The 72,089-nt window shown below is 41.1% G+C and overlaps 1 pseudogene; it reads left to right on the plus strand.

Annotated features, from left to right (window-relative positions):
- Window positions 1-32,920: 32,920 nt before the first annotated feature.
- Window positions 32,921-34,093, plus strand: LOC101533893 (3-ketoacyl-CoA thiolase, mitochondrial-like; annotated as a pseudogene).
- Window positions 34,094-72,089: the final 37,996 nt, after the last annotated feature.

Below are 72,089 nucleotides of genomic sequence, written 5' to 3' on the forward strand. Positions count from 1 at the left end.
ACAGTCAGGCTGGGTCTCTCATGTGGTTGCAGGAGCACAAGACACTTGGACCATCTTTTACTGCTTTCCCAGGCGCAGTGGTAGGGAGTTGGATTGGAAGTGCAGTAGCCAGAATTCAACCATATGGGATGCCAGCACCTCAGGCAAGAGCTTAAACACAATATGCCACAGTCCTGGCCCAGCCATAAGTGACTCTTATCCCCACACTGTGACTCTGCCACACCACCACCCCAACTGTTGGCCAAAGAGCAGAGGACTAATGGGTACCTGCAGACGGCAAGGAAGTAGGATTCCTATGGCTCAGAGGTGTCAGGTGTAAGATAAGACAAGTACGGAACAAAGACACTGGGTCAGGAAAAGTGGCCGTTGTTCACAGCAGAAGCAGAGAGGCCCACTTGGAAGCCTTCTTCACATTCTGTCTGTGGAAATGGCCTTCTCCTTTCTTAGACCTCTGACATTCTTTACAGATCATTTTTTTGCAGTTCTGTTAAAACAAGAATGTAAAGCCTGATTATCGTCCCGCAAATGAAAAACACAACAGAATGGAAAGTACAAGTAGGAGAATTACAAAGCATACCATGCTGATTGTGATTTTTTTTTAAATATTTATTTATTTTTTTTATTACAAAGTCAGATATACAGAGAGGAGGAGAGACAGAGAGGAAGATCTGCCATCCAATGATTCACTCGCCAAGTGAGCTGCAACGGCTGGTGCTGCGCCGATCTGAAGCCGGGAACCAGGAACAACTTCTGGGTCTCCCACACAGGTGCAGGGTCCCAAAGCATTGGGCCGTCCTCAATTGCTTTCCCAGGTCACAAGCAGGGAGCTGGATGGGAAGTGGAGCTGCCGGGATTAGAACCGGTGCCCATATGGGATCCCGGGACATTCAAGGCTAGGACTTTAGCTGCTAGGCCACAACGCCAGTCCCTGAGTGATTTTTACAAGCAAACCATCCTCTCTTACATATGCATTCTGCCTTCTGGAGTCACAGTCTCACTAATCCCTTCAAGCCACTACATATCTAAGAAATAAGCAAAGAAATGTCTCAACAACCACATCTAGTTCATTCACTGGAAATTTCTAGCTCAAACTCTGTATTTTTAAAATTATTTTTTCGAGAGGGTAGAAAGACAGAAATGGACAGAACCGTCCACCGGTCCCCGGGGAAACTCAATCTGGTTCTCCTCCCCAGGGGCAGGAACTCACCTGCCCAGGCCATCACTGCTGTGTCTCAGGGTCTGCACTGCCAGGAATCTGGAAGCTGGGGCCAGTAGCGATGTGGCTTCTCAGCAATGAAGCTGTACAACGACCCTTTTTGTACTTTAATTCCTGCCCTCTTGCGTGCTACCTAGCACAGAGTCCATAGGATTTCTCTGCAGCATTTGAGTACATCATCTTCCCACAAAGACCAATGTGCTCATTCTTCTCCAAGCACATTCTGTGCTGCCCGAATGCTCTGAACATCTCCCCACGTTGTATCTAACTTTCCCTATTCCATCCATCAGGTTATAAATACTAAACAAGAGCGCCTGAATGGTCCTCACTACTTTGTCTTACGATTATTTCTTACATGCCCGATTCCTCTCAAGACTCTGTTTTCTAATTTGCCAACAGTGGGAGCAAAAATACCTTCATCTTTACGTCCCTGGTGCCTGTCTCACAGCTTAACAAAGAGGGGGCCCTCCCCAAAGGCACTGAGGAAAGGAGTTAGCAGCAATATGAAGGCGCATGAAGGTGATTAGATATTGGTCACTTTTGGATGTGAGGGCGATCTGGCTGCGATATCTGTCACCCCATTGATCGCCAGGGTTGATTTTGCTGATCTGGCTGGCTAGGCGGGTGTCCCCTTCCTTCTTCACCACTCCATGTGCGTCCCTCCCGAAGCTGCGCGCTCGGTAGAAGAGGACAACCATCCCCGCTGGAGGAGGACTGGTCTCCGGTCAAGGGCATAGGAGTAGCTGCACTCTCCTGCTAGAACCTCCAAACAAGCTTTCAAGATATTGGTCACTTTTTCACAATTTCTGCGTTTTTCTTTCACTTAAGAAAACACCAAAAGGAGAATACATTCACCATAGCTACACGGAATACCACAGAAATCAGGAAATGGATGTTAGGATTGTTATAATAAACTCAAGTTCACCCACATTGCATATAATGTCCATTAAGGAGCCCTATTTAATAGTGGAGCTAGTAATCACAAAAAATTATATATATGTGCATGTGGGTGAACTATAGTCATTAGGAGAGCTTTACCTCCTGTATCACTAGGTTTTCCCCTCCCATCCCCCATACCCAGGGACAGCATGCTTTCTTTACATTAACATTATATGTATTTTCAAGTGATGCTTTTAAGGAAATGTAGTTTAAATTTCAAGATAGGGCTTTCATAATGAGACCATATACACATTCTTCCACTAATCTTCATAAGTTTGGGGTGCTCAGAAATATTCAAATCAGTCACTGAAGAACTCGATGTTTATTGAATACGCAAAACCTCAAGACTATTGTTAAAATTCCAGGCAAACTAGAAATTACTTGAGCCAGAAATTACACAATTGTATACAGACCTCCAAACCAGAGATTCTTCCCTAGAGCACTTTTAATCATTTTAGGAGAAAATACTTTCATTTTTAAAAGCACAAAACTTGAAATTGCATAGTGTTATGGAAAAGTAAAAGACAGACACAATGACCTGCAAGTGACCACCCCGGCAAAGCTTCCAGAAAGTATTTAAGCCCATGAATTGAAAAATCTGGAATCCTAAGAGCCAGAAACATACAATGTTTTAAGTAAAAATCATCTTTAGGCGATTATTATTTTGGGGTTGAAATCAGAAAAATCTCAACTTTTATGCAGCGACAAAGTCTGACCATCTTAGTTCCAATACAATATTAAAATTATAATAAAAATTATCTTAGGATCCCCATGAAAATACCAGAAAAATATTTTTCTCAAACTTGAACATCTGTTTCCTAAAGTTTAAATGGAAAAACACACAATAAACAGGGCAAGTATGGAGAGGAACTATCTACGGAGTCAGCCTAGCTCAACACTGTGACATCTTACACACAGCAACCATAAAAGCAGCTCTGAATATGAGCCACCAGGTAAAACAATGGGGCACAGCAGAATTCCCAGAAATATACTCAAATACACACGAGAGAGAAATACAATGAAGCAAGCTTTTCATATCAATGAACTACAAGTGTACTTTTTAATAACACCCTGGGACAACCAGATGGCCACTTGCAGAGTAAAAAATGTACCTCGTTGCATACTCCAGAAAAATTTCCAAAAAGAATGGAAAAAAATTTAAAGATCATTATGACTATTATTTAGAGCATGGGCAAATTTCCTGTTTCAACCAAAGAAGCCCTTCTAATCATAGAGTAAAATCCAAAAGATAAAGGACACTACAAATGAGAGTACACACACACACCCCAAATAATGAATATCTGTGGAGGGAAAGAAAACTCTAAGAAAATTGTAAGACAAATAATATACTTGAGAAAAACAACACCTATTACAGAGAAAATAAATGTTCCTAAAATGTAAAGTAGTGCTTACTATAAATCAAGAAAAAAGTCTGATAGAACTATGAGAAAAATATGACCAGAGTGGTCACAGGATAAGAAAATAAAAAACTTAAAAACATGAATGTGTGTCCAATGTCATTCATATAGACCATATAAAATTAAAACCATATATTAGCATAATTATCTTAACAACTTGATGAAAATTTATATGCTTGTACTGTTGGTGAGAAAAAATGGCATTACCCAATGAAAGGCAATTTGGCAAGAAGTAACCAAATTTCAAATGTATCTTTGACACACAGGAATCATTCCTACCGATACACCCACACCGGTATGAAATCATGTAGGCACAAGGGTCTTCTTCATTGCAACACCATTAGTAAGAGCAAAAGATTGGAAACAGCTCAAGTATCTTGCAATAAATAACTAGTTGAAGACACCAGGACACAGTCAGTGCAATAGTTGGCAGGTTTTCAAGAGGAAGATCTCCATACACTTTTATGGAAAGACTGCCAGTCTTTGTTCTTAAAACAAGGTATTCATGTACAAAGAAGTACCACACTTTATATAAGAAAGAGGGCAGAGCATGCACATGTGTGTGTTTGTAGAAAGAAGAAACACAAGGACAAACGAATACAACCATTTTTCCCTCACAAGGGTAAGGTTACAGCATAGGGGAAAAGTTGGCACGTATGGTGCAAAGAAACCCCATCAAGGATGCTGTTATAAGGGAAATCACTTATTGGTGGATGCAATACAATGTCAGCCCAATAGCAATGACTACCAAGATCATCAAAAGGTTGAACTCTAGTGTTACCTCGTAGAGAGCCAGTTTCTCGAGAAAGAGTAATTCCAGAATTAGGATAACGAGAAACACTAAGCAGATCTGTGACTCATGTCTATGTCAGAAACAAAGGAGCTTTCCAAAATCAATGAGATCCTAAAAAGACTTCCTGAGGGCCACCTTAAAGGTGTCACAGTGGTCAGAACTGTGGAAATCAGCCATAGAAGCATGGATGAATGGATGATGGAACAGTGGATAAAGGAAGATCTCAAACTCTGCCCCCAACCCAAAATGTCAACGTTTGAGTAAAAATCTCCAAAAAATATCTACCATGTGATTATCTGGGAAAAGAGCATTCTAAGTCTAGAGAGAAACAGGAGGGGGCCTGGAGTCTTGAAAAGCATTAGGCAACCTGTGCCAGTGGAGAACGACCCTTAGGGGAGCAGAGCAGCAGCAGGAGCAAGCGGCATGAACTTAGATGTCTGGGGACAGGTGAATGGGAACTCCAACAGGAAGCACCAGAAACAAGGCCATCCTGCTCCTTTACTATTTGTAGTGACTGTCTCTCCTCCTCTCTTCTTCCTTGTCTTCCCCTCCTGTCACTCTTCCTTTTAAGTAAGTAAATACATTTTTTTTTTAAATACAAGAGTCTACTCTGGCAATGATCATACTAGCTTTAGAGGCTCTCTTCCTAACACGAATGACCTCATGCCGGCACTATTCCTTTGCGAGAAAGGTCTGGGAGCAAGGATGCAGAGACAATGAGGTTGATTATTTGGTCCAGGAAAGGATGAGGCTGTGATGTTTATTGATACAGAAAACTAAGGAGAACAAATCAATCCACAGCCCGCTAAATTTTCAAGGCAATTGTATTGCCAGGGAGATGACAAATCTCAACCTAAAAAGGCTTCAGATGTTTGGCCCACAAAATAGTTGTTGATGTCTTAAATGTGGGCCAGAGTGGAGAAGGCTACAAAAGCTACACCAAATCCAAAAAGTCAGACTCGTTCAGGTTGACTTCACTCACTATCACAGAAGAAAATGGAGGACAAACCTCCCTAAAAGTGGAACTCAAGGTCACGGAGACTGTAAATGAAAATACCTCTGGAGCAGAGCAAAATCAGATCTAAGCCAGGAACTCCATGCAGCCAGCACAAAGGCTTTGATGCTGACTCAAGAAAATTTGCTGACATCAATTTACATTCTCAAAATAGAAATTTGAATTGCAGGGACTGGCGTTGTGGCCTAGTGGCTAAAGTCCTAGCCTTGAATGCGCTGGGATCTCATATGGGCGCCGGTTCTAATCCCGGCTCCTCCACTTCCCATCCAGCTCCCTGCTTGTGACCTGGGAAAGCAGTTGAGGACGGCCTAAGGCGTTGGGACCCTGCACCCGTGTGGGAGACCCGGAAGAAGTTCCTGGTTCCCGGCTTCAGATCGGCGCAGCACCAGCCGTTGCGGTCACTTGGGGAGTGAATCATTGGATGGCAGATCTTCCTCTCTGTCTGTCCTCTTCTCTGTATATCTGACTTTCCAATAAAAATAAATAAATCTTAAAAAAAAAAAAAGAAGTTTGAATTGCAAGGATCTTGTCCCCCAACCCATGACTGTGAAGTGGGGTTGGAGTTGGTATTTGGCTATTAGGGAATGGACCACAGACCTGTGTGGTGCAGCACCCAGTGACCATACTGTTGAAATGGATGCCCTGAACGATGGGTCTTTCCAGAAGGAATGAATATGTGAACAGCTAGTGCTGCAAAGATAGAACAGCCCCTGGGTCACTCATTTCCTTCCTCCTGGGCACTCTTTAGGATCCACACTACCTTCCTTAACCCCCACCCCCTTGTCCATCTCAAAGAAAGCTTTCTCATGTTTCTTCACTCTTTCCTCATCTTCCTGTAAAACAGTAAAACATGGATCCCAGTATAACTTTTCAAGTCATATGGTAAAGATGGAGAGAGGCCATTAGCCTGAATTCCTGCATGATGACAGGCAGCACAGCTTTCCTCCATCCCTCACCAGGTCCACATAAACCCTGGATTAAAAAATAAATGGTGACTTTACATACCTGTGTGTCTGTATTAAAGATTTATTTTTATTTAAAAGGCAGATTTTACAGAAAGAGAAGGAGAGACCAAGACAGAGGTCTCCCTTCCACTGGTTCTGTCCCCAAATAGCCATAATGGCCAGAGCTGAGTAGATGCAAAGCCAGGAGCCAGGAGTTTCTTTCCAAGTCTCTCACATGGGCACTGGATCCCAAGTAATTGGGCCATTCTCCACTGCTTTTCCAGACCGTAAGCAGGGAGCTGGTGGCACTTAGATGGGATGCTGGGATGACAGGCAGAGGATCAGCCTTCAATGCCATCATGCTAGCCCCAACAATTATTATATTAAGCCATGGAGATTCAGGCTTGACAATTACAGGAACTTGTAGACAGGGAGTCAAGAGCTAAAATCTTTAAGAAATAAAAGCTATGTCTCTGGGCAAGAGATAGGAGGCATCTACAGTGAGTTCAGTAAATGTTTTAGACTGGGTTTCAAAGACAGGAGACTGTGGGTAAGGAAGAAAGAACAGTTTCCCAATACAAATGATGACTCGGGGAAACAGATACCTGACTTCCAAGTCCAGTGATAGGAGGAGCATGGAGAGAAAATAATCAGCTTTAGGTAGAGCTGAAGAGAAAGCAAAGTCAACAGCAATAGTCAGGTTTTAATTGAAGCAAGCATGAAAAGAATGTTCATAGATGAAACAGAAGTGCTCAAAAAACGGGAAGCAATCAGAAAAGGCAGTCCACAAAGTCACATGGGAAACAGAACCTGGTGGATAAGGGCTGACCTTTGCATTTCTAATTCTTGTGATGACTGACATGAACAGAGATGAAAGGCTGAATAGCATGTAATCTCAAGGCAGACTGGCCACAGTCACTACAGAAATTCTGCTAAGCATCAGTACCGGTGACTCCTGCTGCTGGGGGCCGGACTCCTGCCAATGTGGTCCTGCTTGAAGACACTGTCCCCTGTGAGGACAGCCTGCTGAAGGGTGGTCTCACATCAGGCCTTTCAGGGGGCTGCTTCGACTCCAAGCAATCAGGCACTTGCTTGTGTTTTCCTATTCCACACTGTTTCTGGTCTTCACATGTCTTCCAGGATTCTATAGAGCATTTTATATACATCCTGTACAATAACTTGAATATTTATTTTGTGCATTTTAAAGTTAGATAATGTTTGACCTTCCTCCCCAAGGAGGAAAAAAAACGCAACCTTGGACTACATTAATTTATATCACTCCATTCCCACTTGTATGAAATGGGTGCCAAGATTTTATTGCACATCACTTATTTCTACACTTGAAAACTGTCAATTTGTTTAGCGATATCTAAACGCATGTCCCATTTTCTTTGTTCAGTGTTACTTGCTGAATCTCAGACATTTCTGCTGGAATTACTTTTATTCTTCCTCAAGTTCAGGTCCAGGGCTTTTAGAGAGGGCCTACTGAACTGCTAGGGTTTGTTTATTTACTCATTCTTTGTTTTGTTTAAAATATATCTGATTCTTGTTTCTGAAAATGTTTCTCTTGGTGAACAATTCTAGCTTGATGATTATTTTCATTTATAACTTGAATATATTTTACATTTCGTTGCTACTCTTGAAGGTCTTCCGTCTGCTGTTCTTTGAATCTTCTTTTGTCGCAAGGCAGGTTTTGTGGCTGTATCTGAGTTCAGATGAAATGTGCCGTGAGCTGCCTATTCACCTCCCTCACTGCACAGCCTGATGCTGGATCTGAGGACTCCGATGCGCAGCTGGCGTACCCTTTCTAATGCTGCAGTCCCTGTAAGACCATATGTGAGTGACATCAGCGTAGTAAGGCTTGTTGCACATTGGCAGTCCTTCTTCCCTCTTGGCATCAAGGACTAGCAGCCTCCTAAAGCCACTTTGCTTTCTGGTATCTTCCAGAGCCAATGCTGGGCACCGACATCTTGTCCTTGAATCTTCTCTGAACCCTGTATTAAATACCTCTGTGTTTTCGTGTTTTTGTTTGTTTGTTTGTTTGTTTGTTTGTTTTTATTGGAAAGTCAGACTGAGAGGAGGAGAGGCAAAGAGGAAGATCTTCCATCTGATGATTCACTCTCCAAGTGGCTGCAACAGCTGAAGCTATGCTGATCCGAAGCCAGAAGCCTGGAGTCTCTTTCAGTTCTCCCACACAGGTCCCAAGGCTTGGAGCCATTCTCAACTGCTTTCCCAGACCATAAGTAGGGAGCTGAATGGGACACGGAGCAACCAGGATTAGAACCAGCACCCATATGGGATCCCGGTGCATGCAAGGCGAGGACTCTCGCTGCTAGGCTATAGCACCAGGCCCTGTGTTTTTGCTTTTTATGCTCAGTCTGTCATCGTGGCTTGCTGGTACTACATAAAACTCGTCATCCTTTTTCTGAAGATCTTAAGCTTCTCAAGGGGTTTGAGTGTGGCCATGATATCAAATGGAAGATGGCTACCATTTTGTTATGGTCTGCTAAGAGAGTCCACTGTACTCTAACATTCATTTATTACCTAATAACTTACCTAGTGTTTGCCAAGTGTCTGTCGTTAGCACTTAATGAATACTGTCTATATATGTGATTCTTGAAACAATCCTACTTTACGTAACTATGGTTTGAGTACTTGAGTGCTAGAAGTTGTCCATCTAGGACAATTTTAAATAATGATTTTAACCTACATTTTGGTGTATTTTCTTTCTTTCTTCTTCCTTTATTCATCTCTAGAGTGGTGATAGTTATAGGATACAAGACTATCAAGAGATGAGGCTTCACGCAGTCTCCCAAACACCCCGGGGTCCCTGATGTGGGGCACACCCCGAGGGTCCTGCTCAAGTGGTTCTGATAGTTCAACAGCTCTGTATTGCTGCCGATCTTACCTCTGCAGAATCTACTGGTTCACATAGTCCACCTTAGAGTCTCCGTTTGCCCAGATATTCACTGCCAACACTTGGCTGGGGCAATTGATCGATTTGCGCTGTCCTCCACTCTCTGTTACGGTACCAGGTGTCCTCTGCAGGCTCCAGTATCCTGCCATATCCTCCATGTGCACCTGGATGTGCTGTCTTCTGCTCTATCTAAGCCACTGACGAGGCCCAGCTCTGACACATGCATTCCACAACTTCCCCCCTTCTCTCTGCCCTCCCCCCAGATACAGGAAGGAAAAAAGAGAGTGTCAGAACAACGGTCTCACCCACTTTCCTGTAGCCCTTGATCCTTCGCGCCCTAATCAAATATTAAAACTTACAAAAAATAAAATTTATACAATTAAAAACGAGAGGCTTAATTGGAAACCACAGGTCACTGGGGGCGCTGTCTCAGGCAGTATTTAAAGGCATCCTCTTGGGTTTCTAGTGAATCCCTGTGGGACAGTTCTTCCATTTCCCTGCCTGGCCACGTGCTACCTCTCTCTTGCACACGTCCTCATGATGTCAAACATCACCCTCACCACAGTTAGAAGCCCTACAGATTGTGAGCTACAAAGACCTCTTTCCTTGACCTCATCTCCAGCATTCGGTTGTAGCAGTGAGAAGTGCACTAATGTAAATGGTATGAGTATGAAGTGGATATCTCTTTGCCCACTCCTGTTTTAACAATGAATGCCATTCAGGTGAGAAGGCTCCAGCCCACACGGAAGCCCAGACGTCCTGGCTCCTGGGTTCCTGCTGCTGGGCAGTACTGCAAGCTGCTCGCTGTCCCGTATTCTGAGATTGCCTGTACCTTTGCCGCCGTCATTCTAAGGAGACAAGGTGTATGTGCCTTTCTCGTTCATCATTTTTAAGAGTTATTTGACTTTCTGGAGCTATGTCTTTCATCTGTTATAAAAATATTTTAGCCGCTAGGCCACGCCGCGGGGCCCTAAAAGTGTTTTAAATTATTTTTTAATGGCAATCTCCTTTCTCCGAATCATCTCATTGTTCTTGGAGAAACATAAGTTTGTCTTGAGGAGCTGGCATTGTGGCATACTGGGTGAAGTTGCGGCCTGTGATGACAGCATTTTATATGGGCACTAGTTTATGTCCCAGCTGCTCCACTTCCCATCCAGCTCCCTGCTAATGTCCTGTGAAAAGTAGTGGAAGACTGTCCAGGTGCTTGGCCCCCCGTCATCCATGTGGGAGACCCAAGTGGACTCCCGGCTCCTGCTTCAGGTCCGACACATGTCCAGCTAATGAATTCATTTGCGGAGTAAAACAGGAGATGCTGGGTCTTGTCTCTCCTTTTCTCTCTGTAACTCCGCCTATGAAATACATAATTAGATCTTAAGGAAAAAAAGTATGCCTTGAATTTTCTTTTTTTTTGTTTGTTTGTTTTTCACATTTCTTAATAATCCCCTCATGCTTTCTCTTTCTGTACTATGTATGCTTTCTTCAGACAGGTGGCCCAAGTGACCATTTGGTTTTGGCTGTGTTAAACCCACTCGTCAGTCATTCTAATGAGTGTCTAACTTAATATTTTAGCTTTTTAAAAATACACTCCAGTTTTAAATATGACCACGCAAATTTTATATTTATTTTACTTTTTTTCTCCTTTATTCTTTTGGACATATGACGCATTCTTTGTATTCTATAGTTTTTAATCTCTAATATCTCAATCCTAGAAAATCTGAGTCTGTGTTTTATTAGTTCCCTGATTCTCACTCTTAATAATTTGTTTCCTTGTGACTTAGTGATTTTTTAATGGTGAGATCATGTCCTTTTGAACCATAATCTGAAAGAACTCTTTGAAACCTGGGTTTAAAATTTATTATCTCCCAAGAGGCTCAGCGTTTGCTTCTGGCAGGAATCTGAGGGCACTGTCAATCTAGGAGCACTTGAAATAATGCTTTCAACTTCTTAGTTTCTGTGTATTTTTTTTTCAAGTCACACAGGCAATATGAATTCCAATTCCCAACCCACCAAGGGCAGAGCTGGGATTGCAAATGCTCACAGGGGGTGTTTTACTTACTCTGCTCTATGCACGGCTAAATTATTTATCTTCACATTCCACTTCCAGAGCTTCAAGTTATTTGTGACCTTTTAAAATTTGTTATTTTGTTGTGAGGGAAGAAGATATTGTCCTTTGTAGAACTTGGTTTTATGGGGACATTTCTTTTTTTTTTTTTTTTAAGAAAGATTTCTTTATTTCAAAATCAGAGTTATAGAGAGAAAAATGCAGGAGAGACAAAAAGAGATATTCCATCCACTGGTTCACTCTCCAAATAGCCACAGTGGCCACAGCTTGAGCAATCTGGAGACAGGAGCTTCTTCTGGGCCCTCCATGTGGCTGCAGGGCCATCTTTCACTGCTTTCCCAAACACACTAGCAGGGTACTGTATTGTAACAGCCAGGAATAATGTGCATGTCCATATGGGATGCTGGCACCACAGGCCATGGCTTTGCTCACTATATCATGGCACTAGTCCCTGTAGAAATTTCTAGTCATTGTCTTATTTTAACTCTCAAATGTAACTCAGGCTTTTGGCTTTAAGAGGTGGGCATATGATTTGAGGGGAAATGTTATAAATTCCTTCCCTTTTCCTTTAATTCGGTTACACTTTAAAGATGTTCTTTAGCAATCCTCCAACATTCTTATTTGCATTCCACATGGAAGTGACAACAAGTGGTACTCTTTGCTGGATGTGATTTGCATACAAGCATCACATGTTCTGGGGGCATTTTGCCTCACATAGGGTGGGGGTTGTATAAGAGAAAATTCTGCAATGGTCTGACTTTATTAGCTAACAGTATTGCTGGCCATTAAAACAGTAATTAGGCCAAAGAGTGGTTGGTATATTGAATATAATACAGTGGTATTACTAATCTAAAGGTCTGTCCACTAAGCATATATTTACATTTAAGTATTCAAGGAGATATTTAGGACTATTAGCAGATGACGAACCCTCCTAGTTTTAGAGATACTCATGTTCAACCAGACAGCCTTTACGAAATACTCATAGGTGACTAACAAACGAAAAGCAAAAACACTGGGCTTGAGGTAAAATAAGAGCATGACAAAAATCGGCTAAGCAAACTCTCCTCTTCATTGAAGCTGTGTGAGATGATTTCGCTCCAACAAAACACAGAATGGAAGACAGGCAAGGTTGCAAAGTATGCCAGAAAGGAGGAAATGCTGTGGGCTCCCTGGCTGCCGCCTCACTGCTGCCTGCCTGGTCCCTAACAGATGTGTGAAGAGAGAGCTGTGACACTGCAGGTAGGATTCACCTGGCACCTGCTCCAAGCCAAATGCTGCAACTGCAGGATTACCACTTCCTAAAGAGAGAAATCTCTGGGTTGGCTCCCGGGGACTTTCCACCATATTTGAATCCAGTTCATAGAGTTTTATCCAAAACCCCTCGAATATTCCAGATTTCTCTACTTCTAAATTTATTTTTCCAAAATTACCTATACCATATAATGTCAGCATTTTAAAAAACGTTTAAATACATGATTTTTTCACATACAGTTTCTTGCAAAAAATTACCTAAATTGCTTTAATTCCCCTTTATGCCTTACTTTGTAGTGACTCTTAAGCTTTTCAGATTAGTTTGGAGGCTTACAAACAGCAAAGTCTGCATAATATTCAAGAAAATTAAAAATAATTCTATGTGACTCTTCTACTATATATTTGTAGACTATAATTCTGTATGAGCATACACTAGAATGGAGGGCAGACATGTTATGACCCAATTGGGACTCATACTTTTAAAATTATTACTAACAAGTCCCTGAATTCTAAAAGTATTGTAACCATAAAATAATGTATACTTTCTGATGACATGGTTTACAATAACATTAAAAAATAATACCAGCAAATCTGCAAAGGTAAATAAAACGTAAGTGGCTTAGGGCCACGTTTCTGTAATCCTAGCTACAATGACATCATTACTTAAAAAAAGAAATCATTTACATTGGGCATCATTGAATATATAACACTAAAAGATCATGGAAGCTAAAATAAAGATGGCACAGGCTAAATACTTCAATCAACTATTTTCAAAAGTTTTTGAATTAAGATATCAGGTCTTGAAGACTTTCGAAATTATTTCTATTGTCTCTACTCTATTGTACAAATGAAAATAGTCTTATTTAGTGACATTCCAGAGGTTGCAGCTAAATTTCATAGCAAAAAGAAAAATTAAAAGTGTAGGTATAATGCAAACAACTCGTCAACCAAGGAGTGGCTAGAACTGGAGGGAGGGAGAGGGAGAGAAAGAGATTTTATTCAGTGACTCTACAGAAAATAACAAATTTTTTATCTTGGTCAAAGATTTTTTTTTTACAATACTGAAACATAAACTTGAACAGGTACTGGATTAGGAACTTTAAGCTGCCTAAAAGAATGTGCCAAAAATAAACTCAAATTCTCAATCATCCATCAATCCAAATGCATGTATTTGAGTCCATAGGGATTGAATTCCAACTGGATATGTAGTTAGCTTTAATGAAATAGAAAAAAAAAATCTCAGAGAGAAAGCATAAGAAAAAGAAGACGTGCTTATAGACTTCACAGATGTGGACTTCTCTCCTTGCCAAGAACATGCCTTCCAGCAGCAGGACAAGGCTCGTGACGCTTGCCGTTATGGCAATCACTTGGAATTAACTCATCAGCTCAGCCAACAGGAGGAATTAGAGCAAACGAATCGTGATTCTGGATTCATCAGATAGCTGAATTGCATCCAGAATGATACTATTAGCTTTGCTTGCCAAGCTATCACTCAAGAAATTAAAGTGAGATCAAGAACTTACATTTTGTAATCATTGTCTTAATAAAAGAAATAACCAAAGCTCTCATAGCCACATCTGTAATCTCTAGTGTGAACCAGAGTTGTTATTCCCACCGTAACTTTTCAGTTTTTAATCACTGGAACCCATTTTTATCAAGCTATTTGGAAGGAAAACTTGGGCCATGAATATTCTAATTTTCCTCTTTGTCCCTTTAAGTCTATGTCCTCGTTGGTAAAGCTGAGCTAGTTAAAAATCTGTTACGTTTTAAAAATCATGATTCAAGCTTCAAGACAAAAATTGAGGGCTTGATTCGGGACTGCAGTTCTGTGTATAAATTCCCCAAAATTTAAAGGATAATTACAAAGAAACAAATCCAAAATATTTATTGTGGAGTCTACCAATTGTCTCTTGAATGATTCATCAAAATGTATGCTTTCTTCAAGGCTCAAAGTCACAAAATCAAAGTCACAAAATACCTGTTTTATTATATTAACAGAAAAGGTATTTATTTGAGGATTATACATCATTATTCTTAATACTAGGGAAGAGCCTGCATCACGAAGAAAAGAAACAGAAAATCAAACCCTGATGTGGTCACTCCACTCTTCAGCCTCCCTCTACAATCATGCTGAGGTTTGAAATTACCCTGTTCCTTCTGCCCTCTCACTAGAGGGTCCCAGAAGTCATGATGCACCTAGGACTGCTCTACTGGTGCAGACAACAGCTTGCTCTAGGACTCAGGGAGTCAAAGGTTCATTACATGGCATTACATGGGAAAGGGATGACAGCCCAGTGGGTGGTTTGAAGCTCGATGAGAGCACAGCTGGCTTGGAAATGAAGTCATGCTGGTAGCTCCACTCAGGAGAGCCACCAACATGTCCTTGTGTCTCAGCTGCTCACAGTGCAAATCTTACCAAGACTGTCAATACAACCACAAATCAGCGGATGGTATCCCTACCTTGGCCCCAAGAAATCTGACAGTTAGCATCTCAGCTTCTCTCCTGGGCAGTGCTTAGAGGGCCCAGAGCTAACGCTAAGCAGCAGTTTGCTTTCTGAACTTCCACTGTCTTTCCCTGCCTGTAGCCAAGCTTCCCTCCAGTCTTGCTTTGCCCAAATTGGTGAACTTGAGAAACTCACATGCTGCTTCTCAAAAATATCCTTAATATTTGAAATCAGATGATTTTGTACACTCCCAAAGGGTCTGCACAGAAACTATATTTATTAATTACAAAGGGAAAAAAATAACGTTGTGTTGGAGAGATTTAGAACATGCCATTCTAACTGGGTAATTGGGACAAAAATCTCCACTAAAGAGTCATCAGCATAAATATCTCCTGATTTAATTCACCAAAGAGAGCTCATCATCTTTGTGGTGGTCTTCCCCAAGAGTACAACCTCAATCTAATCATGAGAACACATCAGAAAAACCACATTACAGAGCATTGTTCAAAACAAAGAGCTAGGCTCTCCCAAAGGCATGACAAAACTCAAAAAACCTCACAAGAGTGATGTGCAACGTGGGGGTGTGGATGAGCGCCCAGATCAGAAAAACAAAGGGAGGGGAGCTTAGAGAAGGTGTGGATAAGCAAGCTCTGCAGTTCCCCAGAGAGACTCACAAGACTCAGGAAAGGAATTACAATTGCATCACGACTCTGCATTGGAAGGTATAGGCTAAAATCAGCACTCCTGAAAGAGCAACTGAGACAAAGTCCAGAGGAAACCAACCATACTCTCATGGTGTCCTCTCCCTAGAGAGTCCCAAGACAGCTTGGTTCTCCCAGCAACAAAGTTTAACAGCATAGGCCAAGTGCAGTCAACCAGGGAGGCTCACTCAAGCCTTGCTGTCTAGGGTCCATGCTGGGGATTGTCACTTCAAAATGCAATGCCTTTACAACTGACTTTAACACTGCAGAAAATGACACTGGTTCAGGGCGGCCCAAAGCCCCAGACATACATCGTATTGCACAAGGCTCACATAAACCTCTGGTCAGTCAGGTACGGGGTAGCACAAAGCTTCACCACCCACAGCAAACGGAACAGTCATGCCAGAGGGTATTCAAGGGTTCAGAGGTTTCTCTCTGGGAACTTCAAGGGTCAGTCCCAAAAACAGAGAAGGAATCACACCAAGACCTTACTTTGGGACTTTGGTCTTCAAAACTGCAAGAGAAAAAAAATTCTGTTGTTTTCTCTCACCAGGTTTGGAGCCCATTCATTATTGCAGCTGTAGAAAAGGAACACACTGCATGAAGGCTAAAACCACTCTGGATAACCTTTGCAACTAAATATCAAGTGATTTTATTTCTTTCTTACACAAAATTTCTTTAATAATTTATTTTGCATGAAAATTTTTCAACATTTCTGGAAAAATACCTGGAAGATGTGGCACTCCTAGGCTGGCCTCCCTAAATGCCTATAGTAAATTGCAACTGAATAGCAACAGTATCCCCTGGAAGGGATCTTCTCTACCAGCCTTACAACTCCTTATTTACTTGGACCTGGCTTGCTTTCTACCTTATGCAACTACACGAGCTCTTCAGCCTAGGAGCACAGAGCCCTGGCTTCTGTTGACCGTCACTGAAGGGCCTGACATTCCAGTAGGGAACCAGTATTCCCTATTCTCAAGTCTGTATAGCTCTGCACACCACTTTAGACAACTAGACCAGCTGGTCACCTGCTTAACAGCAAAGCTGGCCACTGGCTTCTTCAATAGGACAGAAAATGTCTCAGCAACATCCCCTGCAAACCTCCTGTTCCCCAAAGTCCCTTCCTAGGCAAAATAACAATGTTTTTGCGGCCTCAAGCTTCTAACAGTAACACCTCTGATGCGAGCCCTACAGTATGTCAGCTGCACAGCCCACTTAAATGTGTGCTGTGGAGGACAAGAATTAGTGTCTGCAAACAATTCACTTCACAACCAAAAGTCTTCCTCATATTTCTCTTATAATACTATTCAAACTTCTAAAACAATGGTGTCTTAATCCCATTCTTTAGGAAAATGCTAGCAACTATATATATTCCATGTTTTAAACTTTCAGTAAATTAACCATGCAGTTTTATGCTAATCATAAAAGCATGGTTCATGAGTATTAATGCACTAGCCTGCATTTATTAGAATAATGTTTTCAAATTTTCTAAATAGAAGACTAGAAGAAATATTCCCAGTCACAGGAGGATGTATCTGCCTTTAGGATATGCTTTTCAAACATGCCCTTGCTGGATATTTGAGAATTCTACACTTTTACAAATTTTAGTAGGGTTTAATAAACCTTAAAACATCTCTATCTACTAAAAGAAAAGAAGACTCATGCATATGCAGCTGAGGGATTCACCACACAGGAAAGAAGCTGCAGGCAGAGATGAGTTCAAATGAAGCACACAGACTGCCAAGTCATCACAGAGGAAAGCAAGAGTGTGCTCCTCCTCCTTCCAGACGGCCCCTTCATCGCTGGCCTTTGACCACAGATGCAACTGCTATGGTGTTGATTTTCTGGAGAAGGGTTGTGGTTTGATTTAAGCAGAGTAGTTACTTTTCAGTCTCATTTGTAGCTATAACTCCCCTGGTACTTACAATAATTAGTCACAAAAATGTATTAAACAAAAAATTATCATTTCATAACAACATGGACAGGAACTACTGTGAGTGGATTATATAATCAAAGATTCTCATTAGGAGAAACATACGGGAGAGAGAAAGACACATGGAGAGAGAAAGAGATGGAGAGAAAAAAGCAAGAAAGCAATTAAAAAAAAAAAGAAAACGAGACTACAAGAAAAAAAAAAAAAAAAGAAAGGGAAAACTGTGATTCTAAGACATGACCTAGTGGGTGAAGATGCTGGTTAATAACATGCCTGAGTCCTTCATCGGAAGGCATCGGTTTGATCCAATTCCTACTTCTTGCCAAAGCCTCCTGGAGGCAGGAGGTGAAGGTTCACAGGGTTGGCTCCAAGCCACCCATGTGGGAAATCAGGCTAGGGCCCCTCCCACTCGCTGTGGACACTGTGGAGGGACTCACACGGGAGCTCTGGCTGTCTCTCACAGGGAAGGGGGGAATGAAGAACGTGGATGGAGGTGCTCATTAATTCGGTTAAGCCTCAATGAGAAGACACTGAAGTAATGATCTTGGGCATGAGGAAGATCTGGCCATGGAAGAAAAATTCATCAACATAAACAGAAAAAGAAATAATGATTAGATATACAAAGACTATCTCAAAATCTCAGGTAAAACAGAATCATTGATTTTGACTCAAAAATTTTTCAAAATATACATATGAAAGATATTTATAAGGTTCCTAAAAATGTTTTTTGAAAAAAAAAATGCATGGCTTTCAAAAAAATTTCATTTTCCATGAACTTTCTGACTTGCCCTCATGACAGAAAACAGTGGTAATATTTAGCTAATACCAAACATTCTGTTGACATATATGACATATAATATCACCTTTAATTCTTCTGATAATTCTCTATCAGAACTCCTATCCTGATGTCAAGTAAATTCATTTCAGTGAAGTAACTCATCAAATATTACAGGTACTGACGTTGGCACCTGAACCCAGATCTCTCTGCTTCCATTGTCCAGACTCTGAGACTTCAATGTCTGATGCAACTCTAGTTATTGATCCTTGAAGTTACTGTCTGTATTTTCACTTTCTAGAATGACCTCTTCTTTTTTCATGTGTCCCATCCACCGCCCCCCAAACCCACCACAGAAGCAGCCATCTCCTTTTTCCAACAGCAACAATAATGAATTAACTGTCACCTCTGGGCCCCATTATTATATGGCATGAATACAGAGTCTCTAAAGTGACATGTCACAAGAATCCTGAGGCCTTGGTTCTAAAGCTTCAGTGGCAGCAATACCCTGTGGGGTATAGTAATATAAAATGCGTTGTTCCTACCCAAGTTTAGGATTCAGTAGGTCTAGAGCAGAACCATAGAATTTGAATTTCATGAGTTCTAAATGCAGCTGAAGCAGCTGGCCAGGGAACCACTCTTTCAGAACAGAGCTTAAAAAAAAAAAATGCCTAATCTCCAGCAGGTGACAGATTTGGCTGGTGTTTGTTCAGCCGCATAGGTATCCACAGCCCGTATCCTTAACTACTGTCCTGGCCTACTCCCTCTCCATTGGGTTTGTGGTTTTCAGGGTGTGTGTGGGTGGGGAAGACACTGAGTATGCCTGGTGCTGTGCTGCGCTGCTCGATAGCCCATTAGAACACACACACATCCTTGGCTCTTCTTGGCGTTTCCTGGGCCTACCATAGTGCCCTGCATAACCACGCTATTCAGGAAGATTGAATTGTTGATGCTCCTCTCATTCTCTGCTTGATTTAGTGTATTTTGACTGCAAGGAGCCATGACTTCCCTAGACTAACTCTTTCAATTGAGGATTTATTGTAGGAGAACAGGGCAATAAGTGAGAGATTTTTGGCAGGAATCTCAGCCTGGTCTCACTGGTACTCGAGCTGCCTCTGAAACCCAATCAAGTAACCACTCAGCAGCTGCTCTGACTGCACTGGCTTCCCTCCATCTCCAGCTACTTCCAATCCTGTGCTTTCCACTTCATTCTTGTCCCATTTCAGGTCAAATTCCTGAGAGAAAGGACCTTAGCCATGTCTAGATAATGACTTATCTTATTACAAGGATAGAGCTTTTTTTATTATTATTCTCAGTAAAGCCATGAGCTTCTACCCATCTGTAGACTGGCAGCTGTCCACTCCGACCCCCTCAGCTGAGATGACTGGGCAGAGTCTCTGGGTCCCGGACACAGCTGTTCAGGGTTGGATCTCAGGAAGGTTTGGAGCAAGCTACTCTGTGTGACTGACACATCTGCTACAAAAAACACTTTCTACGGAGTCTTCTTGTATTCTTTTTCTAGTCATATAAAGTTTTTAAGTAAATGTCATGAAGACTCTTAAAATATATTCCGTGGTTCACAAAGTTTACTTTTCTTACATTATTTTGTTCATTAATTCTTTGATGAGATTTCTCTTGCAGTTTTACATGTAATACTATAGTCTCAGTGGAGCATTGTAATAGAGCTATAAAGAATGAGAAATAACAGTGGAGAACTATTAATCCCTTATCCCAGAAAGTGAGAATAGTATCTTAATCCTTTATCTCAGAGGGTGAGAATAGATATGGGAGGAAAGTTGTGTTTTAGGTAAAATGACACTGACAGTCCCATAAATTCAACTGTCCGCTGTGTTTGCACTCTTGGCAGAGCCAGAATATAATCATTGAAACCTTTTATTCTTCAAACATAACCTATATTTTCTGAACAATTTGGAAAGAGATCTGGTTTTATCTCAGATAGTTTATACATTCTTTTAATTTTTCTCTTTTTTCCAGTAAAAAGGATAGAATAATTAAATTTTCATAGTAAGTGAGGCAAGCATACAAAATTTAAACCAATTTTCCATTTCTCAAATTTTATCTGCAGAATCACTAGTACTGTTAACCTACTTTTACAAAGTGCATTTTTTAAAAATAGGCTACCAGCTATGCTGTTATTGGATAGTTACTGCCCTGAAATTCACGAAGACAGGTCTTGAATGTCAGAATTTCATTCATCCATTAAGTGAAGACTCAGCAAGGCATGTCTCTTGAACTCCATTACTAAACTACATTACTTTATGAATGTTTCTGTTCAAACTTCTCTTCTCACACAGGAGGATTCAGCTTTAGGAATCTTCTCTCTGTTCCTTCTTTTTATTTTCTGGAATTCCTTAAGGTTTATCCATTTTTTTAAAAACTCACCAGGCTCATACTTCTACAGCTTAGAGTTCAGTTGCTTTCTCTTAGAAGCCTGTGCTTTTTTCTTTCTTTTCTTTCTTTTTTTTTTTTTTTACTTTGCAGATACATGGTAAGATCCACTTGCTCACTTTGTCATTTCCCAGTGGGTGGAGGAGCTATGGGACAATAGTTGTCAGCGTCAGCAGATTGTTCAGTGTGCATGGGATTTATGAATTCAGCTTTGTGAATGTGTGTACTCATTGTCACAAACACATTTCAGCAACTAATTATAAAAGTTAATTTTTTAACATAAAAAAAATGCTAGGAGAAAGCAGCCTATTTCAACTCTGAAACATCATTTGGGAGACGCAGGCAAGAAAAAAAAAATTTCAGAGTGAAATGAATTTCTGTCAAAAAGTAACCTTATCTGTCACTTATCTGCCTTCCCCTAAGAGGACATCAAAAGTGACCAGCCAGAGGCACAGATGCATAGACAGGAAAAGAACTGAACGGTCAGGGCTGGTGTACCCTTCAGGTTATCCCCTGCCTGCAGCGCTGCCATCCATGTGAGCACTGATTCCTTTTCTTTTTAAGATTTGTTCATCTTTTTATTGAAAAGGCAGATTTTACAGAGAAGGAGAGATAGAGACCCCTTGCTAGGAGTGCAAGGTGAGGATTTAGGCACTAGGCTATCACACAGGGCCTGGGTGCGGATTCTCGCTGCAGCTGCTCCACTTCCATCCAGCTCCCTGCTTGTGACCTGGGAAGACAGTTGACACTGGCTGAAGTCTGTAGGCCTCTGTACCCACATGGGGGACTCAGGAAAGGCTACTGACTTGGCTTCAGATGAGATTGATTCCAGCCACTGTGGCCATTTGGGGAGTGAATCAGCAGATGAAGGATGCCTCTCTGATGAAGGATGTCTCTGTTCTCTCTGTAAAATCTGCCTTTCAAATAAAAATAAATAAATCTTTTTTAAAAAAAGAGCAGAATGGTCTTGGAAATGAGTCATTTTTAAGCAAGAATAACAAAAATAATGTTTACTGATTTGAAAGACTTACAAAGAGGGAGAGACTCAGAAAAAGTCAAGTGAGTTAGAGGGGAGGAGCTCTTCCATTTGCTGATTCACTCCACAAATGGCCACAGCAGCTGAGCTAGAACAGCATAAAGTCAGGAGCCAAAAGCCGAGAACTCTGCCCAGGCCTCCTATGCTTGTGGGTAGAGACTCAAGCACTAAGCATGTTGCCTTGTTAGGTCCATGAGCAGAGAGTCGAGGCAGAAGTAGAGAAATTAGGCCTGCAATGGGTGCTTGCATGGGGTGTTGGTATGGCAGGCGGCACCAGCCCCGTCTGTCTTACACGGTCTCATCATGAGATGGAGCCAGTGCGCCTGAGAGGATGTGCACAGTCTGCTCAGTAAGGGTAGCATGTTCTTACTGAGACATGTGCTTTTCAGCTGCTGTTTGAAACTGAAGGTGGAAAGTTCACACCACATCACCTGTAAAGTTGTAGGAGGAAGCTCTCCTTCAGGAGGCACATTATGACGAGCAACACATTCCATGAAACCTTTTACAGAAGGTGGGGGCAGGGTGAACATCTGGATTCCCTCTGTATCATCAAAAGCCCCTGTTTGGGCCCTGTAGGAATCTATCTATTCATTTTTTCCAGTCAACCATGGGATTAGAAAGAAGGAGGTTGTAGGAAAAAAAAAAAAAAAAAAAGGAGAGGGTATGGAGAGGGTGCTGAGGGTGGTGAAAAAAATAACTTCAATGTGATTAGAACTTCTTTCCGGTGAGAATGAATGTCTTTGGATAATGTAGAGGCAATAATAACTTTAAAAAATCAACAAGGAGCCAATATTGGAAAGCCACGGAATGAGAATTAAGATTTGTCTCTTCCGTCACACGGTGAAGCAGCCCGTTGGTCTTTATTTCCATGGCACAAACGTAAAGCAAAACAGAATACAGAGAATCAGTGCTATTGACAAAAAAGCAAGATTCCCATCCCCTGCTCATTCCGCACCCTATCTATTCCCAGCTACTCCTCGCCAGGCCTGAGACTGCAGGAAATGGAAAGGAATAGAGGCTGTTTGAATCGTAAAGGATTATATCACATAACCTTATCTTTGACCTGGCAGAAATGCATTCAGTTCTGCCATTTTTCAAGTTGGCATGCAGAATAAAACATTATAGTGAGCAAGTGGGAAACATTTCCTAGGAATCTCCTATGTTTGCACTATGTAATTTAGCTTCAATTAACTTCAGGGGGTTCACGAAATACAAGCGGCAACTCTGTAATTTCCAGCCCTGCTTCAAAATAAAGATCGTATTGAGAAAGCCTCTTTGTCTTAATAGTTTTGCTTCTTCTTAATTCCACCACTTGGTCATTTTTGGTTATTTTCTCTATAACTACATTACAAATATCTGAGATCCAAGAAAGAGGCAGATGTTCTGTGCTCACTGCTGACTTGATGGTGGCAAGTAGGCAGAAGTAACCTGGGCGGGGCTAACTGAGAGCACTGGGTGAGCTGGGAGTGGAAGTGGACGCCGACTACTTCGTGGTTTACATTGTCCTTTATTCCATGGACACAGGTCTGCATTAAGCTTCTGCCAATTTAGTCTTGTGGAAACATGCTTTTACCTTTTCATCAAAATCTGTTTAAAACCTGTAATTCAGACACAGATGCTTATTTTAAAGTTTATGTAACTGCACCTATGGACTGTGTGAAATCTGTTCTTTTGATAATAATAATAGCTCAAATGTTCATTTAGGGGCAGGTGTTTACCAACAACGCACTGATGGAGATACCCATGTGCCCCATGAGCATACTGGAGTCAACCTCTAGCCCACTTCCTGAGTCCTCCTTCTTGCTAATGCGAAGCCAGGGAGATAGCAGGGCTGGCCCACAGGGGCACCTGGACTCAGTTTCAGGTAGCAGCCCAGCCCAATCTTGGCCACTGTGGATATCTGGGGAGTGAATGAGTAAATGTGAGCTCTCTCACTCGCTTGCTCTCTTTCAAAAACATACGTTATTTTCGCCAAAAAAAATGGTGTTTCAGTGAAAAAATAGTATGAAATTACATACATGCATAATAACAGAGCTAGTTATCATTCACTAGGTGCCTCCTTACCCTAGGTACTTCACAGAACTCTCACACTCTGTAGTCCATGCAGTATTGAGGAAATCGAGGCTGAAAGTGTAAAGTAAACTTCGTGAACCACAGCCTGCCACAACCAGAGACCCATGCCTTCCTCCCCTCAGAGCTCAACTGTTGTCTTGTTTGGCTTCCAAAAGCATTAGCATATGACATCAATAACCAAATAAGAGCAATTTACACTGGCAGTTAAGCCAATCTTGATGGAACTGGGAGCATTTCCACTCACTTTGAAGCCATGTAGAATAATAGTACCTTTATTTTCCTGATGTAGTCCTTGCAGAAGATTAGATTATATCCTAATTACTAGAGGGTAAGCCTGCTTTTGGAAAGACACAATTCATTCTTGAAAAACTCAAGAGCACAGTGAGGAAACTTAAGCTTTGCTAAACTACTTACATAGCATTTAAGTTTCAAAGCTGACATCCTTCCCTTTGTAGCCTATCCCCCAAATTCTTCTTCACCCCAACCTCTCACCCCATATCACCATATTGGAGAAATGGTTTAGGCTTCTAGGAAAACTTATTTGCCTTTAGACTACACAAAATTTTCATGACTTTACTGAAACCATTTCTGCCCATAACAAAAATTAAAAAGGCAGGCAAATTATCACCAAGTGGGCGACATTTTCCTGCCCTCTTTTTCATAGTCGTTGAATGTAACAGCCTCTTACAGAGCCAGGCATTGGCCAGGCAGCACCAGTTCCAATCCGAAACAGCTGCAGACAGGAAGAAAAAATTCTGTTTATAATGATTAATAGCAAATTTCTGAAAGGACCAAAGATTAACTAACAAATCCCTGGGATTTTTTTGGATCTCCCAAATTCAGCAATATCAGGATTTTCTGTTTTCTCCTGACAGGCTCCTAGGTACGTGTATTATAAGCAAAATATAACAATAAATTACATCATCTTTTAACCTTTGTTATATCCTTTCCTGACTTACTTATAATATATAAAGCCATAGATGATAGGGCTCTGACTTTCATTGGCAAACACACCTCTGACACTGTTAAGTAAAACTCAATGGCCAGAGATTTAATAGTTTGTCACACTTGAAAAAAAAAAAAAAGCTGCTAGCGTCAGCCTGTCATTTTCTTAAAGAACTGAAAGGAATGCAGTATTATTAACTAAGATAAGAATATATTTATCATTTCAATTGTATTTGAACAACTTCACAGTAAGTCCTTTCAATGGCACAGCTTTACTTTGAACACATCAGAAACTGACTAAATCAGCTAACCCTTAAATATTTTATAGCATTTTCTGAGTATATTTTAAATATACCTGCCCTCTTTTAACTATTCATTTAAGGGATTTTGTTAAGCAGAGGTTGTGAAAAACATCTTGTGCCTCTAAATTAACACAGGATGAGTTTGAGATTTGGACAGTTCAAGTAATTAACACATGGATACAGAGCTGCCAAGCATTGAACATGGGACTCATTAGGTAAATTATTGTTATAACTCATTTTAACGGAAGACCAAGAACAAAAATAAGAAAATGTGGGAATCTGAGACAGTCACGTTAGGTAGGAAGGTATAATGGACAAAGTAGGTTATGGGCTGTAAGCGGGGAAATCCAAAGAAATAGTATCAAAGACATGTGCTTGGTCTCTATCACGCTCTGCCGCAGGAAGTGCTAGAGGATGACTGTGGGGAAAAGGAACTTCTCCTTTTCACTCTTTTCCCAGGAGTATCCCACTTATCTCACTGGCAGAAGTTTGCCATTGGAGTAGCAGTAAAACAACTCCAGTTTGTGGCTGGGTCACATAGAATCAGCCTTTTTCTGCAACCCTCCATCAGCTGCCAAAAAAAATCTGCAGGTGTTAGGAGCTCAGGCCTGTGGAGCTGGCTTCAGTTTTCATAGATTAGCCTTCTCTTATCTCCCCTGGCTAAGGGATGATAGCTTCTTCCAACAGTTCTTTCCTGCTCGATACCTTCATATCTCATTTTTTTTCCTTTCCCATATTCCAGTGTCTGGTTAACAAGTGTTTTATATCTCTCTCTCTGGAAACACTTGGAATCAGTTCTATCCTGTGAACACACCCCAACTACAACAAATTCTTCAAGGGCTAATACTCAGATCAATCACAGATTTAAAAAAAAAATGAAATGATCATCACCGGCTTTTCATTGATTAACATCTCACTCCTGTACATGCAGAGGGGCTTGTGCAGTAAACATGTGGTCAGATCTGAATAAAGTTGTAGGAGAGGAGTGGCTGTGTCAACAAAGAGGAAGAAAGGAAAAGCCAGTAGAAAGACAAATACAAGTGACAGCTACAGACCGAGAAGTGATCATAGGTGACAGGAGAGAAAGAAGGAAGAATATCCTGGGAAGGAGGAGAGTTGGATGTGGGGGGGGGGGGATATCTGTGGTTACTGTTCAGGAGTGGTGATAAGACTGGAAAAAGAGAAATAAGATGAGACTAAAGACACTAAAGACACAGGAGAATCCAGACCGACCTATAGGAACAGATGTTAGAAAAGGTATAGTCATATTCACATTATGTTGGACATAATGAGATTGGGCTACTTTTCTGCACGTAATTTTTAACTCGGAATCCAAAATATTTTCTTCAAAAGATTTATTTTATTTATTTAAAAAGATTTGAATAGAGAAGAGAAGGGAGAGACAGAGAAAGATCTTCCATCTTCTGGTTCAAGATGTGGATGAGTCATCAATTTCAAGTAAGTGAAGGGATGCTTGAAAGGGAAAGAATAGTTAGAATATTAAAAAAAGTCAAGATGAACCTTGGAGAACTCCAGCTGTTCAAGGGCATGAGAGATCATTTTATGATCAGAGCATCAAAATGAAGACGAGGTAAATGATTCTTCAGAGGAGCCTGAACTGTGGTTCATCAGATTAAGCCAACCCATGTGACACATCCTCTATGGGGGCAATGCTTCACGGCCTGATTTCTGTGCTTCCTATTCTGCTGATGTGCCTAGATAAGTAATGGGGGGCATCAAAGAATTTGGGTTCCACTACTCATATAGAAGCCCAGATGGAATTCCAGGTTCCTGGCTTCAATATGGACCAGTCCTGGCCATTGCAGCAACTGAACAAATGAATAGAGGATTTTTTACCTGGACATGAACCAGTGAATAAAAGATTTCTCCCTCTTTGTCACCATGCCTTTCAAATAAACTTTAAAAAATATGTATTCCAAATAAACAAATAAATAACAGTATCTCAGAAATAATGAGGTCAAAGACAAATGTCACCAGAGAAATGGAGATACAGTAAGTGTATTAAAGGATACTGGATAACCATGAGGCCAAAGTGACAGAAGGGTCCAGAATCCATACACTGACATCACTGCTTACAACAGTGGAGGCCTTGGGAGATCCGCTTTAAAGCAGACTTCAGCATCACTGAAAAGAGAGGCCAGTTACCCTCAAGTGACCAAGATGAGAACTGATGTAGACAGTGTGAGGTCTGAGGGATGTTTATAGAACAATGGCTAACCAGAGATTAAGGGATACGCAGTTCACATCTACACTCTAACCCAGAATTCGTTGCAACACCTACGTCTATAAAGTGGAAATAACTGGGAATGGGGAAGAGTATTAGGAGAGCACTGGTCTTTAGGATTCCATTGGTAACGCTTTCTTTAGTGTTGCTTCTTTCGAGTACCTTGGTTATCTACTGACACATGGCTATAACAAACACTACTTTATTTCATGGTTTTATGCATCACATTCTAAGCAGGTCCCCACTGCTGATTGTTTTGCTCCTTGGACCATTAGCTGGCAGGAGGACTGAGCTGGAGAGTTTATGGGACATGTGGGTGCAAATCATTGCCTGAAAGCAGGGTTCAGCTAGTCACCCCTCCATCTCCACTCAGTCTTAAGCTCTTTCCACACAGTCTCTCTAGAGTGGTCAGACGCCTTATAAGATAACCTGAGGCTCTGAGAGCATTTGTCCTGGCAACCAGGCAGAAGCTGCAGCCTTCTTACGAACTTACTTTGGGACAGAGCTTCTCCATGCCATTGGTTAAGTCATTCAGGACCACCCAGAAGAATATACCCCATCTCCAAATAAGAGGAACAGCGAACTGTGACTATTGTTAATCTGTAGCACAGAGGAAAGGTTTATAATTCCATACTCATTAAGGAAGCAGCCTTCACTACGCACGCAGATAGTCCTCGGCTTGTGACTTCTGCAGGGATCAAGCGCCGTGGTCGGTCGGAATGAAGACACCAAGGTGATGTGTAGTCTTTGTTCCCTTCAGCAGATTACTTAATGCTTCCTTTCCCCTCATTTTCTTCAATAAGCTTGATGCACCTGCTTCTTGGATGGTCACTTGCATACAATGCTTTGAAGATAACAGCTTCGCAGAAATGCAAAATCGGGTCATTACTGGCTGGTGGCATTGAGACTACAAGCAGTCCAGAGGGTCCAATTTGGCAAAGTTTTGATTCCTGAAATCTGAATTGAAATGAATCTTGGGATTTCTGGGGCTACCAGCAACAGCTTCAGGTCTCCCAATATTACGGAAACACTAAGGGAGAAATTCTCCTGACATTAATGAAACTTTCGTCCTACTGAAATTCCTGCCAGAAATAACCAAAAGCATGTGTATTTTGGCTTTTGGCAAGAGAACGCATCTCCCCGTGAGGTCATTGTTGAAATGAATGGGATGAATAGGATGAACAGACCAGTGCAGATCAATTAATAGTGTGAAAATTTAGCCTAGGTTTTGTGTCACCAAGCCATGTGATAGAAAACTGTGGCCCAAAGTTGAACGACTTCAACGTCTGACATTTGTAGTGATTACTTTTAAATATGTGAAGTATCTAAAATGGTCATACGTAGAAGCAAAAAGCAAAGCATTGGTTGCCAGAAGTTTGGGGAGGGGAAAATGGGGCAATGTCTACAAGATGTCAATTATGCAAGAATGAGTTTTAGAAGTCAGATGTAAAATATTGTGCCAACAGATATACTGTATTGTACACTTAAAACTCTGAAGAAACTAGTCTGGGAATACCTCAGAGTTTCTTTGGAGATCTCCCCAATCGAACTGCTGGACTCAGAACTCTAATCAAGAAAAGACAGAAGACAGAGCAGATCAATCATTCATCTCAGCTACATGTCAGCAGCGAAAAATGGGGCAAACGGAGACTTTATGATGGACCATATCAATTAGTGGACGACCTCATCGAGCGAAACTGGCAGCGATTCATAACTGGAGAACTATTAACACCACTCGAGCACATATCTCAGAGCATGCCCCACATCCGGGACTCGGGGTGGGCGGGAAACCGGGTGGGGCTTCTCCCTCAATATCCTCCTTTACCTCAGATACAAGATGGAAACAATATGGACATAATAGTATTGCCCACTTCCCTATCCCCCTGAACCTTTTTTTTTCCTCTTTTTCTTTCTTTAACTGTAATTAACTATGAAAAGATTGTCAACAACAACACAATAAAATAGATTATAAAAAAAAAAAAGAAACTCTGACAAGAGGATGAATTTCATATGTACTATTCTTACATAAATAAAGTAAAAAACCAATTGATCAAATAATAGCATACAAAATAACATGCCACCTAACTGTTCTCTAAAAGGAAGTTTTCTCACTTATGGAATTATTTTGCTTAATTTCAGAGTATAATTTCTGACAACACCAAGGACCTTATTTTAGAGGGATTTTGCCTATGATGTAATGGGATCTGGAATATCACAAAGGAATCTTCTTAAATGGTCACAGTTATAGAGTCAAATCTTGAGTGACTCAGTGACGAACGAAGTCAGGATACCGGTCATTCACAAAGTCAAAACCAGAGCCGGCGTAGGGGCAGAGCAGTTAAGACACCACTTAGGACACCAGCAGGCAGCGTGGGAGCACCTGAGTCTGAGTCCCAGCTCAGCTTCCTCCTGCCCAGCACCATGGCAGCAGCGGGGGACAGCTCTTGTGGCCGGGTCTTTGCTACCTACATGGGAGATGCCGAATGAGTTCTCAGCTCCTGCCTTCAGAGTTGGCCGACTTCTGCCTGTGTGTCCCTGCTAGGTGTGTTTCTGCCATCTGCAGTGAAACAATAGATACAAAGCTAAATCATATTATGTAGACATGTCTACAGAGAGGGCAAACCTATCAAGGAAAATGACATGATGCTTGTAACTAAAGTTGGAAAAAATTTGCAACATGGCTGGGTACGCAGAGAACTTTCCAGGTATTAATCACATTCTATTTTGTGATCTGGGAGGAATTCCTAGAATGGACTTCACAAGTACTTCTTTTATTGTATATTTATAGTTTATACAATTTCCTCTATATGTATCTCAGGATTTTCCAAACATTAAAAGCAGAGATTTAATTAAAATTATCTGCTTTATGCGTGAGACAATTGATTCTCAAGATCCAAAACATATACTGATCGATATTGCTGCTTCCTTATCTTTCCAGTACTGCAGAACTGAGAATTATGAATTGCCAAGCACTAATTTTTTTTTTAGTTGAAGCAAAAGTCTCATCTGTCTTCCACTGAATTTAATGACTTCTACAGATGTTTTATTAAACTTATCAGTTTCTAAGGAACTGAATGCTTCGAAACATCTGGAAATAAAGAAATTTTAATTAACAGTAACATTCTCATCATTTTTCAGAGTGCTGTCTGTAATCCTTTCTTTTTTGAAAATCCAAGAATAAGTCTGGTGGTTTCTCTGTGGGGAATTTTTTTTCATCCATTCCCTACAATATTTCCATTTGGTGAGAACAAAGTTTCTTGAGATAAGCCAGCGCAGCTGACAGCCACATGCTAGCGCCACAGTTTCCTCGGAGTCAGAAGCAGAGGTGACAAGGTTATCTTGATTCTAGGATGCCTCTCACCTGACTCTCTGACAAGGAGTCCTGACAGATTCTTCATTGGTGTTTCCCACTGAGTAACCGGTCCTTGCAATTGCTCGTTGTCAAAATGTTTAATTTCATGGAGGCGAGGTTTGCGAGCTCTTTCTGCACTTGTCTTCGCAATGCTTTCAGAAGGTCACCTCAGTAAGTAGTAACACTAGTGAGAATTTCACTTGAATCCTCAACTCTACTACCATTCTGATCACACTACAGGTTAGTCTTTTCCCTGTATTACACAACCTGAAGTTAAGTGCTCTGTGCCAAGCTGCAAATCATTTCCTTTAGGGGAGATTCAGTAATTATCAGAAGAATTTTCAATTTATATCATCTCTGACCAAGATGGCCCCTATGGATACAAAAGCAGAGTTAACAGAAAGCATCATCTGAACCCTTTCTTTGGGTTCCCAGTGATTCTGTGGTTTTGTCTTATCAGCCAACCAATCTGCAAGTGGTGTGGCTAAAACATAGAAATATGTCTGCTTCGAATGATCAAATCACTGTAGTACCTTGTTCCTACAAAAATAACTTCATTCCTACAAAATAATTTAAATCTGTCTCTGGAAAAATAGCAATTTAGTCCTAAAGGTTCCTTCTGGTTTTAATACTTAGCTATCTCAGATGATGTGCCTGTGTTTTAAGCTTTATTTATTGTAAGTGCTTAGTAACCCAAGCCACAAAACTGCAACGACCTTATTCTTTTCTTTTTCCAGCTTCTCTTTCTTCTTTCAGTGGTGCCAGCAAGAAAAGGACATGTAACTCTATACCCTTTCTGGTTGCTAATTCTCTACCTTACAGACTTCGGAATGGCAAATTCTGTAATTGCTGTTTTTTGTTTTTACCTCTCTCTTCCTGTTTGTGTTATTAAGTGGCTAGTGTTTACTTCCAAATTACATTTTAAATGAAGCTGTTTCAAATGAGAAAGAAACTAAAAAAAGTGCAAGTCAAAATATTTTGAACATCCTTCCTATCAGGCAGGATTTGGGTTCGTAACTCTAGAAATGGGCCACTTCAAAATTCCGATTTTTCCCCCTATGGCATCTGCATAAAATATATATATTTATATATATATAAAATATACAATTTTTCCAATGAAAATACGTAGAGCATTATTACCTGACAGGAATAAAAAACAAAGGCAATTAATATTTGTTTTTCTGTTAACGTATCTTAATGTGATTCCCCCAGACAATAAAAAATAGCGACAGTAAGGCTAGGTCTCCTGAAACATTTTCTGGGACGTGCCCATAAATTTGGCTTCTTGGAAATTTCCAGGAATGTGACTGAAGAGTACTTATCACAAGAAATTGCCCCATTCCAGGATTAGATCTTGCTTTTCTTTCACAGTTCATGCCGTAAGTTGACTGCCCCTAATTGGTTTCTGTACATGCAACTGAAGGGACCCGTTTGCTGGTTCAGTTGTTTGATACTAGACAGGATGCAGCTCTTACTGACTGGATAGTTCAGTGTGCTCCATGCTCAAACTAATTGGGTGTGTGTTTCGTACCACTACACTTGACTAGATGATTTGTATTGTGTACTGACGTAAAGCTTTTAACCTTATTTTGTAAGGAATAAAAGTAAGCAAGATGGATGTTTTCACCATTTATATTCTTCTTTGACACCTTAGAGTGGTCTGTGTTCCAATTAAAATATGTCATCATGGGCCCAGTGCCGTAGCCTAGTGGCTAAAGTTTTCACCTTGCATACACTGGGATCCCATATGGATGCTGGTTCTAACTCCGTAAGTCCTGCTTCCTATCCAGCTCTCTGCTTTGTGGCCTGGGAAAGCAGTTGAGGACAGCCCAAAGCCTCAGGACCCTACACCTGCGTGGGAGACCTGGAAGAGCTCCTGGCTTTGGATCGGCGCGCATCGGCCCGTTGCGCTCCCTTGGGGAGTGAATCATCGGATGGAAGATCTTCCTCTCTGTATCTCCTCCTCTCTATACATCTGACTTTGCAGTAATAAGTAAATAAATCTTTCAAAAACAAGTCATCAAGAGGGTGGACACACCCTTGAAATCCCTGACCGGAATCTTGCACTCCCCGCAACTCGAGCCACAGCCGTGGCCCTTCTCCGTGGTCTTATTTCTTGTGGCTGCCAAGTAGACCTCTCCTTGGATCCTATGGAGGAGTTCAGCACCACCTGCTTGAATGAATTTGTTGTCAGAGCCACCTGTTTGCTGACAAACTCTCACCCCAAATCGCTGACAGTGTCCTTGTAGGCAACGACATACAGAATTCTCCTGATGCCATACACCTGGCCAGGCATGTGGGTTTGCATGTGGGAACCCCCAGACTGTGAGAGACCCCCAGCACTCACTACTAATCGGCTCTGCAGCCCCAGATTCCAGTCCATTGTGAATGGATGTTAGGACACGTGTGGAAGATGCTGAGGTTGTCTCGTGTGGAGGCACTGAAAGCATCAGCCAGGGCCTCTATCCAACAGGAACATGCATTTTGGAACTAGGTTGGGAGCAGACATTAAGCTGGAAGATACACTGTAGGAAGCATGAACAAATACCCGTGTTCAGATCCCCATGCCAGTTGTGACAGAATACCTTGCTGTGGAGCACAGCATCAACAGAGCAGAATGTGACAGACGCCCTGCAGGCACACGGAGGTGGAAAGCTGCTCACGATGCTGCACTTTAATGCGCAGATGACACCAGTCGAGGTGAAGACAAGGAAGGGAAAACAGAACATACAAGAAGATGAGCATGCTCGACCTGAGACAACCATCGAACAATTACAGAAACTTCCTTCGGTGTTCTAGAAAGATGGCACTATTGCTGCGGGAAGGGCTTCAGGGGTGTGTGATGGTGCTGCAGCTGTCATCCTGGCTAGTGAAGATGCTGTCCAAAAACACAACTTCACACCGCTGGCCAGAGTGGTAGGTACTTTGTGTCTGGATGTGTTGCTTCTATCACCGGTATTGGTCCTGTCCTTGCTACCCATGGAGTCCTGAGGAATGCAGGACTGGGTCTTAAGGACACATGCTTGCTAGAAGTGAATGAAGCCTTTGACCCCCATGTACCTGGCTGTTCAGAACAATTCAGACCTGGTTCCAAGCAAAACCAATGGAGAAGACATTAGTTTGGGTCACACATGGAGAGGATCTGGTGCAAGAATTCCTGCCTATGTGGTTCATGAATTAAGGCATAGAGGTGGAAAATACACTCTGGGCTCGACCTACACTGGAGGCAGCCAAGGTGTGCAGTCATCATTCAGAACACAGTTGAAGGAGAGCTTGGAGGCCACAGCACAGCAGATGACCTTCAGAGCAGCTGCCTCCATTGACTGTGCCCTGTCCTCGAAGCAGCAGTTGAGTTTGCTCAACCTGTGACGAGGCAGAAATGCATTTATGATGACAGACTTTGCCAAAAGTAGATTCTCTCACACCAATTATGTTTTTTGAACTAAAACTCAACTTTTATAAAGGGCCTTAGAAAATCTGCATCCTTTTCAAACACCTGCCACACATGCCTTAAATAATGAGATCACAAGGAAATTCTAAAAAATGGCATTTTGTCTTGAGTGTGTGGTTTGACTTTTAGAGGAGAACAGATTTGCACCACTTTGATTCTTCTGCTCGTAAGGCTTTCTTGAGCATGTTCCTCTTAAACTCTACCTAACTCACATTAAATCTGTGCAGAGAAATGTTTAGCTCCTGAAGGACTCCTGTTAAGCCTAAGTCTGACAGCATAGAGTACCAGCCCATGAATTTTGAACACTGAATTTTGAACGTTATCATCTGATAGAAATTCCACTCTTGCATACCATTTACAATTTTGTTATGATTAACTGAAAATACTACATGGAACAGGGCCAAAGATAATGTAAGTTAATTCCAATCAGTGATCTCCAGTAAGTTATAAATCTACATAACTGAACTATTTATCAATTCAAATTTCTCCATGGAGTCTTTATAAATTGACATCCTTTACTAAAATTTGGGACCACTATGTGTGTATCATGCCCGATCCACAACCCCAAAATAAAATGAAACCAAAATTAGTTCTGCTTTTTTTCATAAATCCAATGATTTTCATTTGTTTAGCTCATCCAACCAATATTTCAATAATTTGTTCTTTAATCTTTCCCAGGACCAAGGTAAGTTTATAGAATTTATAGTTTCAGAAAAATGTTTGTCATCTGGCATCTATAAATCTCTTTATAACACTCTATAGATACCCAAGCAGAGGCTCCACAATGCCTTACACATTCTCCGTGCCATATTCCTCACCATTTTCCCACACTGTGAAGCTGACAACATCCAATACTTCAGAACAAATAGCTGAGACAACGAGAGACAGAAAGGCGTTACAGTCACCAAATAAAAGAAAGGGACTTAATCTTAAATGTAACTGAAATGATTTCTCTTAAAAGTGAAAAAAAAAATGAAAACAGTTTACACTTTAAAACCCTGCGCTCACCTTTTTCCTTCTATAAAGTTCTTGCCTTCTTTCCTTGCCTAGACAACAAAACCTGCTTTGAGGTGAGGATCTGATCTGACCAGGTATTTTACTGTGACTTTAAATCCACAGGCTCTCTTTCAAAAGCAGTATTTGTGTTTTAATCCCCATCTCTCTTATCTTCAAGTGTGGAATTTGAATCTAGCTGCTTTATTAAGGGAATTTCAAGTACCAGAAGTAGGGGGAACTCGGGCAAACGGGTGAGGGAGGAGGGCCTGCAGCTCCTTCTCATGTCGGGTTACTTGTGCCACCTTTGTCTGGGACTTGTAACTGGAAACAGCAGATCTGCCATGAGCAACAACAAAGTTCTGATCTTTTTGTGTCTGAAATCCGAGTTTGAAAATGCATGCCTGTATTTATCTTTAAAACATGACTCTTAGATTTCTGTCAGTAATTCAGCACTGTCTGCTGAAAGTTTGCAAGAAAATCTTTGGAAAGAAAGCTGAAAGCAACCACAAGTTCAGCTTGGAGTCATTTTGAGGTGGCATTTCAGACCACGTAACCACTTCTCCTTCCAATGGCTGTGGTGAAGGGTGCTGGTTTGCAAGCAATACAACATTTTAGCATGATCATAATCTAGTAAGACATAAAATCTTCGTATTATCCCCAACAAAGTGGGACTTTGAGTTTTTCAAAGAATGGTCTCTGTAGCTGGTCTACAATACTTGCATTCTGTGATGGTCTTTGATGACCTTTCTTGCAGGGAGGTGGTCGGAGAGGGCATATTTACTTCTAATTCAAAAAATATTTTGCAACTGAAATGGCACCTTGAGAGATGTGAGTCATGCTAACTCCTATTCCCACTGCCACTCAGCCTTCTGCTCTCGGATACATGCAACTGCTTGGGTCTCCAGGCGAAGGGCCATCACACACACCCCAAGACAGGTGCCGCGTCTATCCACACTTGGTGTGAGAAGCTAAAATGGGCAGGGATCTTTCTAAGACGGACAGTTTTTCTGGGTTCAAGTATACAAATTAGAGAGAGTTCTGCATTCTGGCTGACACAAGGAGGAGTCCTGGTCCTGCCAGGCACCCTGAGGTCACCACACCTGGCCCAGCCAGATCACTTCCTTCCTGGCCTTCAGTCCCTTCACGCCCTTGTCCTTCGTGGCCATGTTGAGCAGAGCAGCTCTGCTTCTATCTTCCTGACATGCAAACACCTCCCAGGTTCTTTGAAAAGACCTGGATGAGAGGCTCTTGCAGTCAGTGGAGACTCAAAGTGATCACAGGTTTGCTACACTGCTGGGCTCCAGGAAGACCAGGGTGTCCATTTAACGAGACAGGGTCTCCAGCTCCAGGATGTAGCTGCTGAAGGCTGTGCAGACCACCAGCACTGGAACCACATCGAGCACTTCTGATTTCTGGGTCAATACCACCAGCAGTTTGATGTCCAGGGCTGGGTGTCCCTAGAGGTGAGCCCGCCTTCACAGCCCAAGGGACCCACTTGCAGCCCATCAATGGTATCCTGGTATACCAGATGTTCTTTTTTATGTCAATAAAAACATTTCACTCTAGTGTCATTTCAGTGGTAAAAAGTACCATGTGATGCATTTAATTAACTGCTAGTTTAGGTTCATTTATTTTAGACCAGATAATGGTAGAGAAAAAAGAACATCCTAGAGAATTCTGAGTAATGCTATATTTTGAGACATTCACAATAAAGAAAAGATCGGGCTGAATAACATTAGGCATGGACCCAAAATCCACTACTTTTCATTTTGTCATGATTTCATTTGCAATTCTGGGAAGTTACTTTACTCTTGATCACTTTCTTCTTGCTGTATTAGATAATTTTAAAACTGAGAAAGCCTCTGAGAAATGACACAGAAAATGAATGGTCTCCCAATACTTCATTGGCAAGTTACAAAACAGATATGAATAATCCTCACCTATCCCCAAAGGGAATTTATTGTAAAAATTCTGATGCAATCATTTTGGGTTTTAAAAAAAAATCTCGACCCAACCTATTGGAATGCCACCTTTGGAACATTTGGTAGGACAGATCTACCGGACAGATTTATAACATCACATGTGCTTACTTTTTCCAGGACAGTTTGAAGATAAAATGATTACTTTTCATTTCAAAACTACAGATTGAGTGAAATTTCTCAGATTGATTTTGAATACAAAAACAACTTCTGACAGAAAGTTTCCATACTGGTCCCAGTTTAAAATCGTTCATCTTATTTCACAGGAGAATATACTCTTCTCCTAAAATAGCACCAGACATATTAAAGAAATATTTGCGGGGCTGGCAAAACTTCCACCTGCCATGCTGGTACCCTATATGGGTGTTGGCTCATGTCTTACCTGCTGTTTCCCACCCAGCTCCCTGCTAGTGACTGGGAAAAGCAACAGAAGGTGGCGCAAGTCCCTGGGCCTCTGCCACTCCCATGGGATCCCGGGAAGAAGCTCCTGGCTTTCACCTTGCCCAGCTCTGGCTGGTGCAGCAAGCTAAGAAGTGAACCAGCAGATAGATGGAAGAGCGAGCTTTCTCTCTCCCTCTCTCCCTGAAGTTCTTAAATAAGTAAATAAATATTTTAAAATATTTTTAAAATTACCCAATCACTATTTAAATCATCTCTTAATTCTTCTTTTTAAGATTCATTGTATTTTCATTGGAAAGTCAGATATAGTGAGAGGAGAGACAGAGATAAAGATCTTCCATCCACTGGTTCACTCCCCAAGCGGCCACAGTGGTCAGAGCTAAACTGATCCTAAGTCAGGAGCACAGAGCGTCTTCTGGGTCTCCCACGCAGGTGCAGGGTTCCAAGGCTTTGGGCCGTCCTCAACTGTTTTCCCAGGCCAAAGGCAGAGAGCTGGATGGGAAACAGAGCAGGATTGCCAAGATTAGAATCGGCCCCCATATGGGATCCCGGTACATGCAAGGCAAGGACTTTTGTCACTAGGCTACCATCCCGGGTCCCAAGTCTCTTAATTCTAATATCCATGCATTCCATGCATTCCAATAGGAAACACTGTGCTACACTGTAAATCATCAAATCCAGGCCTAGCAGATAGCACAAAAATCGTTTCTTTGAAATCTAGAATTAGAGAAATCATCTAGTATTTGCTCCATTAACAAGAATTCTAAAAGGGATTCTGTAACAACTATTATGCAAAAATGGGGAAAAAACTGGTTTGATAAAGTGGTGGGCAGATTCTGGAGTCCTGGACACAAGTCTCTTATTGCCATTCTCAAGATGCCTGCTCTCATTGAATTCTGACAAATACAGAAAAAGGAGCCACTTTTACATACACTTCACAGTTGAGGATATTGAAGATGAGTTGGATTCTGTAACTTTCCTGGTTGTCCAATTACCTCACTAACCACGGATGCAGGCAGGGCTCAAACCCATTGCCCGTATTTTTCATCTGGAACATTTATGCTGCTGAAGTTTAGGGAGCAGAAAATGCATCAACGGAGTTTACTTAATGGAACTGAAGGATTACACAACAATACAACAATAACAACATGAGGAAGTAGCAAAGGCAGATCTACACGGATGGCCAAAAGATCCAATTTTAGAGATAATTTCAAAATGAGCACAGACACTAATTTGGTATCACCAAGGCAAACCACATCAAAGGATTAGTAGAGAGCAACTTAAACACATTTTGTTGGATTTAACCAAAATAAATTAATTAAAAATATATTGAGATTGCTTTTATAGAAACAAACAATTATGGCTGTCAAGTAGAAAACGTGGGGATGGAATGATAACTTTGTACTGACAAATAAATAAAAGAGATGACCTGACCGGAGTAAACAAGGTATTTATACACAAGATGAAAGAATAAGAGACTGGCTGGCCTTAGTGGCATAAAGGTTTCAGGCTGCTGCCTAGGATACAGCTATCTCCTGGGAACGCCTGAGCTGTGACTACTTCACTTCTCAACACAGCTCCCTGCTGAAGGCCTGGAAAAGCTATAAAGGATGGCCCAGGGGCTTTGTCTGCTGTAGCCCTGGGATGACTTGGAAGAAGCTTCTGGCTCAGGTGGCCAAACCCTCACCTGTTGTGGTTGTTTGAGAAGTGAACCAACAAAGGGAAGCGCTCTCTCAGCCTGCCTGCCTGCCTCTATCTTTCTCTCCCTTCCACCCCTCTCTCTGTAACCCTGCCTTGCAAAGAAAAGAAAGAAACTTAAAAAAAAGAGGAGAAACATAGTTGAAATGTATGTGCATTTTGTGATTAATTGTGCATTGAACTGAGTTTGAGCTCAGAATCTCTGTGTCTCTGGTGGCAAAAAGTCCAGGGGCGGAGGTCAAGAGTTGCTCTTCCAGTCTTGCTGGGCCATCATTTGCAGGAACTCAGGCCAAGGCGCCAGCTTCCTCCAGCCTCAGTTTTTTAATCTGCATGGGTGTGGGGTGGGGGCCTAAGGCGTTCTCTAAGCTCAGCCTCTGTGTGTCGGCCATGTCCAGCCTGTGTTCCTCTGCTTCTATTATGTAGCAGATGAGAGGTAAGGAGAAGAGATAGAACGAAATTTGTGGCTATGGCCCAAACAAAAAGGCTATTTGTAGCTAAATATGCCTTTCTGTGTGTATATTTCTCTGCAGTATTTACCAATTCTTTCCTATTCATGGCAAATTATTTTAACAGAATCAACTGTAACTGCATGTCACATAGCCCAGCAGAAGTGTCTTCTGGGTGTGTTTCAATTTCCTGTCTCAGCCTTGCCGGGGGGATTTGCCTAATTTCCCTTTGCCTCAGTGTCCTTAGCTGTGCCTGAGTGTGATCTCTTTCAGGGTTATGATGGATATTAATGAAATGAGCAGTGTGATACAGCTGCCACCTTCTAGGGCCTTCTGTCGATGTTAGCTACTGAGCCAAGCAATGTTCTATCAGTTGGGCAGGAATCCATGCGGATTTAGAGACAGCGAAACAAACCAGGCAAGTGTCCATTGTCTTGAATTATGGAGACAGACTTCAAAATGGAAATATGCCAGAGAAAAAGAGTCCAGGGAGAGGCACAGATGACAAAACCACAAAGAAATCAGCACAGGGGAATGCAGATAAATGTGGTTTGGGGCTGGGGGGAAGGATAGGGCTAAGCCAAAAGGAAAACTATTTTGACTATGAGTCAAGTATGTGACTGATAAAGACATGACCCTTCCCAGGCGGGACGCACACTGATCACTGAGTTGAAATGAGATCCCAGAAGCATATTGACCCAGATGCTGGGTTCAGTGTTGGTATATGTAGAACCAACGGCAATTTTAAAACATGGTAAGATTTTAGTTTCAAAGGAAAACTGTAACACATTGTTCACTTTCATTTTTTTCCTAAAAGAACATTTATTTACTTATTTATCTGAAAGGTAGAGTTATAGCGAGAGTAAGGGGAGACTGCCAGTGGGATCTGGCAGGTGTTCCTAAATGTCCCCAGTGGCCAACATGAAGCCAGGAGCCAAGAGCTGCATCTGTGTCTTTCCCAGGGATGCCATCTTTCCCCAGACCATTATCAGGGAGTAGGACAAGGAGTGGAGCAGCCAGGGCTTGAACTGGAACCGACCGGGGATGCCAGTGCCACAGGTGCTTCTTCATTTTAAGGAAGAATTTATCTAGAGGATGTGTTTTCCACTAAGGGAAAGTAGACACCAAGGCAAAGAAACACATGCGCGCTCTCTGCATTCCTTGTCCATATGCTCAAGTGACCGCTCCGAGTGAGCCTCAGGGCAGGTACCCTGGGTTCTCTGGGACTGGAAGTGAGGGCTTGAGAACCAGCAACTACTTTGATGGGGGGGGGGGGACAGTTCAGTGCTGAGAAAAGCACACGCACTAATATTTAGAGATCACTCAACTTCAATGGTGCCTCCCACCTGCCTGCCTGCCTTCCTGTTTCTCTTTGCCTATAGGTCTCTAATTCCGTTATACACAGTGTATACAGTTTGCACATTTCAGCTCCATCAACACCATCTCTGCAAAGATTTTTCTCTAAAACCATAAGCCAAGTGACCCTTTTCTGCTTCTGCAGTCTCTTTATCGACATTATCTTTATAGCTTTTATTTCACTTTGTATCAGTTTCTACCTCTTTTCCCTCTTTTATAAACATCCCTGGGATAGATAATTTGGTTATTACTCTTAAAAAAAAAACCCACATGTACTTATTTATTCGTTCGACAGGAAGAGAGACAAAGAGCTCCAAACCACAGACTGACTCCCCCCAATGAATACAACAGCTCCTGCTAGCCCAGGCCAAAGACAAGAGATTATACTCAGTCGGAGTCTGCCAAGCTGGTGCCAAGGACCTCACTACTTGGGGCATCACCTGCTGCCTGCTGGGGTGTGCCTTAGCAGGAAGCTGGAGCCAAGAGCAGAGCCCAGACTCCAACATAGGCCCTCTAGGACTGAGATGAGCCATCTCAAGTGTAAGTCAAGCTCCTTCTATATTATTCTTGGTCACTCATTACTGCCAAATACACATTTTCTCATGCTGCAGGCAGTTACTATGTGTTGAATATTGCAAAAAATTATCAACAGCACTCTACAGTTTTAGGTGTTAAACAATGTGACAAGAATTTATTACCAGAGCTCCTCCCATCCCTGCTCCATCTGGAACAGCCCCGGGGCCAGCAGCCACTCCAAACCACAGAGGGAGATTTGCTGTTGGCAATGAGACATTTGATTCACAAACTGCCTTCAGGCCACAGGAGCCCACACTCTTTCTTCTGGGACAATTATCATTTTATTAACCAATCCATGTAATAGGATTGTCTTATCTTGAGTCACAGAAGTCATCACATCTAAGATTTTGTGTTTATTAACCCATGTATTTGATGACAAATCAAGATTTCCCAAAAGAATATATTGAGGATAAAAGAAGACTGGACTGAAAATCCTCCCTTCAAGCACATGCTGATGGCACAGGACAAACAACCTCTCATGAGCTCAGTAACTGAGTCAGCCTCACTCCCTCTGTGCCCTCACTGCTCTGCAGAGCCTGGCACATCTGGGGTTCTTGGCCAGTAGGTGCTGAATAGAAGAATTAACTACAAGGGGCATGTTCCACTGAGGCATGGATAACACCAATTAGCAGCACAGGAAAAGAGGGGGGAGTTTGTTTTGCAAAAGGAAGGAGAGATAGGGTTCCCTCAGGGAAGAGAATATCACTAGCAATTCTTAAGCAATGAACAGAAATGAATTAAACTGAGGATAGCGGTTACATAGACTAAGTGACCATCATAACAGATACAAAAGCAAAGGGTCAAATATCGGATGCAACCCTTCAGCTCACTGCTATTCAGGCTGGAGACTGATCCGAAAATCTACTGGTGACCACTTTGACCACACTGCTCCAAGAAAACACACACACACACAGTCTCCTTTTCTGCACAGTTCTGGTAGAAGTCCAACAGCCCAAAGTGAGGTGCTCCTCCAATTGAGGTGCCACACCACTGAGAGCACTCACAAACACTGGCTTGGTAATCCATCCTTTCTGTCATCACTTCAGGCTCTATGAGGAACTTGAGGGACAAGGACCGTCTGGCAAAGGGAAGGTAAGTGTGTGGAGCTGGAGGCCCTTCCTCACTGCTTCACACTGGGATGGTGGAGCCCTGTGGAAAGCCTACCGAGCATCCACTTAGAACACTTTGGGGACACAGCAACCTAGGCTCAACCTCATGGCTGTGATATATAAAAATGTTGGGTAGCTGAGCAGAACAAGACGGAAGTGAGCTGGGCATTGGTAGTACTTCCAGACAGCTGCCTTGAGCCATTGTGCATCAGGAGACTGGCCTGGGGTTCATGTGAAAGAGACTCAACCCAGATGTACGATCTTGGGGGACAACAGTCAGTAAGCAAAACAATCCACCAGAATGTTGGAATTGTGGCCTGGGGCCCACGTGGGCAGCTGGGGGAAGGAGGGCGGCATCAATGATCTCAGAAGCGGGACTTCCCTAGAAATCCACACAAATATATCAAGAAGAAAAAAACCCAAGGAGCACCAAAGCCACACGTCTACTGTCCCCTAGTGAGCTGGGAATGGACCAGCATCTTAGCTGGAGAGCGGTAATCAAACAACAAAGCAAGCAGAAGACAGCCTTCCACCTACTGCATACGAAAGCTCCAAATCAGAGAACTGCAGTTTGAGGGTTTGATCGCTACACTGGCCTGGACTGTTGAATAAAAAACAGATCTGGATTTTGTTAAGAAAGCACTTATTTAAAACAATTCCTGTAAGGTAAGGGCTTACTACAGTGGGGTAGAACGAAAATGACCATAGGTCAGCAAGTATCCCAACGGTTGGGCAGAGTGTGGCTGCTACAGGGAGGAGTAAGCGGGTGGGGAAGGGCCAGGTGTTGCAAATGGGACAAAAGAGTGGCAAGCCAGACTGAAGGTCAGGGGTGGTTTTACCTTCAAGGCAGTCTGCTCTCAGGAGTGCCTGCAGGTCGTTCTTCTCCAGAAGAAAGCAGAGAAGCTGAACTGAAGTTTGACAAACATACGGTTTGTTCTGTTGAACAATGAGGACATGGAGTACAATCAACCACTTGTGAGACAAGGAAGAGTCTCAAGATCCATGACTGATTTTCTATACATAAACAATGGGGCAGCCCCCACACACACCTGAGTCCTTGGAGAAAAAGTACTTACTTGGAAGAAGCTGTTTCCCAGGACACTGAAGAAAGGGGGAGTTGTTAACCACTGCTGTTTCCCAGTAGCACCAGGCTCAGGTAACATTCAATATTTCCAGGTTTGACAATTTCTTAAATAAGATTGCAGAAATCATCTCAAAAGGTCAGAAATACTTCCAAATTGCCAAAATGCCATCCCAGGGCAGGAAGCATGCGCTTCACCCCACCCCCACCCTGGCATGCTTGAAAAGATGGTGGCTCACTAAATTCCTTTGGGTCCCACTATTTAGCGTAGCAGATGCACTTGTAATTGCATTATGGAACACATGTCTACAAGGACCTTCCCACACTTTAGGCTAAGTGAGGACCCCTAAACAGGATGATCCAGCAACCACAGCAGAAGAGGTAAAGAGCTCATCCAAGCTACTTCATTTGTTTTCAAAGTCAGACCATTAACACGGAAAATGTGCTAAGAGCTTACACTTCAAAAAGAAAAAGATTTCAAAAGACTCAAAAGAGAAATATAAGCAAGTTATCATAAGAAAAAAAATACAAAAGCTATGAGAGGTGCAGATTCATAGGAAATTGCAATGGACTAGGGCACAAGGTAATCCGAAGGTTTGACCTGCAAGTCAGCTCACAGGAGCTCAGGGCAAAGGCAGCCAAAAGCTGGGAGAATCTGAGGAAGAGGACCGGGATTTCTTTCTTGGGAGTGTTAGGAAAGACATTATGACAGCACAATAAGGAGATGATTCTGCTCTAATGTGGGACCGGGAAATGTGGAGACAGCAGAGGCACAGGCGCCTCAGGGAGAGGCAATGGCAGGCACAGGTGCAGAGTGCGCCCTGAAGGAACTACGTGAGGACCTGCAAGTGACTGCAAGAGGGGACAGAGGAAAGCAGATGGGGAGAGCGCGTTCTCAAGGAGGTGGCGAGCCACAAGCACCAGACACTAATGAAGTCTAATGGGACCCTATCGTATGTGAAGGAAGAAACCCAGACAACGTTTGTTGAGCAAATGGCATGATCAGATTTGTGCTTCAAGAAACGTAACTAGGGTAGGCACTGTGACATAGCAAGCTAAACGGTCACTTGAGATGCCAGCATTATATATCAGAACGCCTAGGTTCAAGTCATGTCTCCACTTCCAATCCAGCTTTCTGCTAACACACAGAATAAGCACGTGGGCCTCTGGCAGCCATGAGGCACACAGGGATGAAATCACTGGCTCTTAGCTTCGGTTTGTCCAAACCCTGGATGTCAAAGACCATTTGGGGAGTGAACCGCTGAATGAAGATCTCTCCCCCTCTCTATCTCTCTGCTGCTGTCTTTCAAACAGAAATAACTGCTTAAAGAGCCCATAACTAACATTAATGTACAAAAAGAACTGAAGAGAAAATCATGAGGTTAAACAGTTGGTGCCTTATTGGATTATAAAGAAGATCCCTTTTTAACACACACTTCTTTATCATAAAATTACTTTCTCTAGTAAGCCAAAAATGAACCTTTAATTGCCAAAAAAGGGATGCAATAATTAATTTTTTCTTTCCTATTACACTGTGATATAATAATACCAATGAAAAAATAAAAATAAAATTCTTATTATTTAGCCTTGGCTGTATTTGTTCCGGAATATGCAAAAATATCAACATGAATAAATGTTTAGAAGCTAGTACTCTAACAGAAATTATAATGTCATTTTTCATTACTGTGGTGAACTAAAATGTGTACTTGCAGTTTTGTTCTTTCCATAATAAATCTAACAATATTGACATCTATCCATAATTATTGCTAGTACAATTAAATACTACACAATTAAAGAAACATGAGCTCATATAAATTTCTTCATGTCTTTAAATGTATTTTGAAAAACATGCTGTACACACTATGGAAAATCATGCACACACTGATCTCCAGTGGTAATGCATATTATTAATGCACAGCTTTTATTAAGAGTCTTAATTTCTATAACTTTAACAAATTGATATTTTTGTATGCTCTTATTCAAAATTAAACACTTCCATTCAGGAATGAATATAAACATGCTCCGTTAGCGTTAATTTTTTTTAATTTTCTTTTCCATGAAGCAAACAACACCCTATAGTTAGTTACAATCACAGTCGGAAGAATTGGTGTGGCAGAGATTTATAAAAATCCCATTTCACATCAATTTTAGAAAAATTTAAATTCAAATCACTCCAAGTGGCCACACAAGGTGGCAAGATAAGCTGCTGGTTTTTAACTTTCTCATTATTAGTTCACATCTACTATTTAAATGCATCATACGTATGTAATGCTATAGAACTGAGAGGTTCCAATAGCACTTGCAGCTCATGAGTGCTGGAGAGTAAAAGCTGAATCTGTATCTACTGGGGCAGAACATGTGACTGCACTTTGGATTAACATCTATGAAACACATATTTTTAAAAAGATCTGTACCACAAGAGCTGTCAACACAGAACATCCATTCTTTTTTTTAATTGGACAGTCAGTTATGGAGAGGAGGAGAGACAGAGACGAAGATCTTCTGTCTGCTGATTCACTCCCCAAGTGGCCGCAATGGCTAGAGCTGAGCCAATCTGAAGCCAGGAGCAAGAAGCCTCTTCTGGGTCTCCCATGTGGGTTCAGGGTCCCAAGCCTTTGGGCCGTCCTCGACTGCTTTCCCAGACCACAAGCAGCGAGCTGGATGGCAACTGGGACTGCCAGGACACGAACCAGCACCCATATGGCATCCCTGTGTGTACAAGGCAAGGACTTTAGCCTTTAGGCTGTCATGCCAGGCCCAGAATATCCATTGTTTAGAGCAGATAAGAATGAGTTTTTTAGAGAACGGTTTCATCACTGTCGTTGTTTTAGAGTTATGCTGGTAAATCCTTCACACTTGCTTTAAGTCCCATATAATTTAAAAGGCACTCCTTATTATCTGTGAGCCAAGGTAACAGCTCTCACTGCCTTGCCCCTGAATCCTTCATGGAGAGGGAAGGGAAAAGGCAACACTTCCCAAGTCACTTTGTACCCATGCTGTGCCAAGCAGAATGTGAGATTGTTTTGAGAGAATAATCCTGTGAAGAGACTGTTCTTCCATCATTTTAAGATGTAGACTGTTGAGACCAATTGCCAAGGGTTACCCAGCAAAGTGTGAGATGGAAGTGGAATGCGGCTTTTCTGCCTCCAAGCAGACACCTGTCCACTCGACCACATCGTTTCTGAAGGGACAACACAAGGGAGTGGAGTTGAAGGCTGTGGACAAGTGGAGATGACACATAATTAGCCGTGAGCTCTGGCAGCATCAGGCAAACACAGAAAGATCGGGTGAGGACTGGGGTAGAATATTGTAAGAATTGAGTGGATTAAATCTGACAATGTGTTGGATGTAGAAACAAGATAGATAGTGAAATTCAATTCCAAAAACCCTGAACAAGCAGAGCCAAACCCTGACTAAGAAACCAATAAATGGCAGTTGCCAAAAGCTGACTGAAATTATAACGAGACAGAGAAAAGTCTACCAGGACTCCTGTCACAGAGAGAGAGAGAGAGAGAGAGAGAGAGAGAGAGAGAGAGAGAAGAGAGAGAGAGAGAGGGATCTGTGTGAGTAGAACAAAGACTTTGATTGCAGACAACTTACAAAAATAACAGAAGCAACCAGTTGCTTTCTTAGAACAATGCACCCAGTTACCCCGAGTGTATTTGGCTTCGTTGAGTAAGAAATGCAAGTTTGTGACTGGACAGTGGGATGCTGGACTCCGTATGGTGTGAGCTTGGGGGAAGGGTTTGGGGTGAAGGGGGGGAGAATCCCAGTACCTATGAAATTGTGTCATGTAATACAATGTAATTAATGAATAAAAAAAAAAAGAAATGCAAGTTTGGAGGCAGAGCTGAATTGCTCAGGAATACAGAAAAGAGACTAAAGTAGCTCCTGTGTTCAAAGCCATGGGCCACACATTTCATGTAAAAGCTCTCTTTTCAAATAGAATAACTTGAGGCATCACCAAACTAGCAGCTTTCTCAGGGTACCCATGTTGAAGCACCAGTGTCAGGTGCTTGGATAATACACTGGAGATGAGTTCGATGAAAGCGCTGCGGAGCAGGTTTAACGGGGTCAACCGGCACGCCACACACACGGAAGGGGCTGTCTGTGTCGTGAGATACATGAATTTGCCCAGGCAAAGCAGTGCCTGTGATGGTTCTTTCTGACACGTCACGCCTCTTTCCTTCAGTGCAAGAGATCCCGTTTCTTTTCCTCTCATCTATTATTCCCATGGGTCTCTACCAAGAAGAACAAGGTGAGCTCCGTCGTGTTCACCCTTCCAGCAAACTCTGGGTTGTATCCTCATGAAGCCCACCGGCCACCCGCACAGAGGAAATCCTGCACTGACAGTGGCTGCCACTGTGGGGCAGCAGGAGGCTATCTCCCTGCACATGTGAGTAATGTTGGGTTTTACACACCTAGGATCCAATACTCCATATCTATTTACACTTCTTTAACATATACTTCTATATGGCCAATTATTAGGTGATGGATCTTTTTGTCTGACCTTTTACGTATGTTTAGGGTTTTTTCTATTTTTACCTTCTATGTAAAGATGCTGTGTTATCTTAGTCTTTAGTGACAATACCACTGTGACTAAATAGTTCATATCAGTTATTTTCAGGATTCTGAGAATCATTTAAACTTGGAGAATCACAATTTCTAAGTCACTAATTTACCAAGCTCACATATGGCAATCCCATTTCTAGACATTTGACATACATAACTCATTGAATGTGCCCTACTGAGGTTGTGCGGCAGGTGTGATGTCGAACATACTGTCAAAAATATGTATGCATTTTCTGCTGCTACATATTTCCTGGTCTCCGAGCCCATCCTCAGAAACAATATTGTCTTTGCCCATAAAATCTGAAGTAGGTCCTGCAAGCCAGAACATAATTCAACAACTAAAAGGCAGGAAGCTCTAGTCTTCATCATGAAAACCCATGAATATGCAAGTAATGTGACAGCTCTACAAAAATCACACGTCCTCGGATGTGACTCAGCAAGACCCACCCCTGAAATACGGAGCAAAGTGAGACCGGGCAGACAACAAACAACGTCTGAGAAAGGGTTAAGGGTTGCAGAAGGCTGTAACAGCAGGTTTGCAGTCCAGGGCCACCATAAAGAAACAGCGGGAATGGGGTTGGTAATGTTGGTCATGCTGTGAGCGCACAAGTCTTTCGTTTAGAACTGTGTCAAACCACCCAGAGAGCTGGGTTTAGACTTTGTTCCATTTCAGAATGGACATGGTATTTTTTTTTCCTGAAGCCAGAAAGCTGAAGAGCAGCTTAGAGTGCTTGATTCAATAGTATCCATTTGAAAAGTTGGACTGAGTTCTCACTAAAGGGGTTTACTCAGGATAAGTCTATTTTTCCATCATAAAATAAAAATTAGCCATACCATTTAGCAGTGAAAAGCTTTTGAACCCACCTCCCAAGTAAAACCACGACATTCTTCAATTCTGCTTTCTGGTAGGTCCATCAGTCTGGCCTTTAAGGAGGGAAAAAAGAGGGGGTAGGGGAAGAAGTGCTTGTCTAAACACGCGGCTCCAGCGTTCCACTGCCTAATTTCCTTTCCCCATTTGGAAGAGAGACCGGTTGAGGCTACCCGTACTCTTTCACTTATGTCCGTGGGCATAACTTGGTTTTTTGAGGTGCCTAACAAGGTCTCTGGGGAGCATGGTTCCTGCAATTATGTATTTCCAAGCAGGAAAGCCAAATTCTGAGGTTTGGAAGAGCTGAATGAAAATGGCGTTGGCAGTCACTCCCGTGGCGAGTTGATCCCATCTGAACGCGGGTACTGGGTTTTGGTAAATGCACACCCCTTAACCACCCCTTCCAGTCCGGGGCGGAGGGGCAGACTTTCAGGATGAAGAGTCAGAAATGCTCTTAGGAAGGACACACGTTTCTGGCAGTTCCACTTTGTGAAGCCTTTTAAGTAAGTATGAAAAACTTAAGAAAAGGGAAAGTAGAGCGGCTCCCCCATTCCTTCATGAAACAGCCTTCAACTGGAAAGCAGAAATCCAGGGCTCTGAGGTTTCCCTCAGGGACCATCTGAACAGCCACCCACAGCCCATGAGCTATGACTGCCCCAGAATAGCAGATCCATGCCTCTCACCGCGATCCATACCTTCCGTATAAAAGTCTTGATTTTGACCACAGTGAATAACTGCCTTCTTTCTGTTTAACACTGTTATTTCTATTCAGTAAAAAAGGTACTGATTTTCAGAAGAAATTCACATTTTTGTTGGATATCTTATTTGTTGATAAGTTTATGAATTGATATTGAGACATAATTACAGAGAACAGTGTGACATTTCAGCACATGTACATAATGTATGTCTTAATAATTGACATTTCCTCTTTGACACTGCTTATGACTGGCAGCTTGGAGCTGCTTTCTTCCCTTAGCTCACACAATATCTACCAAGAAAAAAGCCTCTGACACACAAGCTCTGGCCAACTGTTGCTCTCTAAATGATGACCCAGAGCCACTGCAATTGTTTCCCCATCTTCACTTTCTGAAGCGCCTGTGAAAGCACCAACTTTCAGAGTTGCATGGAAGGCTAACTTAGGGCCATGAGCTCCTTAATGTCCCTCAACCAAATCTGGCCCCCATAACCCACAGTGTCAAGAGTGTCTTTTCCCCCTCAGCCCCTGGGACACTCTTACTATCCTTCCTGCCTTAGCTTACCCAGAGCTAACAATTTCTGTGAAAGACATGGCTTTTATGATTTGGATCTTAAAGAATCCAAATCCTTGTTCTTCAGGTTAAACACATTCCTTATCATATTTATGAAATATTTTCAAATTGCCCTGTTTTTCTTTTTCAAAAGAAAAATCCTCATATTGCTCAAAATCAAAAATGTTAATAAAATAAGACTCTCCTAATAGGCTTCCATTTGACATGAGATCAAAATGCAAAACTCAAATCTCTGAAAAGTGTTAATTGCAAAACAGAAAAAATATAAGCATTTAATGATTCCTGTAAAAACATCCCGTGTGAACATGCTGTCACCCACCATCAATTTTTCCTTCTTTTTTCTTTTGCTAACTACAGCATAGTTTTTCAAAGAATTTTTGGCATCCTCAGAAGATAAATTGTGTGAATTATTGTTGGATCAAAATTCCTTTGAAATAACTGCAGGTGTTCAAGATCCTGTCAGAGCAAATGTATTTTAAGTACCCTGAAGACGCTGACACCCAGCCATTTCTCAGGCTCCTTGGAGGTAGAGCTCCTGTTGGGGGTGGCTCTGTTTAAAATTGGAGACATATGGAGTGCTACGCAGTGAAGACATGAGGACGCCTATCCAACTGGCACAGAACTGGAATCTGACTCCATGTGATTTAACTCCATATTTGAGGGTCTACATTTCTGTTATGCATCTATCCTTCATTTCCTCTTCATCCACAGTGAACTGGGACAGCAGGGTATGTCACTGCTAAGTTAGCAACTAGAGCTTCTTAACATAACTTACGGGAACAAAATGTTGTTCATTATAATGTTCTGCACTCGAAAAGCCATCTGTAGGCACACTGACTGTCTTTGATAACTCCTCACAGATGATCAGATTAAAAATGTTATTTTCTGGGGCTAGGTGTTACACAACAGGTTAAGCTGCCACTTGGTATGCCCTGATCCTTACTGAATAGCATGGGTCAAGTTCCAGCTTACCCCTTGTTTCCGATTCAGCTTCTTCCTAACTCCTCTTTGGGAGTCTTGGAATATCTATTCTTGTTACCCACATGGGAAGTCTGGATGGAATTCCAAACTTGTTGCTTCAACCTGCCCCAGCCTCGGCTGGTGAGAGCATCTGAAGGGTGAACCCATGGATGAAAGATTTCTCTCTCCTTGTCTCTCACTCTCTGTGTCACTCAGCCTTTCAGATAAATCTAAACCTTTTTGAAAAATTTAACTAGCAAATGAAAAATCCAGTAAGTCATTCTGTCCATTGAAAGAATAGATAAATGACTTCATAAGGGCCATCTTTGCATTTTAAGAAAAAGGAAAGAATCAACTATGTATATGACCAATTATGAATACATGTCAGAAGCATATTACTTGTCTCTTTAATTTCTTACGTACTGAAAAACAATGAATATTGTTCACACTTAGGGAAGCTGAGTGCCAGAAAGCTAAAGTCCTTCAAAACCACATAAATAATAAGCAACAAAGAAAAAGCTTTTTCCTGGGCAGACATTTCACAAAGGAACAAACCCAAATGGCAAACAAGCATATGAAAAAATGCTCAAGCTCCCTGGCAATAAGGGAAATCCAAATGAAGACAACCTTGAGGTACCACCTAACTCCAGTAAGGATGGCACACATACGTAATACCACCAACACTTGTTGGCGAGGATGTGGGGAAAAGGGAACCCTTCTCCACTGCTGGTGGGACTGCAGATTGGTACAGCCTCTATGGGAATCAGTTTGGCGAATACTCAAGCAACTGAAAATCAACATGCCATATGATCCAGCAATAGCACTCCTAGGGATATATCCAAAACATCTCCTACTCAAGAAACCAACATGCACGTCAATGTTCATAGCAGCACAATCTACAATCGCAAAAACCTGGAAGCAGCCAAAATGCCCATCAATAGAAGACTGGATAAGGAAGCTATGGTTCATCTACTCTATGGAATACTACTCAGCTATTAAAAAAAACGAAATGCAGTTCTTTGTGGACAAATGGGCCCGACTGGAATCCATCATGCTAAGAGAAATGAACCAATCCCAAAAGGTTAAATACCACATGTTTGCCTTAATCTGAGATGAAAAGATGACAACCTGATAGTAACTGTATATTGTAATATTATTGCAATCTCTAACAACCTGTATCCAATACAATAAGATAATGTGATATAATCTATAAACCAACAATTAATGTCAGAATACTTAAGATCTACATCGAAAAACTGTAAAACCTACTATACCCTCAATACGTTATGTTAATCCGTAATGGGGGGGAGTGCAGGGAAGCCTTTCAGGACCATAAAAAGAGTGAGGAAAAAGTATAATATAGCCTATCATGATCAAATCTGGTAATTCATAGACAACAGACTCAAAGCAGCACTAAACAATAGTAAAACTACTATACCAATGCATGAGGGGGGAATCGGGTGCGATCCTGACAACCTCTTAACAGGAGGTCATGTGCGTGGAGCAGGGGGGCACTCCAGGGTAGAGCAGATGGCAAGGAGAAAGCCTGGATCCCAACCATGAAGACTCCCAGACCTTCACCACAAACTACTAATACGAGCAACAAGGACTATATCCCAACTGCCAAGGAGGCCACAGGGAATTGGATGCCCTCGGAGGCCGAGTACTCTGAGGTCACCCACCCCTAACCGGAGCTCCCGCAGGGGATGGAAGAAGTCCAAACACTACCGCGCAGAAACCAACGTCATCGGAATGACAACCAGAAGCCCGGAGCGGTCCGCAGAAACAGAAGAACAATAAACGTCCCTCGGGACCAGGGAGGAGAGCTTTCTCTGGACCGAGCCTGGCTCCACCTCTGGACCCCCACCCTCCCTTGCAATGACCATCAGGATCGCTCCGAAAACCCCTCACAGCAAACAAACAATCATACAAACTAAAAAAAAAAACCTAAAATAAATAGACAAACAACAAAAAGTAGAGCTTGAAATCCGACAGGAAAGAGCTGGCATGGATTGGCTAATGCCTCGCTGGGTAGGACACAAAGATTAGTCACTCCTTACCATGGTGTTGGGGACTTTCCTGCACACCCCCCCCCCAAAAAAAAAAAATGTTCTGCACCTTAACTGCTGACAAATGTCTTGTTAGAGTTACAAGCCAGTCTAGATTATCCTAAAATCTGCCAAGATCAGTAAAATTAGACTTCAACACAACAAATGGCTAAATACTAAAATGAAACAGACACGAGACAGCTGAATGGTACCTTATAGCCATCTTAAGGTATATAGCAGCTGGTCCTGTATATGAACTAAAATTGAAATGTCAATGAGCTAATCATAGGTTGTGGTTAAGAACTTGCTTCTTTTTTGTTTTGTATTGTTTTGTTTTGTTTTTTTTAACATACTGGTTACGCAAAACCTTGTCAATTCCATAATGTTACAAATTGCTGTTAATGTTATATTGAGACTCTTAATTGACTGGGATGATATTCTACCAGCTCTGACTTTGGACCAGAAATGGTCTCCCCAACAAACTGTTCAACCCATCTGGACAATGAGTAGCTGGACTCTATGCTGGGTATATGTTTGCAAGGAAAGAATCTTGATGGAATTTGAACTGTAATACTGCACCAAGGTGGAGGAATCCACCAGGGGGGAGGGGTGTAGGGAGGGGTGGGGGGATTCCCAGAGCATATGAAACTGTCACATAATGCATAATAATTAATAAAAAAAAAAAAAAAAAAAAAAAAAAGCTTTTTCCAGCTTTATTTGACTGCCACCAGTGACTGTTCTCTTTCTGCTATTGAAATTGTCAGACAATCTTCTTTGAGCTCCTGTACCTGTCTCTACTGTATGCAGGTTGGATTCTAAATGTTAATAACTATTCTTGACCAATAAAAATGAGTGTTAACCAAAGTGATATTTATTCTCTACCATATCCTATGTTCATGATTTCCTTCCATACCGATTTCATTTCATCCATTTTGTAGTACTTGAAATCTTTTGAAGCATAAAATTTGTTAATTTTCAACTATATGAGTATATGTGATATTTACAAAACACAAGTACCTTAGTGGTATACAATTATTTTTCATAACGGTATTTCCCCCTATCATTTAGTTCCAAGTATTTTCTGGTTTTGATTCTTTAACAACCTATGGAAGTTCGACACAGTTCCACTTTCTGAGGAACTCCAGTGTGCCCCAGGGAGGGCAGTTCTTCTATAGTTACACTCCCCTGGGTCGCCAAGTAACAGCACATAGTCAAACACTCAGTTACTGGCCTCACCAGCATCCGGTTTGGCCCCCAATCTGGGTGCAGCTTTGGAAAGCCCCAAAGATAGCAACTTCCTGCTTTGCTAACACCACAAAAATAAGAGGAAAAAAAGGAAATAGAACCCTTGTACGGTCCTGCTTCTTCAGTGTGCTTATACAACCTGTGCCATCAAAACTTGGCACTGATAATGCTGCCCATGGTGTTTCTCCCTCTCCTGGAAAGCGAATAAAATCTATCTTTGCTAATTCTCTGGATCTCGTAAACTCTTTCACAACCTATGTACCTGTTATGTTAATCAACCTTTCAATTGAGTTGCTACTAAGCTAATCAATCATGTTGACGTACTGTTCTGGACTTCCAAATATCAAAGAAAAATGAACAAAAGTAATCTTAATGGAGTATCAGTTTCTTAAGTATCATGAGTTGCCTGTGAACCTAATGTTTAACTGATTTTTGAAATGTCTCATAAGGACTTGACAAGAATGCCTACATCTTAATTTCTTGGGTACAGGGGTTATTCATTAGGACTTTGTTCAGTATATGAATGTTTGTGTGTGTGTGTGTGTGTGTTTGCGCGCGCACGCGCCCAGGGGAACAGACATTCTTGGAGAAATAGTGAACTTGTAAAGTAATGGCCACAGTGCTCCAGTGACGGATCTGACTGATCAGCAGCTGCAATGTTTTAACAAGGCTTAAACTCTTGCTTGGTACAGTCCCCACTTTGTCAGTGGTTCCTGGTCAATCGATTGTTTAGTTCAGCCACTTGGCCTTCTACACTTCCGTAGCTGTGTCTTATGTATTTTCAAGCTGTGGCAAGTTTTATAAGTAAGGTGTGTAGAAGCTACAGTGCTTACTGCTGCTTGGAGAAAAAGAGAAAGGGCTCCCAGAAAGTCGAACATCCGAAGAGAATCTTAACACAAATATTTCGGACAGTGAGTACTAGCAAGAGGTCGTGGAAGGCAGAGAAAACCATTAATGAACAAGTAAAATTGGTTTAACACACAGTTAAATAAACCAGAAGTTACTTTCACATGGCTGGAGCACCAGGTTCTTGGGTTAACAGTCGAGATGAGAAAGGGCTGTTGCCACCAAGAGGCTTCCTTTTCACTTCACTGATCACTGTTTCCTGACTCTTAGCACAGGTGATCAACAACGTGCCTGAAAAACTACTAAAAGTCTAGATTTCCTGGCCTCTGTCCTCTCATCGTTAGGATGACTATACAAAATCAGGACTCATGCACAAACATTTTCAAATGCTACTTCAGGATTCTCTTGGGGTCAATCATACCAGATTTGCTTTTGTGAAAGATCATTCTAGAAACACTAAAATAGCATCCAGAAATTGAGAGAATTACAAGATGGGAATTTATTCAGAAGCATATCATGATTCACAAGAAAAAGGCTAACTTGATGAGGAGGAAGAGAAGAACAAATTAAAAATTATATCAAATGCAAAATTAATAGGATTTTAACCAACTAAATTTGGTAGGGTAGGAAATCTCAGACTTAATTAAGGCATATGTACCATGTGTCCATATTGTAGGCCTAAACTACAGAAGATACTATCTGATTTGCAAGATGATGGTTCACATACAGGAACTGTGAGGTTTTCATGTGCTACCCAGAAACCATCTGTACCATTTTTCTGATGTAAACCTCTCTTCTTGAAGCTCCTATCTTTGTCAAGATTGATCCCACAAATTATTCAGCTTACAAAAGCTTCTTAATGAATGTAACTTTCCTTCTGCAAAGTTTTAGGATCTTGTAAAATTTCCGACTTTATCTTTCTTGCCACATTCATGGAAACAGCCATTCATAGCTCTCACCTTGTTGGGGGACGAACATCTTCATTTCTAGAACAGCAAATGCTGTTACAGATGTTAACAGACCATTTAAATGCCTAACTGCATACTACTGAAAAGTAAACAAGCTCCTACAAATAGTGCATAACAAAAGCATAATTCAAAATGCTATTAGATCAGCTTCTCAGCAATCACAATACACATACAATACTTTGGAGTTTAAATGCTTAAGAAACTACTTCATGTATATATAACCATTTCTCCTCTGCAATGAATAAAAATGGAAGATAAATGCTAAGTGAAGCGTAAAACACTTGGAATTGATTTGAGTTCTGTGCCCAGTTTTTGTAAGAGGTTCTCACAATTGTTTGTAGAAATTCTGATGCATGAAATATGTAAATTACTCTTTTAAGGGAAGTTTATGATAGAGGGATGTATCCAAGGGAAATGAGTAGTCATATATGATAGAAACACTACTCTTGATGATTTGTTTTAAAAACATATAATTTTCATTAATATGTAATATTCCCTACAGAGAAAAATTCTCTCATTCATCCTTACCGATTCCCCCTGCACAAAAATAAAAATGTCTTATTTTCACTTGAGAAAGTTGAATTTGAAGAGTCAATTCTATTGGTATAGTTTTCTATAATACACTTTGGCAAAATTTTTATTTATACGTATCTAGAAATGTACCACTTAATATGGAAAATGATACATGAGATGTAAATTGAACGTTTCTAAAAGTCCTTCTTTATGTCTAAAAAAAAAATGTATGTTAGGATTATGTTAAGTCATTGACTTAAAAAAGTATGACTATGTTGGTTGATAAAAAGGTAAATACTGAAATGGAAGGCAGGAAGAGCCCAACCAGTAAAGGCACTGCGGGGACACAAGCATTCCACCAGGAAGCGTTGAATCCCATCTTAAACACTTCCCTTCCAACCGAACATTCTGACGCCATTCTGGGAAAGCAGCAAAGACTCAAGGGCTTGGGGCCTTCCACCCACACAGTGGACCTACATGGAATCCTGGGCTCCTTGCTTTGATCCGGCCAAGCACAGTCATTTGGGGAGTGAATCAACAGATGGAAGATATTCTCTCTCTCACTCTCATGTCAGTCTGCCTTGAACAAGAATCAGTAAGTCTTTTTTTAAAGAAAGGGAAGAAATGGCGAATACAATTAAAATTCTTTTCCAACAAAGGACTTACACACCTGAATTTAGACTGTATCACCATACATGACTGAAAACCAAATTGTACTAGCATTTCACAGATACATAATTTCTTTTCCTTTGAGTGAATAGAAATGGAATTACTGAGTCCTTTGACAAATGCATAGCCACATCAAAACTATGTTAAAAATGTATAGATTGCTTTCCAAAAGGACTACACAATTTTACATTTCCACTAACTGTATGTGAGTTCCAGACATGCCACATACTACCAAACTTTTAGTATTGTCAGTCTGCTTAATTTTAACCATATATATGTATTTTTCTGATGACTTAACAATGCTGAACATCTTTTTATGTGCTTATAATTATACGTTCATCATATGTTCTGTATATCAATACTTGGTCAGAAAAATGCATCTTAGATTTTGCCTTTTCATTTTCTTGAATATCTTTAGAAGTACAGAGATGCTCTTTAATTTTGTCGATGACAAATTTACTCATATATTTAAGGTTAGGGTTTTTGCTGTCCTTCTCAGAAATTGTTGTGTAACCCTGACTATAACCAGTTCTTTCTCTTTTTTTAAAAGATTTATTTATTTTTATTAGAAAGGCACATTTACAGAGCCCATATGGGATGTCAACACTTACAGGTGGAGGATTCGCCAATTGAACCATCGTGCCAGTCCTTGGGTTCTCCATTTCTTCATTTACCTTTTACACTTTTTTTGGCTATTTTGCTATAAAACAAAATACCAGTTTAGTGGTATCTTTTTTCTTAAAGATTTATTTATTTTCATTGGAAAAGTGAATATACAGAGAGGAGGAGAGACAGAGAGGAAGATCTTCCGTCTAATGGTTCACTCCCCAAGCAGCTGCAATGGCTGGAGCTGAGCCAATCCGAAGCCAGGAGCCTCTTCCGGGTCTCCCACGTGGGTGCAGGGTCCCAAGGCCTTGGGCCATCCTCGACCGCTTTCCCAGGTCACAGGCAGGGAGCTGGATGGAAAGTGGAGCTGCCGGGAATAGAACTCATGCCCATATGGGATCCCGGCACATGCAAGGTGAGGACCTTAACCATTACGCTATTGCGCCGGGCCCTGGTTTAGTGGTATCTTAAGGTAACAATCAAGATTATTCAGCTCACTAATCTGCATCTTGAGACAAGCTTCATGCATACTGCTTCTTCATGCTCTACTCAATGCCACTTGGGACTTCTGGAAGGCTGGGGTTGAAGTTCCATGAAGATTTGCCACTTACATGTCCACTGGCTGATACTGTGCATCTAGTTGACGTTTTTGATGAAACACTGACATGTAATCTTCCTCTATGGCCTGCGCTTCCTTTTAATGTTTTGGCTGGGTTCAAACTGTATCTTGAACAAACCACCAGAAAGAAGATGTGTCACATCACAGACTTCATATCTTAAAAATACTTTTGTATTTATGTTATATCTGCAGATGAGTTTAAAAACCACTGCACAGGGCCCGGCGGCGTGGCCTAGCGGCTAAAGTCCTCGCCTTGAAAGCCCTGGGATCCCATATGGGCGCCGGTTCTAATCCCAGCAGCTCCACTTCCCATCCAGCTCCCTGCTTGTGGCCTGGGAAAGCAGTTGAGGACGGCCCAATGCATTGGGACCCTGCACCCGCGCGGGAGACCCGGAAGAGGTTCCAGGTTCCCGGCTTCAGATCGGCGCAGCACCGGCCGTTGCGGCTCACTTGGGGAGTGAATCATCGGACGGAGGATCTTCCTCTCTGTCTCTCCTCCTCTGTGTATATCTGGCTGTAATAAAATGAATAAATCTTTAAAAAAGAAAAAAACACTGCACAGAATGTTGGAGTCATGACTGTAGCTGAAGAACTACATTATTGAAAAATATAGGGGATACTTGGGAGGGGAGAGGGGGAAGGAGAATGGGGGAAAACCTGTATCTACAAAACTATATGTGGAAAATAGAAATAAAGAAAAAACATTGCAAAGTTTTAAATACATGACTCAGCTCAGTAATTTTTTCGTACAGTGGGAGGTAAGGTGTGTGGTTAATTATTTCTTAAATGTCAAGATTCAGTTTCTGCATCATTACTTAAAAGTACGATTGTTTTTTTCTTCTTTGATTTGCAACAGAGTCTTTTAAAAAATTAGCTAACCATAGAGGGGGCAGGTCTCTTTCTGAAACTATTCCTGTTTCTACTGATCTCATGCCAATGCCGCTTTCTGGATAACTCCAACTCTACAATCAACTCTGAGATCAGGGAGTGTATATCCTTCATTTCAGAATCTATCTCGCTGTCTTCAATCATTTCGATTTCCGTTTAAGTGTTATGACTTATCTGTCGGTTCATATTTTTTAAATCCCAGTAAGTGGCCAGCAAGGTGACACAGCGAGCTAATCCTACATCTGTAGTGCCGGTATCCCATATGGGCACCAGTTCACGGCCCAGCTGCTGCACTTCTAATCTTGCTGCCTGTTTACAGCCTGGGAAAGCAGCAGTGCATGGCTCAAGTCCTTGGGCCCCTTTGCCCACGTGGAAGACCTGGAAGACACATACGTGACTTCCAGCTTTGAATCAGCCCAGCTTCAGCCATAGCAACCAACGGATGGAAGATCTCTGTGTGCCTCTCCTTTTCTCTGTAAATCTGCCCTTCAAATACAAATAAATATATTTTTAAAGTTCCAATAAGATTTTGACCAGATATAACTGATATTTGTAAACCAATTTAGAGAGAAATGAAATTTTTAATAGTAGTGCCTTCCAACCCATGAACATTAATATTTTGTTAGATACAACTAAAACATTCTTTTATTTCCCTAAGCTATTTTTGGCGTATTTTCCAGTGTTCAAATTTGAAAATATGATGATGCATTTACCCCTCAGCATGTCACAAGTTTAGATACATTCTGAATGGCAATTTAAAGCTCTCACTTTACATTTGTCTATTCCCAGGTTATGAAAACACACTATTTTTCTAGTGAATTTTACTGTGTATGTTCAAGGTGTACAATATGATGTTAACCGGGAACATTTAGACGAGAAACAGGTTCCTATAATAAAGATCATCAGTACATCCATAATCTCACATAGTTAATCACCTTTGGATTTTGTGGGAAGAGAAATTAACATCTTAGCACGGATCCCACTCAGAGCGCAGTGATATTACCCAACCTTCCCATTGCACATTAGGTCTTTCGCCGTGTTCATGCTGCACATCTGCTCTTCACGGTCCCTGACCTGTATGTACCCCTTTACACCTGCCACTCTGCCCCTGACAGTCACCTTTTTAAAAAAAATTTTTTTTTTTTATTGGAAAGGCGGATATACAGAGAGGAGCAGAGACAGACAGGAAGATCTCCCATCCGATGGTTCACTCCCCAAGTGAGCACAACGGCTGGTACTGTGTCGATCCAAAGCCAGGAGCCAGGAGCTCTTCTGGGTCTCCCACGCAGGTTCAGGGTCCCAAGGCTTTGGGCAGTCCTTCACTGCTTTCCCAGGCCACAAGCAAGGAGTTGGATGGGAAGCGTCGCTGCCAGGATTAGAACCGGTGCCCATATGGGATCCCAGCGCGTTCAAGGCGAGAGCTTTAACCACTACGCTATCGCGCTAGGCCCGATACTTGCCTTTTTATCTGTTTATGTATCTGTTTTGAATTTTTTTAGATTCCATACGCATATGAGATTGTGAAATACTTTTTTTCTGTGTGTCTGAATTATTTTACTTAGTACAATGTGCTTCAGGCTCATCCATGATGTGGAAATATCATTCTTTCTAAAGGCTGAGTTCTATTTCATTGCACATATTTGTGGTGTTTGTGGCACAGTTTTTTTTTTTATCCATTCATCTTTCAATGGTTAGTCAGACTGTTCACAATGCTCAGTAACTGTGACTAGTGCTTCGATGAACATGGGAATGCACATTTCTTTCTGAAGTGCTGATTTCACTTATTTGGGAATATGGCCAAAAGAAAGACTGCTGGCTCACACGGTAGTGGTACTGTTCATTTCTTTGGAAGTTTTGGCTCTGTTGTACACACCGACTACACCAACCCACATTCCCACGAACAGTGCACAGCACTTCCATCTTCACAACGGCTTTACTTCACTCCCTGTACCATCCCGCTCTGTCCGCATCCCTACTCGATGTTCTTATTAGCTTGAGTCATGTTTTATAGATTCCTTTGAGTGACCAACACAGTCTTCCTTTCCAATCTGCATGTGTTTCATTGATCAGGCCTGCTTTAGCACACCACAGAGAATGTACATGACAATGTTTAATAGGAATCTTGAGAGCACACTTTCTGATCTCAGAGAATAACATGGTCTTTTATTAATACTTAACAATGTTTGCTTTAAGAAATGTCTTTTTCAGGCTTATAATTTTTGACAAGAATGTGTATTCAAACTTGTTAAGTATAATTCTAAGCAGTGTTTTTTTATATAACTACACAATATCTGCTTAAACTCTCAACTTTGGTAAATTATATTGAGTAATTTTCAAGGGGTAAATGAGCTTTAGATTCTTAGAATAAATGCTATATGATCATAACACACTAATCTCTTTTTACACTGGCTAATGTTTTGATTTTGTTAAGAGTATTTACATCTGGGTGGGGCCTGTTGCCGTGGCCTAGTGACTAAAGTCTTCGCCTTGAACGTGCCAGGGTCCCATATGGATGCCGGTTCTAATCCCAGCAGTCCCGCTTCCTATGCAGCTCCCTGCTTGTGGCCCGGGAGGGCAGTCGAGGACGGCCCAAAGCCTTGGAACCCTGAACCCGCATGGGAGACAACCCGGAAGAGGCTCCAGGTTTCTGGCTTCAGATCAGCTTAGCTCTGGCTATTGCGGCCACTTGGGGAGTGAATCAAAGGACAGAAGATCCTCCTCTCTGTATATCTGACTTTCCAATAAAAATAAGGAAATCTTTTAAAAAAATACAAGAGTATTTACATCTAATCATAGCAGGAATATCTGTTCAATGTTTCTGTTCTTTTAATATCTGCTTTCAAGGGCTGAGTTATAATGAACCTATAAAAATAAGTAGGGATGTGTTCTCATATTCTCTATTTCCTAAAATAGTGCAAGATTGGTTCTACTTCTTCTTACACATGTGCTAGAGTTGGTCAACGGAATTATCTGCCTACAGAGACTTTTGTGTATTGGGAACTTTTAAATTATGAGTTGAACTTAATATTAAGATATACAATAATGTCTGCTTCATTTCCAATAATTACAATTTTCATTTTCTCTCTTGTTTGGTTAGTACAGACAAAAATGCATTCTATTGAATCTAATGAAGAACTAGACCCGGGTGTCATTTTTTTCCTGTTATTTCTTTGACTCTCCATCAATGATCTCCTCATTACTTCCTTTGTATTTATTTTTCTCTTCTCTTATTGTGATTTTTCAGACAGAAATTTAGAAAACTGTTGTTAAAACTTTTTCCTTGACAAATATAATCATATAAATCTGTGAGGGTTTTTTTTTCTTGTTGACTACTATTTTTGTATGTGAAATGAAATCCATAAATTTTAATGTGTTTTTATTTTCACTGCATTGAAGATTTTTTTATCTACCCTATGATTTCATCTGTGCTCACTGTTTAAAGCTCTTTGTGTTCCATTTATTTGATGATTTTTCATGTTTCTAGGTTACTGATTACGCACTTAACTCAGATAACATTCTCCACTGATTTTAATTCTTCTAATTTAATGGTATGTTTCACAATTAAGCAATTTTGGGGTAAATTTGATGTACACTTGGAAACTAGTGTGTGATTTGCCCTTGATGCAGTGTCCTACAAGTGTGTCTAGGTGGAGTTGACTGAAATCCTACACACTCATTTTCTGTTTCTTCAACCAACTATTAAGAAAGCAATGCTAAAGTCTGCAACAAAATGTGCATTTTCTATTTTTTATTCTGTTCCTATCAGTTTTTGTCTCCTGTAAATTGAAGCTCTGGTACTATGTGAATATATATTCGGGATTTCTGTGTCCTTTTGACGTATCATTTCAAAATGATATTGTGCTAAAAGTTTTTAAAAACCTCTTTCATGATACGGGTAGTGATTGAAGCTAATGTTTGGAATCATTTGTGAGGGCAGGAAAGGAAGATGCAGAATGAGAAAAGATGGAATTTACCCACAGAGCCCTGGCATGTTGAAGGAGTTGGCAAAAGAGCAGGAAGAGTCCAGGCTATAGGACACTGGAGCCAAGGTAGCAAAGAAGCATCATGGAAGAGAAGTGTTACAGACTGAACTGGGAGACACTTCACCAGAGCAGGCTTAACAGCAGAGGGTCGCACCCACAGGGTTAACAAAAGCACCAGCCAAGAGTGTTGTAAAGAGGTAGGCACACCATGGGAATGACAGAAAGGTCAGCATTTTCAGGACTTCTTGAAAGAAAGAGAAAGATTTCATCATGCTTATCACAGAAGCAAAAGTATAATTAAGCAAATTGGATCATATGTGTAAGTTACTAATTGACAAAACTCTTAAAACAGCTTTGTATTTCTCCCAATAAACTTACATTAGGACCATTTCTGCATATTTTAAGGCAGTTTAACTTTTTCACTCTCCCCCTTACTTTCTTTGTAGAAATAATACTATTTTGACAGATCTGGCTTACCACAGAAATGCTCATGACTTATCAATTATGTTCCTTTAGTTTCCTCTTTGTGCAGTGTTCTGTCTCACTACACAAGATGACATTTTCTCCATTATCCTAGCATATACAAAACAAAGAAAATATGTTTTGCATATAAAGTACATATTTTCCATAACTTCTAATACGGAGCAGTTTATTTCTGGTATCTAACATGACATGTAATCTAAAATTTTAAGAACCCCAAATAAAATGTTATTGCTTAAATATATGTAATGGTGAATCAAATGCATTTCATATATATGTCAAAGACTAGTTTTCAGATATAAGGAAACTTCAGAAGTTCACTGAAAGTGAAATTACAAAATCTGTTTATATGAAGTCAAAAACACTTAAAAATCCTTGCACAATTTTTATAATATATATTTTCTATGAAGCTTCTGAAGACTTGTTGTATGCACAGATTTTAAAAATTCTATACCAACTCATTTAATCCCATTTTCATCAATTTTTGAAGTTCATTCATATATTACATATTCTTAAAAAAACTTTAGTGTATCTGAATCATTCACTCAGAGTCGTGGAGGGTTTTTTTTTTTTTTTTAGTTACAGGAAACTGCTCTATCAGGGTGCCTAACAAATAAGCTTGAGAAACTGAAGGAAACGAGGCTTTGTGTTCCTGGAAGATAAGCACATAGTACACCTGGGTTGAAGGCAACATCAAAAGATAAATAATATTGACTGCATAGGCATCACGGATCAAAAACATTATTCTTTGAGTCAGAGTCGGGTTTGTCTTGATCCACCCGTCAGTATCTGGGAATTCTGGGCCGCATTACTCAGCAACTCTACGTTTACTCATACATAACAAGAGTTGGAGCAAGGATTAAATTTGTTACAAAGTAAAATATGTGATAATGCTTTTAGTATAGATATTAAATATCTGTTGTAAATACCATGCAAACAATGTCTATTGAATGGTTCTCAAAGATAGGACCTTTTAAGATTTACATTTTGCTTTTCATGTTCAAACCTGTAAGATTTGAAGAAAGACTGACCCTAAAAGTTAATCCCAGGATCCAATCTTTGAACTACTGAAGATGATCCTCAGAACGCCGCTGCAGAAAGCCCAGTCCTGCAGTGCAGGGACAGGGCAGAATCCTAGCAGTCACACAGAAAGTCACAGGACACCGTGAGTCAGTGGACGCAGTTCTCCTTTGTAGCACGTTGTCCAAGGTTGCTCTCAAAGGTAGTAAATCAAAAAAGCTCATCTGAGGAGATACTTAACATTGCCCAAAAAATATTTAGAAGCATATTTCACAAACAAGAAGGACAGCTGTGATAATTTATGAAATGATTCAAATTGTTTTCCTAGATTTCAAACACCAAAGGCAGTGCTCTTGGCAAGAAGAAAAAAAAAAGATGATGACGATGATGAATATGTCCAGATTTTAAAACGTTTCAGAAGTTTACAAGAATAATACTAGTTGAGAAGGCCATTCAATGGCCTGATATTGACATAGTTGGCTTCTTAAAATGATGCTCTCAAAAAGTCCTGTAGTCTTAGGCATAGCCTTGTTCAAGAGGGTGAGGTTTTAATTTGAATTTCCCTGTCTCTCCTCTTATTTCAGCCAGTATCCTAAGGCTACGTGCTGACCTCGGAACATAAGTCTAGACAGAACACTAAAAGCTGCCATGAACAATATCCAATATATCATCCTTTGAATGGGTGAGACTATTTATTGTGCCAAAATCTTTCTATGTGTGGTTGCACCCAAAGCAGGTGCTTCTATGGAAAATACATCCAAGACCATTTCTGTCTCATTTTACTTTGAGCAAAGCCAGTTTTTAATTTAAAAAGTCCATGCTCAGATGCCTCTGAGATGTTTCATGGGCTTGGTAATCCAAGTATCTTGTGATTGAGGCTGAAAGAAGCGATCTTTCTCTGAGGATCGGGGTCATAGAGCAAGGACTTTGAACGTGCTGTCGGAAAGTTGTGCCTTTCTGAAATTGATTTTTGTTCAGGATATTGAGAAGTTTAAGAATGTTTTATCTCCTTGCCAAATTTTTACTGTGCTTTTTACTGAAATTATAGATTCTTTCTTGTCTCTTTTCTACGAGAAGCTGGCACTAGATTGCCTCCTGAGTAGCACAGACATTCCAAGCATGTCCTGCCAACAATAATGGAAAGCTGGATGCAACTGAATGCATAAAGTGGTACCTGAGATGCTTTACAGACTGTACAAGTTAATGCCGCACATCCAGGGCACATGCCAACAACTGCAGCTGCTAGCTCTCAGGAAAACTGTGTGTGTGTGTGTATATACTTGCTTTTGTGAATCCATGGTCTTTTTTTCTTTTGCTCATGAATCTATGGACATCTGTCTTTCAAAATATCTTGTGAACACAATCAATAAATTTTGTCTAAGGAGATGGGCCAAGAAGACCTTAATTACTCGCAGTCTCAGAAAGAAAATGACAACGTGTCCCAAACACAAGATTGAGCAGGAATTATTGCTAAAATATTTTCAATGCTATCCAGCACCATTTGCCAAACATAATTTTCAATACTGACTGAAGTTTGCTTTCTCTTAGAAATATCAAACTCATTTGAAATGAATATGTCTTCTGGAAACTCAAGACATTAAGTTGCCTTTCTTAAATCGTACAACTGTGATATACAAATATGTCAAGAATATATCTCCTTGGGTATATTATATTATACTATCAGCAAACATCCAACCAGGACACACAGCAATGGGACTTGAGAGGACAAAGACAAGGGGAAGATCCTACTGTGTTTCACCAGGGAAGACATGCAAGCTTTCTGGAAACCCTGGTTGTTGATCCTACAAATACGAGTCTCAAAAATAAAAAGAAATTATATTTTCAGAACATTAAAAGGGAAACTTCCACAGATTTGAAGACAAATGTGTGTCATGTTATTTCACAAGCAGGAGGATTGGTCCCAGGAACATTCTGGACAAGTCATGTTTTGTACAGCCACAATGGCACGAGTTGCAACTGCACGTAGGGAGTCTCCCCTTCTCAAAGGAGCCTCTGAATTGGGAACAAAGACCCTCCTCCTGGAGGACCCACGACAGTGTTGTTGATTTAAGGCACCGGGGGTTTAAACGGTCACAATATATTATTTTCGGTAAGTACACTTCTGGAATGTTTCAGTTTGGATTAAGCATCCTGAAACATGGATTTAATTAAAGGAGCCCTTCAGATAATTATGGGACTGATTTTCAAAGGCGTGCTAGGCGATTCAGATTCCTAGCAACATTCTGAGCTGCATCATTGAGAGTTGGGTCTGGAAGGGCTAGCCCCCGAGAATTTACCCTTTTCCAAGAACTAAGGAAATTTCCTGGCTGAACATCTAGAAGTCAAAAATCGAGATCTGGAGCATCTTTATCTCAAATACCATCAACTTTAAGTGACGTTTGGAGGCCTTTTAGGAAGGCCTCAAAAGATCCGCCTGGGATTTAACAGAACAAGGCAGCGGATGACAGTCCAAAGCTTAGCCAGAAATTCCGGGACCCCACCCAAAAATGTGATTAGTTAAGAGACCCCTGTGAACACTCGACACAGTAAGTCTTCTCTGCTCAAGCACAGATTAAAACAGTGATTTCCAAGATGGAAGTTCAAAGTGAACCAGTGGATGGGAAATCCTGTGTGTGTGTGTGTGTGTGTGTGTGTGTGTGTGTGTACATCTGCGTGCACACGCATGCCTTTCAAATAAATATCTTTGTTAAGTTTGGGGGTTTGGATACAGTTATCAATTCTCGTAAGTAAATAACAAACTGTGTAATTATAAATTGTATGAGAAAGGCTGTGCTTAAATTTCCAGGAAACTGCCAGACTATTCTTCCAAAGTAACTGAACCATTTTGCACTGCAACCCACAATGAATGAGAGTCCCTATTATTCCGCATTGTCTTCAACATTTAGTATTGTCAGTAGTTTTAATTTCCACCATTATAAGAGGTGTGTAATAAAAAGTACTTATTTGCCTTCTGCAAACACATATACAATTTAAAAATTAAATATGAACAACTAAGTTTACACTCTTTAGACTGAGCATGAAGTTCTGAACACAGAGGAGATTGTGCAAAACTTGAATCCCAACATAACGCCCAGGAAGGCAGTCCCCTAAGGTGATCCAATTCATGATGGGAACATACACACCTGATTTCAGCAATAAAGCACCACTAATTTACATAACCAGTACCTTTGGGCATATGTTCCTCAAAAGGATTCTTTACATCCTCAGAGTTCCAACAGACTACCTCAGAAGTGGTCCTCTGTAGAGATGTTCAATTTTTTTTCTTATAAGACTTCAAGAAGCATTTTTCTTTAAATTTAAATGACCTTAAAATTTATTTCAGCTAAATGTCTCCCTATTTTAACCTAGTGCAACCAAGGCCCCAAAAGAATAGCTTATCCTCCCACTGCCTACATATCATGCCCGAGAGTGATCATAAGTTGTGTCCTTCTAGCTACAAATTCTGCCTGCTTGTTTTGCTTCAGCAATTTTTATTCAACAAAAATCTGTTCAGTCCCATAAAAGTGTTTTATCCTTTTGAAATAAGCCCTCTACTTATTATAATTGATTGCACTGAGGCTGTAGCTCAACAAGGTAATCCTCCACCTGCAAATGCCAGGATCCCATATGGGTGCCTGTTGGTGTTCTGGCTGCTCCACTTCCCATGCAGCTTCTCGCTTATGGCCTGGGAAGGCAGTCGAGGATGGCCCAAGCCCTTGAGACCCTGCACACATGTGGACGACCTGGAAGAAGCTCCAGCTCTGTGGCCAAGTGGGGAGTGAACCAGTGGATGACATATCTTTGGCTTTAACTCTCCTTCTCTCTCTGTAAACCTGACTTTCCAATTAAAATAAATCTTTTACAAAATTGATTGCAGCAATGACAACTCTAAAATCATGACTAGTCGTATATTTTGAAAAATTTGAATATATTTTTCTTAATATTCAAAACCTCTAATCTATATATTGGAATCATTAAAGATTCTCTCTTCCTTCCTTTTCAGTGATCACCTTTTCTTTAAAAGCTGTAAATCAACCCTGCCCCTGCGTGACCCTGCACGCCTTTTTTTCTCTCCTGGACTTTTAGGTGCCTTCTTTTCCTACAGAATTCTCCTTTAGTTTTGTAAAGCCTGGGGACTTAGATGTTTTGCTTTCTCTATGCAAATCCAGAGAATCTAATCATCTTAGAGACAATGGTGCACAACAATACTAAAAAAAGAAAATTCTTTTCCAATCAGTTATTAAACAATAGCAAATTATGTCAGCAAGAAAAGAAGTAGTATTCATTTGCAGACATGTAGAATTAAGGAAAATGTCAACTAAATAAAGAGCAGAAATATACAATGATAAGAAATTAATCAGAGATGTGATGCATGTTCTTGCATATGAGGCTGATGAAGTATTGGGATTTATACTCGAAAAAGTATAGAGAAACTTCAGTGGCACAGTCCTTGGGAAAATTAAAAAGGATAAATAAATAAGGATCCAGCAGTAACTGTCAATGAAAAGATGCAGATGTTTCTTGGAAATAAACTATTGTGCTAATCCTGCTATGACTTCGTTTAAATAAGGCCACACAGTGACAGATAATCCCAAGACACTAATGGAAATAGAGGTTATCATTATGAAGCATTTATAATAGCTTGATGCTACTTAATGTGTAATTTAAATTCCGATGTGATGCATGTTCAATGACTCATTTTAGTAGAATCACACTAAAACAGGACCCAAGCATGAGAAAACAGTGTGATGCTACTGAAAGTGAAGAGAATGGGTTTTGTTAACAATGAATGAGAAGAGCATTAGAAATCTAAAATAAACCAATTCTCCTAGACTTTGCTAGCTGACATGATTCAGTTCTTTTTATTATTATTAATTTCTTTATTCAGACAAGTCACTCAGACTACTATTTCCAAAGAGCTCAGTGCTTGAACATTTGAGAAGTTTCCATGGCTATTACATTCTGAAAATCTATTAAATAGATACCATAAGTTTTTTCCAGAGATAGACTTCAAAGTGTATCTCACTCTTCTAAACAGTCTGACACATTTCACTACTCAAAGTCAACACTGGCTGTTGTGTTGTATAAAATAGTATCAAGCACAACTCATTCTTGAGGTATAACACAGCATTTTTGCCCCCTACTGTCTGTTCATTTTATTTGTGGAATTCTATTCCCTATCCTTTTTAGAAAAAGTAATAAAGGAAGGAAAATATCCAGGATCACCCAATAAGTAAAAATCACATGTTTAGTATACATTGTGTACTCCTTCTTCAGCTCATAGGCACAAGATATCTTCAGCTTCCTCTACTAATTCCACTGTACTGTCAATCTAATATGCCCTCCTAGACAGGATCTTGCTGTCTATGAGACGAATGCATTTGGCAGGAAAACCTGAAAATGCAGGCCATTCAATGAGGCCACTCTTATCTTGGCAATTGGCACCTCCTCTTCTAGAGCTCTCGCATTTCAGAGACAAGCCGTCACTCCTGGAGTGGCCTCCTTTCCACTTGTGATGCTAAGCGATAACACAACCCTATCCCCATGTACAGCTTGAAAAGGAGACATGACTATTCCCAGAACTTAGTGCACCTACCTAGGAAACTCTTCCGTGTCCTCCCTATTAAGGATCTTTTACCCAAGTTGAAGTGTTAAGATATAGCACCTTCTTTCCATCAGATCCCTCTAAATGCTCCCAGGTCCTTTCTAAAACTCACACATCCTAATAATCCTTTTGTTCTGCAGATGGGCACGAAGGGTGTAAAAGTACTGTTAGTCTTCTGTTCTCACCTTTGAGTATTTACACTTAAACTGGCACTTCACTATGGAATGTCGTATTAATTGTTCTCAGCGCCTCAGTTTAAACTACCAACACTTTCAACTCCAAACTTAGTAGGGATAGTGTAAATAGTTGAAGAAATGTATACAGTCCTTAAAAATGCACTTAGCTGTCACCTAAGTCATTTAGTGTTTATAAATTAAAACTGCCGACTTTCTTGATAGTACTAGATGATCATGCATGCACTCTTGTGCCAAATCTTGACCCAACAGAACTTTTGGGAATATACAGACAAGACGTTCATAGGTAGAAGATGCAAGTAGAAGGTGTGAGAGTTCTTAGAAGATCATCTCCCCCAGAAGCCTATGGCCCCTTGCATGTGGTCAGGACAAAGTCAGCAGGACCTCCAGGATGCATCACTGCAATGACGAGCATGCTCAGGTAGTCAGCGTGCTCCTGACATCCTAAGATTATAAAACACGGTAACAGGCATCTCAGGCTTGACAGTGACCCAGGCCCAGTGACAGTCAAGCCATTGCCTCTGTGCTGGCTCCTGTGTATAGGTCCAACAGAGTGTCATGGACAAGGCACCTGAAGCAGACAGTGTGTCCATGTCTTTCCTGAATGGACTTTGTTGAAGGCCTGGTGCAGGGACCGGCCATACATATATTTCATCCTCATGGATCCAGGGATGCTCTGTGCTGTAACTGGGAATGACTAATGGTGGTAGAATGAGGTTCTCAATGGTTTTATCTGAGGTTTGGGTCTCACTCATCTCTGGCCTGACCTCTAAACTCCTTATTAAGGACTGACTCCAGCACATGAAACAAAGAACTTATCACTCAACACTTTCCAACCTCAACACACTGACTTCAGGTTCTGTCACTGCTCTCTCC

This window comes from Ochotona princeps, chromosome 19, assembly GCF_030435755.1.
Source record: "Ochotona princeps isolate mOchPri1 chromosome 19, mOchPri1.hap1, whole genome shotgun sequence".
In the NCBI taxonomy this organism is placed as follows: domain Eukaryota; kingdom Metazoa; phylum Chordata; class Mammalia; order Lagomorpha; family Ochotonidae; genus Ochotona; species Ochotona princeps.